Raw genomic sequence first — 60948 nt, forward strand, 5'->3', positions numbered from 1 at the left:
TATAACTGTAAGCACATCTGCTGTAAATCTAGCAAAACGGAAACCATATTGTGTGTCACTAAGAAGGTTATTTTTGCTAAGATGGTTGATTACTTCTGTATTTAACACAGATTCCAGCAACTTACTCATGACGCACAGGAGACTTATTGGCCTGTACTGAGAGGGAGATGAATTCTTAAATACAGGGCATACTGATGAGATTTTCCAGGGTGATGGGAAGCAATTCTCCTTAAGACAACGTTTAAACAGTTTTGTAAGGATGGGTGCTAGTTCTTGTCTTTTGAGTACTATAATTGGAATACCATCAGGGCCGGTTGCTTTACTGGAATCAAGCTTTTTGATTAGCTTAGCAACATCACGTACAGATGTTTGTATATCACATAGCGTGTTTTTTGACAAAGGAGGAAATATTGGAGGTTGGCAGCCTTGGTCGCAAAGGGTAGAATTAGCTGCAAAGTTCTTGGCAAAGAGTTTGGCTTCATCTGATGCTGACGTGATTACCTCAGGTCCATTTATGATAGTTGGGATAGAGCACACGCTTCTGTTTAGGATCCTGTTTGCTATTTGCCAAAACTGGTGGGAATTAAGCCGCTGCTCAGCTACTTTGGATTTAATGGACTGAGCATACAACTCTCTTGCATTCTTTATTACTTTTTTTTAAAGTGGTTGCTGGCAGTCCTGAAAGCGACTTTAGTCTCAGTACATCTATTACGTTGGAAACAATGGAAAAAGTGATTTCTATGCACAATGGCAGCAGCACATTCTGGAGAGAACCACGGCTGGCTGTTAGGTTTTTGCTGGAATTTTTTTGAGGGTATGAAACGGTCTGATACTATAGAGGACACATCCTTTTTAAACATGGAACACAGAGGTAGATCTGATATAAATGTACGGAAGCTATCCCAGTCAGCCATAGAGTATCGATATACTGTATGATGGAGAGGTACATCTGGGGACATTACATTTCATTTTTATCTTAACTGATACAACAGAGTGGTCAGAAGATCCAAGTTGAGACAGAACAGAAACTGAACATAGGTCAGGGCAAGTTGTGAGAAAAAGGTCTAGGAGACTTGCATACTGGCTGTCAGTATCGGGCACACGGGTGGGTTCGTAAACAATCTGAGTGAGGTCATAAGCAATGGAGAAATCATGACAGAACCTCCCCTCATCATCGGTCTTGTTTGAGTGAGTTAATCATTCCACATTGTGAACATTAAAGTCTCCACAGATATGAATATTAGCTGAAGGATAAGCAGATAGGACGTGGTCAATTTTCTCAGATATGCTTTTAAAGATAGTAACTATGCTGTTGTGGGGGCAATAGAGAGCAAATATAAATGCAGTAGTTTGAGCAAGTGCAACCCAGAAGCACATACAGGGTAAGTTAGGATCTTCTCTGGAGATGTCCTTACCACATGGAAAGCCATCTTTTATATAGGCACATATTCCATGGCCATGGCGATCTTGGGGGTCAAATTTGGAAGTTAAATTACAGTATCTTTTAATTACGAACTCATCTCGGGAAATAGTTGTCCAATGCCAGTTTCGATTGCAAAGACTGACTCTCATCCAACACCTACAATGGATGCCTTTAGTAGGTACGGTCTATGTGAACATGGCTAATGGTTGGATTTACAGAAACTGGAAAGAGTAAGGACTGGAGCTGTTGGAACAAAGAGCAGAAGTTGGAGCAGTGGTTGCAGGAATGAGCTGTTGAAAAGAGCTGATTCAGGCACCAGTAGAAGAAGCTGGAAGACTATTCTCACATTCACAGATATTTATGCACTAATTACAATTAGACTAATATTGTTGTTTGCAGGTTTCAATAATATTTGAACATTTCTTTACATGAACTGTGAAGTTACATCGATAGACAAATTGTAAGTTTTGATAATTTTTATCTCTCAAATTGACTTTTGTGTGTGTACATATATATATATATATATATATATATATATATATATATATATATATATATGAACAAATGATTAATAAAACATGTTAAAAGACATCTTGAAAAAGAGTTAAAAACATATTTAATTTTAAAAAAGGAAGCACAAGATAAGTGGATAGTCCTTAATCCGCGGAGTTTCGAAGAAATACTCTCCTTCTCATCAGAGGGCAGGAATTAGCAAAATGCAGGATCGGATTTTGCATATAAAAGTATTTAATGAAACTACAAGTAAGTCAAAGATCTTACTTGGTTAAAAATGGGTGAGGTAAGGGGAACAGGAGGCAAAAGAAAAATGATAAAAAGATTTCACATGAATGGATAGTCCGGTGAAGGGTAAAAATCCAAAAATGGTAAAATCCAAAACGGTCGAATTTAAAATTTCAATCCAATGGGTAAATTCCAAATGATCCAAAATAATCCAAAAGGCAGAGTTCCTTGGAAAAAAGCGCAAATGGAATGAATTCCAAATCATTAAAAGAAAAGCACTGGAGATAAAACTTAAAACACATCTGTCAAGGCTGGATGAATCAAAAAAATTAAGGTTTAAAAAAAAAAAAAAAAAAAAAACGAAAAGTGGTGAAAGTTTAAATTTGAAAAGCAAGGTCAAACTGACCCAGACAAAAAGCGCGAAAGTTAGCGTTAATAATTAGGTCAGCTTAGATATGCACGTGAAAGTTCCAGAATTAAATTAAGAAAACTGATCAGAAGAACAAATAAATGGCCAAGTTTAAGAAATGGGGCGTCTGTTATATATGTATAATATTATATTATTATAAATAATATGTATTTTATATATATATATATATATATATATATATATATATATATATATATATATTCTTCCCTTATTATAGCTACACATTTTTTAAGAACCCTATTTCTGCTACTTTTATTCTTTAAACTTATTTCTTCCTGTATTTTATGTATTTTTTTTTTTACAAGGTGGTCACCACTTATCAAGGCCCAGAAGTCACTCAGGGATAAAGGTTATTGTAAGTATAGTACGTTAGTGTGGATATTTAAAGTGTCTACTTAAGGGGGCGGTTCTTCAAGAATTTGTTTACGTTGGACTTGAAGACATCCAAGTTTTAGTCAGGAGGGAAGCAGGCAGACGGAAAAGAGTTCCACAGGCGTGCAGTTCTAAGAAAGAAGCTTTGTTCATGGAATCTACGTTTTGATTTGGGCATAGATAAAGAGTGGGGAAAGTTTTTGACAATGGATTCAGCTAGACGGGTGTTTTTTTGTAAAAGATTGACGAGCGGGGGGGACCAGAGATTGGAGTTCAGACGAACACCTGCCATGGAAATAACGATAAAACAAAGATAGGCTTGCAAAATGTAATAAACTTTATAATTTTTAAAATCTTTTAACTTGTACTGATCGTGCATTCTATCACACAGTGTCTACCATCTGATTATTCTCATTTTACAGGTGTTTTGAGAACGAGTTCCCTCCTTGTACAAATGTAGATTCATACTCGAAACCAAGGACCTTGGTCTTTTCTTTTACTCTTCTCTTGCGTAACTGTTTTTTTGCAATTAATAAGGCATGAAGGAAGAAGTTATTTGAATTATGCATCAATGAAAATTATTCATCTGAGAAGGATGACATAACACAAGAGTTTTCTTGCTTGGACAAGTCTCGTTTTGATTCAAGTAAATATGCATGATTGCCCTCACATATACAGGGTGGAATGATAAAATTGTCGCCTTAGAAAAGACATGATTCCATTTCTGTTTGATGAAAACCGTTTTTTTTTTTTTGTCGCAGACCATCTACTAGTCGGCTAGTTGTGTACAAATCCAAAGAGCGATAAGAGCCTTCCATCATGTCTGAAAGTGATATAATTTTCAACCGGCAAGATATGCCACTGTACAACTTATGCTCTTTACCGATCCAAGTTATGACAACAGGACCATTGCCAACACCCTCAAAATACAAATCCAGACGGTTCAACGCTTGAAAGCACAGCTCAATGAAGTTTCTGGCCATGGTTATATTATTCGGTGTTGTTTCAAGTGAGGGCCACATCATGCCACCTCACATCTTTGAAGTCAGCTTAAAAGTCAACACCAATAGTCTGGTTCCTTGTGTCTCGATTTTTTGTGGGAACTTTTTGAAGATTTGCAAAACTATACATTTTTGGAAAGGTTATGGTTTAAGGAATCAGAAAATCAATGTTTGTATTTGCCTAGATGTGTATATGGCGGCCATATTGGAATTTACAAAATGGCAGCCGTAAAATGTACATTTTGTAATATCTCGGGCTCTAAATAAGCTGGAACACTGATTTTAACTGCTAAACCTACATTTTCAGTGTCAAGGAAGCCAATGGTGGTAGTTATAAAGCAACAACATTTTTAACATTAACCCTTAGATGCCTCACTGGGTCCAAACTGACCTGGTGTGGTTGTTTTATTGCAATATCTTTGTAATAAAAGATATATATCATTTATAAATTCATATTCCAGCTGTTCCTAAAAAAATCTTGCTTTTACATCATTAATTCAAATTATTAATCTACCGCTGATACTTTAAGAAATTGTAGTTTTTGTATTGCTACCCCAAGCCTCCATACATGGATCCAAAATAACCAAGCTGTGGTTGATATTTATTGCAGAAATTATTACAAAGACACACACATCCCAATTTTAGTAGGACTGAATCAAAAAGTGTACCCTACACTTTGTGTACTGTATACTTGAGAGTAGATCAACATACCAAGTAGTTCCCATTGCAAGAATTTAATTTGCAGTGACATTTCGAGCACATAACATACCCGCATTCAGTGGAAATGATAACTTGGACCACTGGATTCCTTGACACTGAAAATGTAGGTTTATGTTATAATGGAATGACATAGCCCCCCCCCCCTCCGTACAATAATATACAGACAATGTAGATATACTCTTCTGAGAAAGAGAGAGAGAGAGTTCCAAGACACCGAGAGAGACAGACTAGTGCCTTGTATCCCTTGTAAATAAACCTTTGTATTAACCTTAATTGAATTTCCTGTGTTATGATTATCTAAAGAAAGATATATCATTTGGTGACGAAAGATGAGTGTATAATAAAAATTTTCTTTCTAAGAAGAACTCAAAAGAAAAAAAAAAAATGAAACTGAATTCAGGAACGCACATGGTCGAAGGAAAAACAAAACCATTAAATCTGAACGAAAAACGGAAATAAGTTCTAAAAACTTAACTTCTAAAATAATTCAACCAACTGAAAAAGAAAGGTGTCAAAAGAATACAACACAAAAAGACAACACAAAACTAAGACATACAAAAGTAAATAAATGTTGTTTTTTGTTCAAAAGAAAAAAAACGTAATTCAGTCTGTTTAGTTTTATTACTGAAAAAAAGGTAAAGAAAAATATTTGTTCTATTGCTAATCCATTTCAAATTTATTTTCTTTTAATAAAAAAAAATAAATAAGAATAAATAAGACTGCAAAAAAGCAACATGTCCTTATGCTGTGCTGCTCTGTGTTTGTCGGTGATCGGTTCGGTGTCGGTGTTGTATTTTCTCAAAAATGTTTCTAAATTCTTATGAATATGTGCTTTTTAAACAAAGTCATTGAATTTATTTAGCATTTTTTTAAAACAATTTTTGCTGTTGTTGTTTTATTCTGTGCTTAAAAGTTTAATATGGAGCAAATAACTGAACTCACAAAAAAACGATGCAGTTGATCCTGCAAACGCAACAAAATCAAATGGTCTGACTTTTCCAGCATATTTTAGAAGATATGAAAATATATTTTTTAAAGATATCCGTCATGGTCTGGAAAAATTATTCTGCTGTTACAAAAACTTGGTACTCAGGAAAATACCAAGCATAAAAATTTCATTCTCTCAAAGAAACCTGAAGATATTTCTTTTAAAGAAACAATAGATATATTATTGAGAATTTTCGGGGAGTGAAACAAGATGAGGAGGATTTTATTGTTTATGCAGGAAAAGTAAATATCCCATGTGAATTATTCAGGAAAAAAGACCTCAAAGAAGATATGTTTAAATGTTAAATATCTGTTCAGGGTTTAACAGCCGCTAAAGATAAAAAGATTCGTTCAAGGATATTATCAATCATGAATCTAGATACTGAGATAACTTTACAAAAAGTTATGGAAGAGTGTCAAAAGCTGTTGAATTTAAAACAGGACAATACAAGTATTGAAGGAAAAAATATTGCCAAAGTACAAAGGGTTAAACAACGTGTCCACTATAAAAAAAAAAAAAAATACTATAAAACACGCGGAGGAAAAATCACTTCACAAAAGAGTGTTACTTGAAAAATAAAATATGCACTGAGTGCAGACATAAAGGTCAACAAATCGAAGGTATGTAAAAAGGAAAAAGACCGTAAGCCTGAAAGAATAAATATCATCGGATCTAAAAAAAAGAGTCCATGAATTGTAAGAAAAGAAAATATATTGATGTCAAAATTAATGGCTGGAAAGTAAACTGTCCTCTAGATACTGGGAGTGATATATCCCTAACTGATGAAGTAACTTGGAAGAAAATTGGATATCCAAAGTTACAAAATACAGAAAAAATTGCCAGAGGTGTTTCTGGAAATAGACTAAAGTTCAAAGGTGAATTTTATACAAATGTGACACTGAATGAAAATACAGTAAAGACCAAAATTTATGTCATACCAAGAAAAAATTCTAATTTATTTGGTATCGACTTGATGATGCTATTCAATTTATGGGAGAAACCCATAAACTCGTTTTGTAGAAAAGTAAGTGTGGCAGGGATAGAAAATTCCAAACTGCCAGAAAAATTTATTAAGGACTTAAAAAAAGATTTTAAAAATGTATTTTCTGAGGGTTTGGGTTGTTGCACTAGGGTTGAAGTGAAATTTGACCTGAAGCACAAAGCTAAACCGGTGTTCAAACCCAAACGGAAGGTTTCATTCTCTTCACTGGAAACAATAGATGGAGAACTAAAGAGACTCCAAGAAAATGGAGTAATTAAAAAAGTGGATTACTCCAAGTGGGCATCACCCACAGTATATGTAAAAAATAAAAATAAAAAAATCAAGGCACATGCAGATGGTCTGTTCAGATTGATTCCAAGTAAAACAGAATGGCTCGAAGAAACGGTTATAGCAGCACTAAAAGAAGAAAATGAACTAACAGACATACTAATAAATATTGTTAGAGAACTATCTGTAACTCTCGAAGAAATAAAATAAAAAAAGCAGCGAAAATGGACGAATACATTAACAAGATAAAAAACAAGTGTGGCAAAACAAAAAGAAAAAAAAAAGTGTTTCCGTTTTCAATATGTGATGAAAATCTAATGTATGCAGATATAGTGGTAATACTGCAAGTGTTACAAATGAAATTTATGAAAAAAATTTCATGTAGAATCCCCAGTATGAAAGCTCTAATGAGAGGATATACATACTGGCCTAAAATTGACCAGGACATAGAAAAAATGGTAAAACTATGTAAAGGATGCCAACTAGCAGCAAAAGCTCCATCCATAAGGACACAACCTTGGCCTAAAACAGATGTATCCTGGATACGCATCCATATAGATTATGCAGGATCACTGAAAATGTGCATACCTGACAAATTTAATAAGTGTGTGTGTGTGTGTGTGTGTGTGTGTGTGTGTGTGTGTGTGTGTGTTTATGCAGGTTCTTATACTAAAAGCAAATATATTTTTATGCTATTGTACAGATTGAGACAGAAATAAATAAAACATCACAATTAAAAAAAAAAATCATACCTTTGTGAAGTATATTAAATACTATTTACTTTTATTATTTTTTAGTTATTTATTTTTTAAAATTCTTTTTCACCCAAATAAGGCATAATGACACTTGGACGTAAGGGGCTACTGTTTCGGATTGTGTCTAACAGGGGTCTGTGGGGATTAGAGCAGGTTAGTACAGTCAAGTAAGCAGGAAACAGAGGAGGTGGGGATTCCAAAGTCTAAATGTCTTCCCCGCATCTAGGGACCTCAACAATGAAGGTGTAAGAGTTTGTTATTTGTCAGTTTAGTGGGGAGTATGTAGGTTGAGGGAGCAGAAGTACTTTTTTATCAGAGGACATTCTATTAAAGTACTTGTAAAACAGGCACAGGGATGCAACATTCCAGTGATGGAACAGGGGTTGGAGTTTGATGCAGGACATATTAAATTTGAGACTTTCTTTTGAACCTTGTCTAAGAGTGGGACTAGTGGTAGATGCACTAGCCTAAATGTGGCAACAGTACTCCTTGCACAGACGAATTATGGCCTTGTAAAGATATGGGATACTCTCTGGTACTCAGCAAAACATACACGCAATGCTTACCGAACTAATATACACAGTTCATACATGCATTCTCTCACTAATAAAACAGACATGCTTATATACACACACTTCTTCATGCCTACTTCATTTACACACATGTAAACGCATGTGTTGCCTGCCGAAATAAACATGTGTATTCAATTCCTCCTGACAGAAAAATACCTTTCTTTAACCAGAACGTTTTTTGGGCCTTTCGAACTCTCGTTCTTCACGGACTCTTCATCTTTAGTTTTCTTAACAATAAAAATTAAGTATTTCATAAGGTCAGATTTTGTTATTCTTTTCATTCCTATTTCTCTACAAATATTAGCTCTCATCACTTAAGTAATGTAATTTTCAAATCCACTTGAATTACAAGGTATGTGATTTACTTATTGTAAATATACTAAACGTTTTATCACATTAAAAACTGGCAAAGTTATACCTCGTTGACTTAGAATGAGTGTTTTATGCCAAATTGATGGTTGAATATGGCTAATTTTTGCTCATTTTTACATTAAATACTAATCCCTATTAATCCCTAACTGTCCATTTAACAGATACCATAAGACTTAACTCACTGCACCTTATTATAATAAAGGTCCATACCATACAAAATTTCATCCAGATCTGTCTAGTAGTTTCCAAAACAGTGGAATATAAATACTAATCCCTATTAATCCCGAACAAAATTTTAGCCAGATTGGCTCAGTAGTTTCTGAGAAAAATTTGAACGTAAATACTAATCCCTATTAATCTGTATTAATCCCTAACTATAACTTGAATGGATACCATAATACTTAGTTTGCTGCAACTTATCATAACAAAGTTCAATACAGAATTTCAGTCAAATTGGCCCAGTAGTTTCCGAGAATGTAGAGTTGAATGTAATAAGCAAAGAAGAAAGCGTCTACGTGTATATGCATTATGTGACTATACGATATACCTTCAGGTGGGATCTGAGAGAGAGAGAGAGAGAGAGAGAGAGAGAGAGAGATTAAAGATGGTGACCATGGCTTTATAAGGTGTAGTCTCGTGGAATCCAACGAGATCACACTGCCCACTGCATATATATGCAAATGGAATGAAGTCAGTTTTTTTAATAAAATGCCCGTTGGCAGAGGTGAGGGGAAAAACGTGTGCTGGAAGTTGAGAAAGAAAGTTGTGAGTGATGAAGTTGACAATGACGAATTCTAGCTGGAAATTTTGTTTATTTTATTTATTTATTTATTTATTTTTGTTTACCAGCCCATTTAACTGCAGTGGAACACATAGACGGACGGACAGACTAAAGGAAATATAATGTATAAAGTTTTCTTCTTTTATGACCGTGTTTATTTATTTATTTATCTTTTATTAAACACTGAAATGGGGACAGATGTTCTTCTCCAACGTACATGAGATGTTTTATTGTTTCTGGAATAATAAAAATGTCCTCACTGTGTAGTACACACATGACTAATTATTGCACAATTTTGTTGTTGTTGTTGTTGTTGTTGTTTGCTTGTTTGTTAATAGCAAATGTATGTTCAATGACTATAGCAAATTAATAGCTAAGTTATCACTGTTATATAATACTGCTGTACTTAAAAGAATGATAATAACGCTTATGCATAAAAATATAATGATACAAGATGATAATTGTTATAACCGGAAATACAGGGAAATGACTCTAAAAGAGTAGTGTTGTCTCCCTTGAGAGAAAGAATTGATCAAGATAGCAGACACATTATTTACAATATCGTTCTGGTAAAGTTATGATTTTTTTTTCTATTGTTAATAAATACTTTCATGCTCATACAAACGTTCTTGCTAATTATAATAACCAGCAACAAATGGCATCATTCTTATAAATACAAAAGTAAGGAAAATGGAACTTGGTAGCAGATCTCTAGACTACCTTGATTTTCCCACTAGTTTTTACACTGCAAAAACCAGAAAAAGAAATTTGGAATTATGTTGGATTTGATTATACCATGAGAAGATAATTGCAGAAGATAGGAAAGATGAGAGATATGATAATCTATTTATCATGTGCCAGGAAAAAGGATGGAATATGGAATATTATCATTGAACTATGGGAGGATATGTTGAGCAAAAGCTAGTCAGCATACTGTGAGATCGTTTTTATTGTACAAACATAGAAGTAAAACCTTTTTGACAGATATGCAGGAAGCAGTGAGGAAGGTATCATACGAGATCTGGTTAAAGAGAAATTATGAGTGGTGGACAGAAAAGTAGCTTACACCAGTACCAGTATGACCTCCTGTTGAGAGGGCATCTCTTCAGAGATGTAGTAGAAGAGTAGGGGCTGAAACTTTGAAGTAGTTCCTCCTGATTATTGTGGTACTAGATCCAATTGTGGAGCTGTTAGCTGTTGTACACTTTGAACAGTGCGTACAAATTACTCGTCTGTTGTGGCAAGCAAGTGAGGTGAAACAGAGCACAGAAACTGATAGAAGCAGCCTTTATTCAATCTCAATTTGGGCTAGTTTATATAACATTTTTGGACATTTCATCCATGCAGTCAATATGATTATGTACCCTAAAGAACTTGGCTGTCATTTATTTTGTTGTTTATTTAGCAATGCGTGTAACTCGTCTGCAGACAGCTTTTGTAAGTCATCTTAGCAGGTGTCTTTGTGTCAAATTATCTGATATTTTTTTTCCAGACAGTGTCTCACTGTCAATCGGTCAGACTTTGTTTCTTTTGGCCAGGTGTGTATATGTCTGTGTCAACTAGCCCGGGTTTATTTCTTCTAGCTAAATGTTATTTCCGGTACACCCAAACCTAATATTCAATATTACCAGCCTTTCTCCAATCTTGCTTTGTGCCATATTTTTTTATCTTTTTATACAAATAAATATTGTTCCCCATTGTTAACATGAACGTTGTTGAAAAAACATAATTTATTTTGTAATTAACCGAATGCTAAACCTAACCTGCTTAATTACTGTTGAATATGAGGAATAAATACTTGGCAATATTTTACACTCCTTTCATATTTTTGATGTATAGTTATGGATTAATAGGGATTGATGTATATTTATATTTTATAAAATAATCACAAATTTAATCATATTCAAACATCAATTTGACATAAAGCACTCATGTTAACGGTCAACAGCTATAATTTTTGCCCATTTTTAAACAAGCTAAAAACTCTAGCAAGTAAATAATATTCATTTACCTTCCACTGCAGCATAATATGAGGCGAGTTTATGCAGCTCCCTTTAACGGGGGACACTTTAAGCAGATGCAAAATTTGTTGTGATTGGACCTGTAAGTAATTTCTAATTAAGGATAACTCAATGACTGGTGATAATCGATCCAATTGCCAAAGAAGGAGGGGGAGGAGGAGGTTATGTATAGAAAGATTTTCCCCTAGGACCAATCAGAACTGATACTATACTTTCATATTAGCCCAAGTGTCGTAATATCTAAATTTCTTCTCTAAATATATGAAGTCAAGGAACAAACAATGGGATGAGGTGTAACATAGTTACATCAGCATTTGGGGGCATGGTGTGACCGTGATGCCACGGACTCAAATGCATATAGATGGATTAAGGTCAGAAGGAAGGGAGGAGAAAAAGAAAAGAAAAAGAACACATGGGAAGTTATGCTAGGATGGCTCTTTCTTTTACACCTTTAATTGACAGCCAACTGTCTGGTGCTGTGCATTGACAACCAGCTGTGTCTGGTGCTGTGTAATAACAGCCAGCCATGTCTGGTGCTGTGTACTAGTAGCTGACCGACATGGTGGTCAGAAAGAGAGAATATACTGATATTAAATATGTGTCGGCAACTAGCATAGTAAACAAAGAAAATAAATAACATTTTTTTGCACCTGGAAAGTCTGTGTCGGAGTTCTCATTTTCTTTGCAACTCTCTCTACATACAACGTTTGGGTCTGTTAGAGAGAACAACAATATTACAAAGGCACTCAAGTTATAATAAAAGGATCATAAAAAAAACTTGCATTGAATTAAAGAGGTAGAGACTGTGGCAGATGCTATGAGCCTAAATTGAAATCAAGCAATGGAAGTGACCCTAACTTTCCTCATCACTATCATAAAAGGGTCAATATTTACATTGCATGTAGTTTGAAAATAAATGGAATGCCAAAATTATAGGTCACTAGTGAGGATTGAACTCATGACCTAAGAGAAACAGAACTACTGATTATTGCACTGCAATCAGTAACACCACCTTAATAAGAAAATGGTGAATCCACAAATTTTATACATTTGTGACGTGTATAGCAATTCGTTTCTGTTTTCCTGACTCTTACTAGTGTCTAAGAATGTGGGCACAAGATGAAGAAGGCTTGTATGTGATTCATTGAAGATTTCTTTTCACTTTGCCTCCCCCACCCCCACCAAAGTTACATCCGAGGAGGGGGGGGTAAGTATATATCCTGGGAGTCCTGCTTGAAAATTTTGATTTTTGGCTGTTTATTTCCTCGTTTTTAAAAGAGTTTCTAAATTTGCACCAGTTTACTATTTTGATGTAGACTTGTTATTTGGGGGGGGGGGGTTGAAATAATTTTTATTGTTAGAAAAATATTTTGAGTTAATACATTACCACGAAAACTAAAGCAAATCCATATCAAGTGGAAAAAGAGAGTAACAATTAGAGGCATCTGATTTTTAGCATTGCTTAGAAAGAATTAATTGGTTATTCAATCTGCTGACTTGGAAAGGTGAAGAAAGAAACAGAAAGAATGCAAGTCAAAAGAAAACATTCAGTGATTGTGAGCCACATTATTTTTGACAAGTTAACTATTATTTTAATTATTTTAATATTAATCAGTGAAATTGGGCTTTAAAGGTCTCATTGAAGTCAGAGTGTAAGCTGTGTCTGATCTAGTTTCAAGTCATTGTCAGACTATTTGAACATATATATTTCAGGATGGACATCAAGACGTTCGATATTCAGCTAGTTCCAGAATTCAATGACGCCACAACTTATATTTAGATAGAGAATGCAGAGTTAGTTGGTTTGCAAACTCTATACTCTTGACAAAATCGAGCATGTTTTGCAATTACAACTATGAGGTAGTGCTTTTGCCATGTACAGGCAGCTTAGTAAAGAACAAAGGGCAAGCATGAAATAAATTAAATAGCCACATATCATTGCATATGTGATGGATAGGTTGAATGCATTCAATCAATTAGGTACATGGTGTTTTTGCTGGAAGAAATGGTAAACAGATGTTTTGATGAAATGCATCAGTTGGCTTGTTTGGTTGGAGAACTGCTGCTGGATGGATGAATAGCATGTCCACTCCTGTCAAGGTTGCCACAACACATCAAGCAGTTTCTTAGACCCTTGTCCAAGATAGACAGGATGAATAAAATAAAGTTTCTGTCCCAGGCGGGGGTTATCATGATGAATGATGAAGGGTGCCAAGTATCAACTACTGGATCTGCTGGATTTGGGGCACAAAAGTTTTCTTAAAGATAATTTTTCAATTTTTATTTTAGTTTGTTTTTCAATAAAAATAGTAAAAAATAAAAAAAATTAATGCACTTAGTAGAACAAGCTTAGCCAGTTTCAGTAAATATCTCTTATTTTAAACAAATATGGGACCCCAAGGAATTTCGTCAAAAGGCAATGGCTGGGATCATTTGTGGAGGAATTGGTCATGGAAGATGGCTTTGGTGATCATAGTGGCAAAGGTGATTGTGACAGCTTTTGTAGTTTTGACAATCACGGCCATGGTGGCCAAAGTGGCAGATGATGTGGAAAAAAATCTGATTATCGAATCTCATTGACATCAGGATATGTTTATTGTTTGTGGAAAGGTAAAGGCTTTCATACTCAAAAACATGGTTATTGGGAATTCTGTCTATGGAGAGAAGAAAAAGGTTGTTGTTGAAGAAGAAGAAAAATCCAAAATGTGCCTCTACATCCAACCCAAGAGGCGGCCTCAGGGCCAGAAAGTCACAAAGCGCTGGAAAAACTTAAAAGTCCAGATGTCATCCATGAGCTACAGGAAGCAATCAAAGACAAGCTATCTGTCCCCCTCACCATCTCGGACACTATCGAAGATCAGTGGGCACACCTCAGAGACTCCACCTACTCCATCGCTCTCGAAATCATTGGACCCAAGCAAAAGAAGCACCAGGACTGGTTTGATGAAAATGACTCTGAGATTCAGCCCCTCCTGGAGGAGAAACGCCAACTTCTCCGTGCACATCAGAGTGACCCCAAGTGTTTTGCAAAGAAAGCTGCCTTCATCAACATCCGCAGCAAGGTGCAGGCCAGACTCCGCTCCATGCAGGATGCCTGGCTCAGCGCCAAAGCAGATGAGATCCAGGAGCATGCCAATAGCCAGGATATGAGGAAGTTTTACGATGCGCTGAGGGCTGTCTACGGTCCCCAGTCCTCTAGCTCCTCCCCCCTGCTTAGCTCCGATGGAACAACTGTCTTGAATGACAAAAAGCAAATCCTTGATAGATGGGCGGAGCACTTTAACAGTGTGCTAAACCGACCATCTTCCATCAACGATGAAGCCATCGATCGACTACGCCAGGAGCCTATCAACGAGGAGCTCGACATCCCACCCTCGTCAGAGGAAGTAAGCAAAGCCATCAAGCAACTTTCCTCTGGGAAGGCCCCCGGCCCCGACTCAATTCCAGCAGAAGTATATAAAGCTGGTGGACCTACACTGCTTTTAAGACTAACAGAACTCTTCCAATCCATGTGGGAGAGTGAAGAATTACCGCAAGATTTTCGTGATGCTACTATCGTTCACATTTACAAACGCAAGGGAAATCGTCAGTCATGTGACAACCACCGCGGGATATCCCTTCTTTCCATCGCCGGGAAAATCCTGGCCCGCGTCCTTCTCAACCGCCTGCTGGTGCACCTTGAAGATGGTCTTCTTCCCGAGAGCCAGTGTGGCTTTCGAGCGGGCCGCGCGACGACTGATATGATCTTTGCTGCACGCCAACTGCAGGAGAAGTGTGTTGAGCAGCACCGGGGCCTCTTCACCACGTTCGTCGACCTGACCAAGGCCTTCGACACTGTTTGCCGAAATGGCCTCTGGCGGATCATGAAAAAATTTGGTTGTCCAGACAGGTTCATCGCCATTGTCAGGCAGTTCCATGAGGGCATGACCGCTCGTGTCCTGGATGACGGCGACCCCTCAGAACCCTTCCCTGTGACCAACGGGGTCAAGCAGGGCTGTGTCTTAGCCCCGACGCTCTTCAGCATGGTTTTCTCTGCCATGCTCCAGGACGCTTTCAAAGACAGTCACTCTGGCATTGTCATCAAGTACAGATGTGACGGGAAATTGTTTAACATCAGGCGAATGCAGGCAGTCACGAAAGTGAGGGAAACCATCATCAGAGACCTTCTCTTTGCCGATGACTGTGCCCTTAATGCCCCAAATGAGATAGAGATGCAACATCAAATGGACGGATTTTCCACCAGTTGTGACAACTTTGGTCTCACCATCAGTACAAAGAAGACAGAAGTTATGTACCAACCCGCCCCAGGAGATGCATACCATGAACCCGGCATCACTGTCAAAGGACAGAAGATCCATGCTGTGGAGCAATTCACCTACCTTGGCAGCACCCTCTCCCGCACCGCCAACATTGACATTGAGGTTAACCATAGGATCTCCACAGCGAGCAGTGCATTTGGAAGACTTAGAGACAATGTGTGGAAGAGGAGAGGCATTACACTAGCAACCAAACTGAAAGTATACCGAGCGGTCGTCCTGACAACCTTACTCTACGCCTGCGAAACTTGGACGCCATATAAAAGACATGAAAAACAGTTGAATGGCTTCCACCTCAGATGCCTCCGTAATCTTCTCAACATCCGCTGGCAAGACAGAATTCCTGACACAGAAGTCTTGAAGCGCGCGGGGCTCCATACCATCACCACCATAATCCGCAAAACCCAGCTCCGGTGGGCAGGCCATGTCTATTGCATGCACGACAGCCGAATCCCCAAACAACTTTTCTATGGGGAACTCAGCCAGGGAAAGCGGAATGCAGGGGGCCAAAAGAAACGATATAAAAACTGTCTGAGAACGTCCCTAAAAGACTTTGACATCAGCCCCCAGTCTTGGGAGAGTCGCGCTGCTAAACGTTCGGCCTGGCGTTGCGTCATCAGCCTAGGAGCCGACAGGGCAGAGAATCAACGCATGACACACGACCAGCAGAAGCGCAAGAGGAGGAAGGAGAGAGCTGCCTGTTCACAGCCTGCCGATACCGCCTTCACGTGTCCAGAGTGTGGAAGAGTCTGCCGAGCACGGATTGGCCTCATCAGCCATCTCAGGACCCACAAACCCCTGACGCCGAATTGATTGATACCTTGGTCATCGTCGATTCCGACGGACGAGCAAGAATAGAATATGAAGCTTGGAAGTAAAGTCTTGGTGTACGTCAGTGCTGCTTCTGGAATGACACTTGTAAAAGCTGGAAGTGAGGTGTTAAGATCTATTTCTATATTTTTATTAGTATGCAATGAAAACTGTCATACGAAAGAAAAAATACAAAACTTTTTTTATAACAACAACAAAAGAGTTTATTCAATTACCTACACCGTTTGGTATAGATGGAAGAAAGGAAAGATAGAAAGTTTTGGGAGCTGTCAAAGATCTGTCAGCAGTTATCTTCAGGTGAAGATAGTCGATACCTAAGCAGCTAGTAAACAAGGACAAAAGAGAGAGAAAGGATGTCTTTCTTTGTTGCTTTCAGGGTTCTCTCTGCTGATCAGCTCTTATTCCCAAATAGACTGAAGTAGTTCTTCAAGGGACAGATGAAATCAATGCATCATGCAAGCTGATTGGTCAGCGTGTGATCAAATCACCTAGCAGAGACATTTCTCTACAAGAGAAAATAAGTCTTTATTTTTTACTATTATACAATAAGTCACATATTGAATCTCAGTGGATCAGAAGCTTTGGTCTACATGATAGAATTCTCCCATTGGAGTGGTCAAGATCTCTTGAAACGGACCACTGAGTGAACCAACACTGTACCAATCATAGAAGATGTTGGACATTCTCTTAAGTACTAATGCTTGTAAGAATGCTAAACACTATTTTTACTGACATGGTTCAGCCAAACCAAGGTTGTAATTGTTGCTCTGAATGCATAGATGCATAATGAAAAGGTTGAGAAATAGTGCAATTCCCTTCCTACTGGCTGCTTCCCTAACTGTACTGATACACAGAAGTTTAAATGTAACATAAACCAACATCTTGTTCATTTTGCTTAAGCATGGTCCGAAATAGTAGCCCCTTATGTCCAAGTGGCGATATGCCTTATTTGGGGTGAACGTGAGTAAAAAAAAAAAAAAAGGTGTCATACTGTGCTTTGCATTTCCTTCTGTTTAACTGTTTTCCAATGCAGTAAAGTTAAACATGAGATAAGTTTATAGTGAGGAATCAAGCTCTTCCAAAATAGGAGGCAGTCTGGATAGGTGCACAATGTGCTGTATAAACCAGTCTCCCTACCTAAAGGCCCTGTCGGTGGGGCATTAGAATATGCCGACTGCCCACCCCCCTGCAGAGGCCCCAGCTTGTGGGCTTTGGGGAGTGTGGAGCCACCCTTTAATTACCATTGCTCCCAGGTCCACTCTGACCCGGAGTGGTAGTACCTGTTAGGGTCTTAATTATGGGTTAAATAGAAACCGACGTGAAAACAATAAATATATTCTTTTAAAAAAATTTTTCTTCAAAATCTTTGGATTTGGCATTAAATAACCCAAAAAGGGTTGATATGCCGTAAAACAAAAACAACCAACCAACCAACCAACCCTACCTAAAGGAGGAGGTAAGTTCTGTGAGTATAACTTCCTTGGACCTATCATGCTGACTCTGTTTATGATTCGGCACTCTTAACAAAATCGGATGTTTGATCCTTCTACATCTTCTACAGTTTCTTTTCTTTTTTTTTTCCCCCCGCATGAATATTGTCACTTGAGATGCTCAATCAAAGCTCTGTATCAGCAGCAGCTGGAAAAATACTAAAAAAAGGGCACATTTTTTCACTCCAGCACACAAACAAAACTCGCCCTTGGTGTTACTATTAGGTAACCTAACAACGACCTTTTCTTCTCAAATCCTTGCTGGACAAAATGGCATATTCACTACTACAACAACAGTCAGCAGCTACAGCTTTGCCTCCTCTTTCTACAACAAGTCAACAATGACTGCCATCATAATCAGTATCATCACAATTGCAGAAGCTCGTTTCTAATCAACAGACTAATCGTAAGGGTAGCTGGTTGATTAACTGGCCAGCTGGCTAACCATCATCAACTTCAACATCGACATCTACTGCTTGTTCTGCAACTAGACCAGGTTCTCCAACAACTATGTCCAAAGCAACAAGCTCTCAGCGAAAAGACCAAGAGATTACTTCAGCCAGGATAACCATCAGTCATCCTACGGTAACGCTCCAACACCTTTCCTGTGGACTCACTGAACAAAGAAATCTTTTTAAATAGTCACATATTTATTAATTTGAAATAAATGTCAACTTTGTATTTTGCGGCGCATATGAGTTTGTTTTTTCTTCTTTATCATTGCCCTATTTTAGTGTGTGTCCCCGTTTTTTAATTGCAACACACGCAAAAGAACCTCATTTGGCCTCGACATAAGGCTGATATCTCCACCCACTCACTCCCGTACCAAGTACGTACTTGTGCACTGCCAGTACTCTTAGTAAATGGCGCTTTTATTATAGAGGTTATTTTTTTTATGTAACACCGGGCACCGAATAAATATAAACTGTGTTTATATATTTCCTTGCTTACGATTTTTTTCAGGTTACGTAAATCTCTGGTTTAATTCTTATGAACGAATTTATGTAATTATCTTTTTTTTTTGTCCCCCCCCTCCTGTCTTTAAAGATGTTCATCGTATTTGCGTCATTCTTTTGATAATTTAAGCCATATTGTATGACTGAAGACATTTTGGCACTCATGCATGCATTTATTGATCCGTGTTGAAATAATAACGTTATTATTTAAAAGGCCATTCTTAACATGGGGAGGGGAAGGTGTTTTGTACCTATTCTGTACTTTAACCTTACAACTGAATAAAAAACATATAAAACTTTAATTAAACTTGGAAATACGATTAAAAAAAAAAAAAATAGCGCGGATCAGTAAGTGCATTAGCACCGACATTTTATATTTCATATTTTATTAATCTTGATTATGATTCTTTAAGAAAGGGGTTTGTATTACTGTACACATAGATTCGAAAAAGTTGTCAAAAAACAAATATATAACAAATAAATGTTATCAAAGGCAAGATAAGTTACTTTTCTACCAAACTGGATATATTTTTCGTGTTTTTATTCAATGTAACATGTTTATTCAGCTCGAAAAACAGTGTTTACCGATGTATTGGAAAATTCAAGATGGCGCCTCACTCCCTCTTTAACACGGTAAGTTTGGGAAAAGGTATTTTAAATAAAAAATTAGAAAAAATACTATTAAAAACCCGCCGAATATATGTCAAGCTATGTCATGGTAACATATATTGAGCGAGTTGTTAACAGTATTTTATTCAGTTTTTTATTTATAACACCTTTTCCCAAACTTACCGTGTTAAAAAGGGAGTCAGACGCCATCTTGAATTTTCGAATACATCGGTAAACACTGTATGGTTTTCGAGCTGAATAAACATGTTACATTGAATAAAAACACGAAAAATATATCCAGTTTGGTAGAAAAGTAACTTATCTTGCCTTTGATAACATTTATTGGTTATATATTTGTTTTTTGACAACTTTTTCGAATCTATGTGTACAGTAAACCCCTTTAAAAGAAAGGAATCACACAATCGATTATTTGATTCGTCATGTAATCAAAGCGCATTGTCTATAAGTAACGGTAATTTTCTAATATAATTTGTTTAGAATGAAATGGGTTTCGACACCGTCCCCAAACACCTCATCTTTTGAAACTTAGAACCGTGTTTTTGTAAAAAAAAAAAAATCAAAGTGCTTCTACAGAATTTGAACTGAACCAAATCTCCTTTTACCAAACTGAACCTAAAGCTTAGGCTAGAGAAAATTAGTTCACGGTTCATTTAGAATTTTAAAATTAGAAACGGTTCATTTACGAACCGTGCTAGTTTTAGATCGGATTTTCAGTACTTGTTTAGTTTAATCAAGACATTAAAATATAAAAATATTGAAAAAAAAAAAAAAATTGTACGTACTAGCTATAGAATAAACTTTTCATTAAAAAATCACTTAATTTGATGAAGTATTTTTTTTTTTTTTTTAACAGAGTAAAAATCACATGTTAATGAGATCGATCATGTCGCGTTCACCTTGCGTACGAGGAAGGGAGCGCCAGGGGAGATAATTCCAATCACCGCTTAAAGTTTGTCAAAATTTAACGAGATTATTTTGAAACATGGGCAGAAAAAATACCTAAATCAATATTTTAGTTTTTTTTTCACTTATTTTACAGAATTTCTCTGTTCTCTTTTAATCCCTTTTTACTTTTGTTCTTTGTTAATCTTTTTTTTTTTTTCGTTTAAAGACACCCTCTCCTCGTCCGCGAAATAGGCAAGATAGACGCGACGTGATCAATTAGCAGTATCAGAATTTTTTGTGAAAATAGCGAATAATTCCACCCCATCTTTCCAAGCTTATAACTCCTCGAAAAATGCAATTCAAGCCCTAATTTTTTTTTTCAATTAAAGGAGCAAGGACCAAGATTTCATTAAAAAAAAAAAAAAAAAAAAAAAAAAACGTGTTTTTTTTTTAAAAAGGTTTTAAACTTCGGACTTTACAGGTAAAATTCGACGAGAACACGATGTCCGTTTTTTTTTAAATTTGAATATATTATGTATTAACCTTTTCTCTTCAATTTGTGAGTAAATAATTATGTACTTATCCGAGTCGAAATTAATTATTTTTAGACATTTACAAAATTGGAGGCGTGAATTATTCGACCCCCTGTCTTTCCAAGCTTATAACTCCTCGAAAAATGTAATTCAAGCCCTAATTTTTTTTTCAATTAAAGGAGCAAGGACCAAGGTTCCATTAAAAAAAAAAAAAAGAAAAAAGAAAAAACAAATAACGTGGTTTAAAAAAAGGTTTTAAACTTCAAACTTTACAGGTAAAATTCTACAAGAACACGATGTCCGTTTTTTTTAAAATTTGAATATATTATGTATTGACCTTTTCTCTTCAATTTGTGAGTAAATAATTATGTACTTATCCGAGACGAAATTAAGTATTTTCTTTGTAATAGACACTGGGGGGGGGGGGGGAACCGTGAATAAAAAAAAAAAAACGTTTGTCTAAAATATTATATTCGGTTTATTGGAAAGAACATAAAATTTCACATTGACCCTGAAAATATCGTAAAAATAGAATCAATAGAAAAATTTTGATAGATTTTTAAAATTTTAAAATTTAAAAATATTGAGTTTAAAAATTTAAAAATATTGAGTTCGGAAAATTCATTACTGTTTAAAAAAAAAAAAAAAAATATTTTTATTACTTTTAAAACAACTGTAATAGTTTATTTTGGAAGTATAATCCATAAAGAAAATAAATAACCCACTTTTAACAGAGAAATTACGAGATTTTTATATTGTATTCGCAGTTTCGTGTTAGGGGTGTCAAAAATTCCTACAAAAATTCTGATACTGCTAGTGATCAATCTCATTAAAATTTGATTTTTCTCTGACCCCCCCCCCCAAAAAAAAAAACACTGGATCAAATTAAGTGATATTTTTTGTGTGAAAACTTTATTCTATAACGCGTATGTACAATATAACTGTTTTTCAATATTTACATTTTTGTTTAATTCTTGATTAAACTAAACAAGTAAATGCACTCAATGTATTTGTTCCAACTCATGTTCTCCATGAATGTTAAACCGAGGAGTTTGAACAAAACACTTTCAGGTAATGTATGATTATCCATGACTAATAGTGGTTGAGAAGGTTTCTCATAGTTATTAAAGGAAAGGGCTTAGTCTTGGCAGCACTGAATGTGACCATCCATTTTTGTCCCAATTCCACCACTGACTAGAGGTCTTCCTTTAGGGTTTCCACTATTGCCTTGGATACATTCATTCATTTTCCTCTCGTGTCTGTTATAGAGTGTGGTGTTATCTGCAAATATACCCATCTCAGATACAATTTTATCAGGAATATCATTTATGAATATCAGGAATAATATAGGTCCAAGGATCGAACTCTGAGGTACACCCACATTTATTCTGACCATTGAGGACAATATGGATTCTTCTCTTACTTAAAAAGGATTTAATTATGTTAAGTGATACCATAGGATCTGATTTTTGGGGCCAGATAGAAGTTTAGCAGCTGTGAGGTAGTGGACTAGAGCTTGATTAATTATGAACTCAAATATTTTCGCAAAAAAAAAAGGGAGGAGGCTAATGGGGCAATAATTTAATGGGTCAGTTCTTTCACCAGAATTCTTGTAAATTGATACCACAGAAGCAGTTTTCCAGCAGTCAGGAAAGCAAGATTCATTAAGGCATTTGTTGAAAAGTTTGGAGAGAACTGGAGCAACCTCAGAGGAGCATTTTTTTAATAGTACAACCGGGATAAGATCAGGTCCACATGCCTTTGAGGTGTCTAGGTTTTTTATTATATCATATACTTGAGAAGGGTGATTTTCAGATCATCTAGTGTGGTTTCTGTCTGCAGAGGAAAATCTGGGAGGGAGTTGTTTGCTCATCCAAAATAAAGTTGCAGGCAAACCGACAGGCAAGCAGATTAGCTTTCTTGATTGTCAGACAAACAACTTTAAGATTGTTGGATAGTGGGGGAATTGTTGATTGCCCATTAGTTACTACTCTGTTATAGATTTTCCAGAAGTCACGAGTTCCTAATTTCTGTGCTTCAATATGTTTTCTGGTGGTTTTGATATATTCTTTCTTGGCTGTGGCTATTTCTTTCTTACAATTACTTCTAGCTTCTATAAACTTTTGTCTATTTGTACTGGATTTATGTCGGATAAATCTATGGTATGCATGAGCAATGACAGCTGTGCAAGTAGAAGTAAATCATTGGGGAGAGTGGGGTTTGCTATAGAACTCCTGTGTGGGAACATGTGCTTCAATTGTTGCTTTAAACCATTCAGTGGTCTCATTTGCGTACTGTTCAGCATGAAGAGAAAAGATATTTCCCCATGGAGCATCTCTAATGTGATTACTGATCTCATCTAATGTGATTACTGATGGCATCCCAGTCAGCTTTATTGCAGTACCTTGTCGTTTTGAGCAGTGGCTCTTCAACTTCGGGTTGAGAGTTTTGAGTGATATCTATCATTATCACAGCATGATCAGCATTTAACAAAAGCAACATAAAACTATTTTTTTTATATACCAAAATTTTCTCGCATTCTGTTCTAACTGCGACTTTTAACATTTACCAAATCTGCAAAATTGCAGGATTTTATTTCAGACCTTAGTAACGAGGTCAGCTGTTGCATACAAAGTCAGAGAAGGTTTGTTCAGAACACAGAAACAATGTTGCTATCCTCACTGTTGATGTGTGGTTCTGCACTTGACATATCTTTGCTTGCCAAATACTGAACCAGAGATGATCAGAAGATATCGGATCCTGATGTTGACTCTATTTGGATTTTCACCTGGCACTATCATGTTGTCTCTGCCCCTACCACACTGGGGGAAGGGTTGTACTTTATGAAGAATCAGTTGGCTTATACTTAATTTTCTAGTCTTCAGTAATTTTCACCATTCTGTCATGCTTAAGTGTGAAATAGTATTTTTATCAGTCTGTCACACTTAAAATGGAAATGGCATTTTCAATGCGATTAATAAAACACCCTAATAATTTATATTCTTTCTCTTCCTCTCCTGAACCATATCCCAATCTAATAATATTGTAATATTACAACTTTTTAAAGGTCTTTCTTTTTAGTGTGTGCATTTGTGCTCACTTGTCTTTTACACATTGTTTGTGCATGCATTCATTTGTTCCTTAGTTCTCTGCTTCTTTTTCTTTCATTTTAAAACGACATTACAACCAAATGTCCCTTTTTTCTAACTGCCTTTCTTCTTCATTGCTGCACCATCTCTTTTTCATTGCCACCGTCACAGTTTTGTCTAGTGTTTCAGCAGCTGTATAACTCTTGCTTCCCTTATTTTGTCCTTTAGTCCTCACATTCCATGAGCAATGTTTCTGGAAAAGGGAAAAGAATTGCTGTTTTCTAGGCCAACATCTGTTGCATTCAACACTTATCTTTAGCAAGTTTTGGACCCTGCAGTAGTATATTTTAGCTCCTTACATCAATTGGCTTTATGCTTTGTATGGAGCGATTTCCATAAAATATTCCTTCATCCTTATCTGGGTAGCTATGCTTTGTCATCAGTGGATCTAGCTAAATACAATTTTTTATCATCTACATAAAAAGAGACTAAGACATTCAGTTGTGAGTTTAGTATTAAGTTGACTCTGGTGAGAAATAGTTCACACAAGAAAGAAGTATCTTATTAAGGATAAATGGGTGAACACAGCAAATCAAAATCTTAAGAAACATTTCACTCTTGGCAATTATTAAAGTTTTCTTTTCTGTTATTAAAGCATTATAAGCGATGTGTCTTGCATGATTCACACTGACTGAAACCTTATTTACTTTATTAATCTCAATATCTGTGATATCATGCACCGTCTTGCTGATGTCTCTTTGTTTTACTCTACTTTTGAACTATTTGACCTTACATAACCAACATATTTTCCTGTCTCTTTCACAGAAATTTGTTTATTTCTGAAAACTTCATGCCACTTCAATCTGCACTTAGTTCGTCCCTTGTCAAGGTTAACGTTAGTTGATGTACTCACTATCTGACATAAGGTGAACCATTATGTAACACTACTAAATCAGCAGTGACAATATCCTTTCAACGTCTTATCCTTGTTTTGTTTCTTTTCACACTGTTATTCTCTGTGTTCCTTCTTTACTCATTCACTTCGGAAATATTTCTTCCACTTTATGTCTCCCTCATTAGAGTATGATGTCCAGATCTCTGCTCCATATCTAATACGTGATATCCATGTGGCGAGAGTTCAAATGCTAGCTATTCGAATGGTGTAGGGTCTTTACAATCTACCCTATAAAAGCTAAGAAGAGAAGCTTAGTTCTTTCTCCCTTGACCGCTGACAATTACACAGTGATCTCATTTTGATCTACAATCTCCTCAATGCTCTTTACAATATAACTCACAGCCTATTATTTACTCTTGTGCTAGAAAGAGGTCTACGCAGTCACTACAAGAAACTATTTCACCACCAATTTCAATTGAACCAGAGTAGGGCTACTTTCTCAATCAGGATCCCTAAACCCTGGAATAGAGTTCCAAAAGAGATAATAAATGTACCAATAACACAGTAATTCAAAATTCTTGTCAAACTCAAAAAAATCTTTCTGTTGAACTAAGGAATCTGCACAGGATTTCAAACAGAATCCTTTTATTTAATTCATGGGGGTAGCAAACTCTCATTCCATCAGCCTCATTGCTATTTTCATGGCAAGTGCTTATCTGAGCTCCAATCTATGGTCCCCTCTTGACACATTTTCACCAGAAACACTCATCTAGCTGAAAACACTATCAATAATTTCCCCCACTCTTTATTTCTGCCTAAACCTAAACGTAGATTCCATGAACAAAGCTTCTTTTTTATAACTGCACGCCTGTGGAACTATCTTCTGTTTGCCTGCTTTCCAGCTGACTACAAAATGGTTGTCTTCAAGTCCAATGTAAACAAGTTCTTGATGAACCGTTCCCCTTAAGTAATCCAATTTACTAAATTTACACTACTAGTGGTTACTATGATATTGTCCCATTGACTACTGTTCACTCTTTAATCCTTGTCCTCGAATGGCCTCTGGGCCTTGATAAGAGGTGACTTCTATGTAAAAGAAAAAATTATATATAAATCATACCAATATATTTTTATAATTTCAATTAATAAATTAATAACCAAACATTGCTGTACTAATTAAATTTAACTTTAAAAATTATATATAAAAATAAACCAAATCTTAATATTTTAGGGAAAAATGGCTTACTTTTAATTAAAAAAAGGATACTACCATGTAATGTCGAGGAGGGGGGGTGCAGCTTGATTTGTTATAATCTAGAACATTCTAACTTTCAAAATCAAAAGGTTTGGTTTCATTTACTCTTGATTTTTTTTCAGATTGGAGAATGGCGTGTGAGGTGGATCTGGAAGAATTTCGTTCAAAATGGAAGAAAGAACTTCGTCAACATGAATCATCTTCCATCAAAAATGGTGTCTCCTCTCTGAAAGAAGATAATGTTCCTTCTAAGGATGATGCTTATTCGGGACTCTCTCATGGTTAGTAGCTTTTAATAAAAGATAGCAAAGCCATCCAGCATTGAGAGAGGGACATAGATAAAAAAAAAAAAAAAAACAGTTTATAAAAATGAATGCAACATCTTTTTTATAAAAGCCCTCTCTCTCTCCTTCTTTCTTCCTCTCTCTCTCTCTCTGTTTTGTACCTAGTTCAGTATAAATACAAAGAAAGAAAAAACTAAAAATAAAAGATAGGTGTTTGACCTAGTTTCAGTGTTGTTTTTGAATGAAAGACATTTATGTTTTTCATTTCTCCACTTGTGCTAATTTGGTCCTGGTGACCCCAAGGTAATGAATATTACAATGCTTTTTCCTAACCATAACCAGATCACCCTGAATCCAATAATATGTAAAATTTGTAAGTGTATCTTGTGTAGTTTTTGACTTTTAACTAGATACACACAGAAACAAACGTAATTATGACTCTCCTTTATAAGATAGATTAGCATGGCTAACTTGCTATTGCCCAGGGAAGGGGAGGGGATTGACTACAAAAGAATAAAAAAGTATTTAACATTTTTTTGTAAAATTTCTCTACCTCTCCATCTCTATCCTTCTCTCCCCTTCCTATCAAGAAGGATTTCCCCTCCTCTGACTGAAGGCAGAATAAATACTACACTTTGAATTATTTACTTACAAAAAATATTTAAAACTTACATTTTAAATCTTTTAGACGAATTAAGGACAAAGCCATTTGAAAGTGTGGGAAACTAGGCACCGTTGGTCATTCTTTGTCACCATAAAAAAATGTCTATCCTATTCTTAAATAGAATCATCAATCACTATAATACCACATTTACTCCAAGGGCCATCCTACTTAAGATTTACCAAATGATTAAAATAAATTTTAGATGTGTACATATACAATAATTTCAGTGGAAAGTGCAGTGAGAACAATGAAAGAAAATATTGATTAGTAAGACACTTCCAACCCTTTCTAAATAATAAACCGCTGTTTTCCGGTTTGTTTGGAACCAAAAACAAGTAGGTCAATTTTTAAGTGGTAGTGTGATCTAAATGAGACGAAAAAATGAGGTGGGCAGTTTGAAGAGTAAGTGATGTTCTTCCAAGATGAATGCAATTTAGGAAAGGTCAGGGGTGAAAAGAAAAATGATTTTAAATGGAGAGTGGGCATTATGGAGCTTTCTATTGTCTGTGTGTGTGTGTGTGTGGGGGGGGGGTTCACACAACTAGTTATGAGGCAAAACTTGCCCGAATGGGCTGGAGCCCAATAGGACCATAGCACCAGGAACTGTATGTGTCATGCTCAGGCAGGGAACACGTACTCATACTTGACTCATCTTCATACACATAAGCTCGTTATTTGTATCCACTTTTTTTTCAATAATCGCAGAATGTAATCTCTTTTTTTTAACATCTGATCTTGACCTTCAATTGGTGTTTGAAGAATGTGATAAGATCCTGATTAGTAAAAGATTCAACTCCTTTGGTTATCTCTCAGACACAATGTCCACATCACCATTCACACTACAACCAGGATTGCAAGAAACACCATTCATCTCTCCCTGTCCTACAATGTCCTGCCATTGTCAATTATTTAGGATGTGTTTAATGAGTGAGGATACCCCTGGTATTACCAGAGTTCGCTACATTCTAAGAAAGTGTGTTTACAATATTTTTTTGCTGCTGGAATATCTGGACAAATCCACTATTCCGAGACTCTGTCGCATGGCATTGAGGCACAACACATTCCAAGTCAATCACCAGGTCAGTGAGAACTCAGTTTTGAGATAACGTGAGCCTGACACCTAACTTTACTCGGAGCGGATCCTCCTTTCTGACCAATCCAACCACCTGACAAGTGGGTTATTAGCAGTCCCCCTTTCTAACTCCTTATAGAGTTCCTTTCTAGAAGTCAGAGAAAGATCATTAACGTTGAAAGCTTTTTGAGCACAGCTTGGCACTCTCTGAGGATTATGATGACTCTCTACCAAATGATCAAGAAAGAGGTTGAGAAAAAGCACCATTGACTGCAGGGTTCTACACAGATTCCTCTGTCAATGTTCGACTCATGAAGGCCAATCTCTCAGCATCTTGATGACACATCAAGTTGGACATTCTCAAGCCTCCCTCACTTTGAATATAAACCTGTCTGCAAACTTTATGTCTATTCCTGTCACAAAGAAATGAAAACAGGAGACGCTGGAGAGTCTCCAGAGAAAGTATGGCCAATCAGTATAGGATGAAATGAAAGATGTAATGTTTCTAAGAAATACGATAACAAATACGTTATTTTCTCTGTCATTTCGTTTCAGATGTTTCTTCCAATTTAGCTGATGAGCAGAAGCAAAAGAATTTTTTGTCACAATTGAAAGAGGAAACAAATTCATCTGTGCTTTATGAACCTTTCGTAATTGTTGGTCAGTTGTTGGAAGAAGGTCGGCACTCTTATTCGACACAACAAAAATTATCTCCTACCTCTTGTGTTAAAATGCGGAAAAGGTCATATTTTCAAGCAGAGAAGGACAAGACGTTATGCAATGAAGACACAAAGAAATCTAAAAATGATGTCATATTAAAAAACAGCCTGGTTGATTGTCTGGTTGCAGACTTGGTAAGTATCCTTATTCTGATAATTGCTGACATCTTAAAGTCGAAACATGTATAAAAGATAGATAAAATGTATAAAAGATAAATAAAACATATATAAAGCATACAGAGTGGAACGATGAAATTGTCACCCTAGAAAAGACGGCATGATTTTGTTTGATGAAAACTGGTTTTCTTTTTTTTTTGCTACTAGTTTGCCAGTTGTGTATAAATCCTGAGAGTGATAGAAGTCTTCTATCATGTCTAAAAGTTCAACGAGCGAAATCTACTGGTCCAAGTTATAACAACAGGACCATTGCCAGCACCTTCAAAATGCAAATCCATACAGTTCAACACTTGAGGGCATAGCTCAACAAAGTTTCCGGCCACAGTTATGGTCTTTGGTGTGGTTTCAAGTGAGGGTCACATCATGCCACCTTATATCTTCGAAGTAGACTTGAAAGTCAACACCAACGTGTACCTGGATGTGCTGAAGAGTGTGGTGCCCCCTGATGCAATCAGGTAGCTGCTGATGGATCCTGGGTGTGGCAGCAGGACTCGGCGCCGGCCCACAAGTCCAAAGAGATCCAGGCTTTATTTCAGAAGGAGTGCTACGACTTTGTACCCTTCTCTCACTGGCTCCCCCCCTCCTCTGCCAACCTGAATCTGCTGGACTACTTTATTTGGTCATACATCAAGAACATCACCAACATAACCTCCCACAACACCAAAGCCAGCCTGATCGCTGCCATCCACTAAAGTGCCACTGGTGCTTGTGGAAAAGGCATGCCCCAAGTTCTGGATTCATATCAAGCTGGTGATTGAGGCTGAAGACGTCTACATTGAATAGATGTCAGCTCTACTACATAATCAAGTTACCTGAATTGATTTTTTCAATAAAAGTTTTAAAATAAAGCTGTAGTGATGTTTTCTTTAGAGCGACAACTTTATCGTTCCACCCTGTATAAAAATCTATAAAAGATATATAAAACATAGGCACTTATGAAGAATGCAGACACATTATATCCTGGGCAGGTTACATAAACTGGCAGAAGCTGATGAACGAAAACTATGAGTTTTTTTTTTCACAAAAACACTGGCCAATAATTAAGGTACTGAACAAAAACTTTGTTTTTTTTACCGAAAATGATGGCCAATGTTTACAACACTAACAAACAGTTAAAGATTAAAGAAAATACATAATTATAATCGAAAATAGTCATCAATGAAAAAAAGTACATATGCAGTTTATGGATTGTGCTGAAATAAAATTATTATTTAGAAAATCATTCTTAACATGAGGAGGGGAAGGGCTTTTAAACTATTCTCTACTTTCACCTAACAATTTAATAAAAGATACCATGATAATTGAATTTAACTTGCAAATTCTATCTAAAAAATAACATGGTCCATAAAATTCACCAACACCCCCCAAAATATTTGTTGTTAAGAAGAAAATACAATAAAAAACCATTTCATTACCTTTGGTTGGTTTATGTAACCCATCTAGAATATGCCATGGTTTGTATTCTGCATAAGTACCAAAGGGTATAATGCAATTATTTATCACACTTATGTATTGATTCTCTTTGTTGACTGCCAGATAGATGTAACATCATACCATTATAATGATATAAATTTTTGTTTGTCCGTTGTGATTGACCAGTAAAAAATTGAGAGAGGTACAAATAGAAAATAAGACACAATCAATACTAATATAAATTAAAACTATTTATTTAAATTTTATTAATAAAAAAATTTAATTTTTCAATATTCATTGTCAGTTCACAGAGTAAATAAAATATGTTTTACTTAAAGTAGATTAAGATTAGATTAAGTTACTATAAAATGGAAAGGGAACAAAACAAACAAAAAAATCTGGCAGTATCAAACCGTCCTCTTGTCGATACAATGCACAAAAGTTTGTTATTTTTCCTCAACTTGCAATAAATCTTTGTGTATTCGATATTATCTTCCACCGTACGTTCTCATACTAAGTTATCCAACAAAAAAACTCAACTCAACTGCTTTAGAATTCATCCCATTAAACAGTTACTAATTGTGTACATATGCAAATTAATGGTATATGTTCACCAATGAGCGACCTACAAAATTATGCTTGTTTTTTCTTTTCTACATTTTCTGCTGACATTTTACAAGCTAAGCAAACACAAGGTCATTTGCGAGCGTGATGATTTCTATTACAGTTACAAATAAAACTTTGTGGAGTTTAAAAAATAAAATTAAAAAAACAACAAATTTTGGTTATTTAAAAAAAATGGATGAATTGGTTTGTTTAGAAACAGTAATCTGCTGGTCTCACTGATTGCTTTAATAAAATAATTTTGATGTCAAATGCATAAGATTTTCAAAGAACACTGCAAAGTTTAATATAAGTAACACTATGCAGTTTCATATTAATAGACTTTTTTTAATGTGTGTGCTTGCATGAAATATTCTCAAAGGATTTTATGTAGATATAAAACGTTAAAATCTTTATAACTTTTTTACTAATCTTGATTTAGTAATTTTTCTTTATGACATGAAAGTAATTTATTTGAATTTTACTTTTTTTGCTTTTTTTGCTTAGGATGAAATAAATGAAATCCCTTTTTTTGAGATTGATCTTGCAAGAGAATTGGCTCTGAAGATTTTCAGGTTTCTTGATTACAAAGATTTATGCCGATCTGCTCAGGTCAGTTTTCAGTTTTTTTTTATGGTGCGTTATCATGGTTACACGCATATTGAATATGAATGTCAAAAATAAATAAATAAATAAATAGCAAAAACTCTTTATGATGTACTTACTTGTAAAGGAAAATAAAATTCTGTTCATCAAAACTCATGAAAATTCATCCAGTAGTTTTGTTTTTATAAAATAAATTTAAATTTTAGCCATATGCTGAATATTATTGACTTTATCATGATAGTCAAGGGAGATAATTCCTTTTTTTGCAATTATACGAAAAGGTTGGTTTCTCTCTCAAAAGTTTGAATTATTTCCTTTGACTTTTATTATGATGCCGATAATTGTAGCATCTTTTTTTACTAATAAGTCACCATTCAAGGATAAAGATTAATTAGATAAATTAGCAGCTGACTGACGAAGAATATTATAAGAGGAATTTATTCTCTCAACTTTCAAGATTCTTTGCAGTCATGAAGTCTGTTATCTTATTTTTTTCCAATGAACACAAACCATAAATGAGTGCAACTTGTATGACTCTCAATAGCAGATATATAATAAACTAGCAGGACCTGTGTCCCGGCGTTCCCCGGTGGAAGTATGCCTCCCACCCCACCTGAAAAAAAAATTAAGTACTGTTGTTAATTGGATCCACTGCCCGTCCATTATAATGGCAGGAACACTTTGGTAGTTTGTGCATTAATTTTAGTATGTATTTTAGTTCAGGTATGTCGTTATCCGAAAAGATGTCCCTGTTATTATTTTAGTAAGAACGAAAAATAACAGGGAAATTCCTCTTTTCTGGTAAATGCATAAGTGGAATAAAAAAATAAAAAAATAAGTACAGCACCCTCCATCCTACATATAAAAATCTCACATCCATTTAAATGTAAAGTGTTGTCTTATTAGTTAATGTTTATTATATTGTTTAATATTCAGTGAATTTTATACAATTACGCTGTGAAAAAAATGCAGGAATTAACAATTGTATGTTATTTTAGCAAGAAAGATAATGGAATGTTAACTTGGTTCTTAATGAAATAATAACATGGTAAAATATGTACACCAAGATAAATGAGAGAATTGGCAGATACGCATGGACAGAATAAAAGAATTAAAGAATTAACAATGTTAGTTTGATAAGAAAGATAACAAAATAATAATACGTTATAATCTGGTAAATGCGTACCTTTAATAATACTATAAAAAATAAGTGCAGCAAGAAAGGAAAAAGAAAGTAATAAAATATATATGTGAGTTAAATGCTTTGTTTGGTTAGCGTTTTCTTGTTGACATTTATTTAAAAGTAATGTAATCTAATAAATATGTGACCTAATGAGTATTATTTGAGAAGAGTGTTCCTGTTGGTAAATTTGTTTTAAGTAATTTAATCTATGCAAATATGTCCCAATACATTATCTTCACTGCTTGTTGCCTTCCTAACAGAATAAATCACAAATGCGCATGTAAATGTTGTCGTAAACAAGTACTAATTCTAAGAACCAAAGTTTGTTTATGTGTAATAAGGAGAAAGCGTAGTCATCATCATCAGCGTCCAAGTAAAAGCAGCAACAGTGTTAGTTTATTAATGCAGATAATGAAATGGTAAATAGTTCTTATCATGTACATGTGTACCCGAATAAGAAAAAGAAAAAGTTGCCGTAAAAAAGTACTAATTCTGAGTACTCGAACTAAGAAAAAAAAAAAAGAACAGAAGAAAAAGAAGAAAAAATAAATATGTGACGTAATGGTTGTGTTGGATAAGTGTGTTCTTGGTGTCATTTTTTTTATTAATTTAATCTATGCCAATCTGTACGAATAATTTTAGTTTGCTGCTTTATGCACTCCTTAAAGAATGAATCTGAAATGCGCATGTTGTAAGTTGTACTAATCCTGAGAAGTGAAGTTTATGTGTAGTAGGGCGGACGTGTTATCGGTGTCATCATCGTCATTGTCTCTGCGTACGAAATAAGAAAAGTTCCAATGTTAGTTCAGTAAGAACAGTAATAAATTTGTAAATATGTGCACCATAACTATAATGAATATTATAAAGTAAGCACGGATAAAAGTAAATTAATTAATGAATAAATAAAATATATGACCTAATAGCTTAGAAGCCCTTTTTTGTTTGTATTGTATGCATTTACTGGGCAAGTGTCTTAAGGAAATCCCAATAAGCTAAGTTTGTTTATGTATTTGACAAACTGTTCCTCGCAGTCATAGTGGTGGTCAAATGTGTAAGCAAACCTACATAAAGTAAGGCAATGAACCCCAAGCAAGTGTCCGCAACTAGATACTATACCGTAATTGAAATTGTGTTTGGCAATTTATATGTGAGACTGACATCATTTAACATTTATACAGAACATTCAGGGGGAGAATTGTTAATCCGGAATATTGAATAGTAAGAGTTCAGCTTATTGAAGTAAGTGGAATTATGCTGAGGAGAATTCATTAAATAGGTAGTGTGTATAAAGGAAAGACTATGTTATGTATATGTATGTAAGAACCAATTAATAGCAGTCCAAGTTCAGCAGGGTAAGAAAATGTATAATTGGCCCTGGTGTCAACTGGTAGCAATGAGAGCAGTAAATAATGAGAGAGAAAAATAGGAACTTCTTCTGCTGTAGATGTGGCGATTGATTCTCAGCGGATATAATGTAACATTTTATTAGTATGGCTGAATGTGGCAGAAATGGTGGTCATAAGCTACTTAAGATAATAGCTATCAGGGTAGATATATTGAATTTGTATGTGACATGTGTTGTTGAAAGCCTACATTACTTTGGTCCAGAGGGGGATTTCTGCAATCAAAATATTATATAGTCGAAGAACTATATTTACTTTGAACTTTTTTACAATAGAAATGAGATATGTCCATAAAGAAATGAGACTAGTTATATAAACTTTACTTTTCTCTATGAAACTATAAACTGTTGGGACCTGTAGAAATTCTATAGTGCTATCTACATCAATCTGTATAATTTACTGTTAATATCTATATTTCCTGTCTGTCAGGGTTAATGACTTTTTTCTTCCATGAAAATAATTATAGTTGTCAGCTAAATATTTTTTTTAGATAAATATGTTTCTTATTTATTTAAAAGAAATATTTTCTGTTTTCTTAGCATAAAATAATTGTCAGCTAAAAAATTTTCAAATCCATAGAATGGATGTCACTTTCTGAAATGTATTGTTTTAAAACTGTACTATTTTAATCACTTTGATTACATAATTTGATTTTGGAACAAGCTATTTTAAAATGGGTCAAGTCACAATTTCTTTTTGACCTTAGAAATATCAGATTTATTATCAATCACAGTTTTTCATACAGTTTTCAAACAAAGGTCCAACTGACCTTTACATGATAGCTTCTTTTGTTTTGTTTTGTATAGGGGTGATGCATCCCCATTTGTGAGTGTGTCAAATTAACAGTTGACCTTATTTTAACACGTGCATACTTGGAATAGTTTGATTTGTATTTTTTGTTGTTCTTTGCTATTTTATATGTATGCACCCACACAGTTCTACTATGTAACTAACCTGATATTTTATGTTTAGATGCTGTAAAGTTCTTTGGAATTCTGATCTAATCTTGTGAATAATCATGAAGAATTTGTGTTTCTTTTTGACAAAATCCAAATAACCATTTATTCAAACGCTTCTAAATGTACCGTTCTTTTTTTTTTTTCTTTTCATTTAGGTCAGTAAATCTTGGAAAAATCTTGCTGAAGACAACTGGCTTTGGTACCAAATCTACAAACGCTTTTCCCATAAAATATGTTTAGCATCAATGCCCGAACACACAAATTGGAAAGAATTTATGAAGGAGGAATTTGTCAAACGAAATGTACTTCTTACAAACTGGAAGGTGAGATTCAAATTAATTCAACATCATTTAATTATACATGATGAGGAATTAAGGTTGACAACATTTTGAATGGCTGCAAAAATAAGGAACACAAAATCTAGAAAAAAAAGTGATTATATTTTTAAAAGTAGATAAAAAATAATTTTGATTTTATTATCATATTCGATTGAACATCTGTTGACATTTAGGGCAGATGAAATCTCATGAGAAACACCATGACCGGAATCAAAGAGATAATGGTCAGCCCTTTTTCCAGCAACAAACGTCTGAAGCTAATGGTTTTTAAGGCTCAAGTTGATCTTCTATTACCTGTTTTAAATGCGGCCATGTATTAGACAGCTTTTAGAAATTGACTTTGAAACCAACTTATCTCTGGCCAGGTCTTTATTTATACCTCTTTCTTTTAAGTCACTTCCTTCTATGTCTTACTTGGCCTTCCACGGCCAGATGAGACTGATATCTCAACTGTAACTGAAGCATACTCGTTTTAATTTGAAAATATGTTAAAAAAAACAGATAACAAAATGCAAATTTTTATTCAAATAAATGAAACATTATTTTCATCCAAATTTTAAGCTCCATGAGCCACACTCAGGGTAATACCGTCAATTTTTTTTTCATTGTCGAGATCTTCTTCCAATCTTGTATAAGAAATTTCTCATTCTACCGATGCTTCCACTGTAGTAAAATTGATCTCAATATTTGTACACACATGCTCACGCATCTCACTACAACTATCAGTCATAAAAAAACTGTTTTTTTTTTTTTCAATAAGATGGAAAGAAATCAGCTATCTTTGGCTCTGCTTTAAGATATTAACAATGAAAAAAAATTTGTCTGTATCACTCTGAGGAAGGCTCATGGAGTAAAAAAAATTGGATAAAAAAAAAAAAAATTTTTTTTTTTATTTATTTGAAAAAAAAAATCCTGCATTGTATTATCTGTAATGGACTTTCAAATTTATCATTATATCAATGCTTCTACTGCTTACTTGTTCATATACCTACCTGATCTCTGTATACTTGTTTTATTTTTTCCAAATAAATTGAAGTGAATTATTGGAACAAACTATAACCACAGCTGCAAAATACATATAAAATATTTTTAGTGTTTAGATAAAGTTGCAGTATTTACATGCTTAATCTGCACATGTTCTGATATGTACTCAAAGGAAATCATCTTTTGTTTAAGGGTCGTCTTGCTCAATTGCGTTCTCTTCAGTATTTAAGTGGTGGAGTGTTATGTGCTGCTGACTGCCAACATTCAACTGTTGTGGCTGGGTAAGTGTTCAAAGTCATCTCTTTTATTCTATAAAGCAAAGTTGTCTTTTCTATCCATGCATATGTGTTCAATTAAAAATCTAAAATCACACAAGATACACTCACAAAACTTACATCTTTGGATTAAGTGTGATCCCGACCTGGAATTCTATGTTATTCTGGTTATAGTAAAAATAATACTGTAATATTCATTCTCTTGGGAGTTACCAGGGACCACATTAGTGCATGTTAACCCATGGTAAAAATTACTTGTAAGAACAAAACGTGAAGGAGTTGTTTTAAAAATAACACTGAAACTATCAGCTTTTATTTTCTTTCTTGCATTGTTTCTTTCTATTATGTTGAATCAGTTGACAGAGAGAAAAAGGAGGGAGGGAAAGGTAGATAGATAGAGAGAGAGGGGGGGGTAAAGATGTTCATAACATTTTTTAGATGAAGATTGATAATTTGGACTACTGTCCTCATCTTGAGTGTCATTCTTACAATGTTTTGGATGACCTCCGACCTTCTTAAGATGTATCCTGTTGAACTCTGGAATCTTTAGTTCAAACTCGGGCATAGATATGAAATTTTGAACTGAACTTTTTATTTAATCCATAGGAGCATATTTTTCTCATTCCATCAGCCATGACTGAGTAGATGTTGTAATTCTTGATTATATTTTTAGCATTGCCCACACTGAGGTTCAACCTTCGACTCCCAGGAGATTGTCACTTAGAGCTGATTATTACTTAGCATTTTATCCGTTGTGTAATGGATCCATGTGGTTCATATTTTAAAATTACTTAAGACTTCTACCTAGTTATGGCTGATGGAACAAGAATAACCTATCCCTTAAGTAGCGGTAGCTCTAGATATATCTAAGGCTTTTGACAGGGTATGGCATGAGGGTCTCCTCAGGAAGATTAGATCATACGGTATCACTGGTAGAATACTTAACATAATTAAATCCTTCTTAGATAAGAGAAAAATCCAGGTTGTCCTCGACGGTCGTACATCTAAACAATATGATATAAATGCAGGAGTGCCCCAGGGATCTATCCTTGGAACTCTGCTGTTCCTGATATTCATAAATGACCTCCCGACAAAATTGCCTCTGAGATGGGTATATATGCTGATGACACCACACTCTATAGCAGGCACGACAGGAAAACAAATGAACATATATCTAAAGTAATGGCAGAAACACTAGTGTAGTAGTGGAATGGGGACAAAAATGTAGACAGTAGTGGAATGGGGACAAAAATGGATGGTCACTTTCAATGCCGCCAAGACTAAACTGGTTTCATTCAATAATTACAAGAAACCTTCTCTACCACCTATAGCAATGGCCAACGACTCTTTATCTGAGAGTACGTCTTTCAAGCTCCTTGGCTTAACGTTCACAGGAAATATGAGTTGGAACAATTACATCGAGGGCATTGCCAGGGCCGCTGCGAGGAAGGTGGGCTCTCTCTACCGTGCTAGAAAACTTCTAACACCCGAAAGTATCCTGTACCTCTATAAGGCTACCATTCGCCCATGTATGGAGTATTGCTGTCATATTTGGGCTGGTGCATCGGCTACTAGTCTCTCGCTCCTTGACAGGGTTCAAAAGAGAGTCGCAAATCTGATAGGCCCTAAACTGGCATCTAAGCTTCAGCCTCTGTCCCATCGTCGAAACGTTGCATCCCTCTGCCTGTTCTACAAGTATTTTAATGGTGAATGCTCTGATGAACTGCATGCACTTGTGCCCCCACGACGTGAACACCCTCGACAGACCCGACAAGCTGCAAAATCCCACCCCCACACTGTAGAGATCCCTAGATGTAAAAGATCTTTCTACTCCAGTAGTTTCTTCCCCAGAACTGCTAGACTTTGGAATTCCATTCCAGGTCACTGCTTCCCCAACTGTACTGACATGCATAAGTTCAAGTGCAACGTGAACCAACATCTTGCTGCCCAAATCCCTACATAGTACCCCAGTAGATGTTTCCCCTGATAGTAGCCCCCTACACCAAAGTGGCAATGTGCCTTGTTTGGGGTGAAAATGTAATAAAAAAAAAAAAAAAAAAAAAGGGTTCAGTTTGAGATGTTGTACAGATTCCTGAGTTCAACAAGATACTATTTTTTTTTTATATTTTTTAAATTAAATCATGGTTTATATAAAGAAATAAGGGTTCTCATTTAGAATTACACTTAATTAAAAAAACAAAAATACAGAAAAAATCTTTATGATGTACAGAACATAGATGTCATATTCCCAAAATTACGTAAATTGATCAAGTATTTTTTATTTTTTTGTTTTTTAACTAAGAAAATAAAATTTTAAGAGGAAGCAAGACAGAGCTAGGAACTACCATGTTGTATAGAATTTCAGGGGTAACAACTCAATCCGACTACTGAGATTTTGTTTTTATTCAAAATAATTACAAAATTATTAATGGCTAAAAATCGTAAATTTTGATTTTTCTTTATTAAAAAATAAAACTTCTTGGATAATTTATGTGATTTTTGGAATATGTTATTTTGCATTTTGTAATGAGTATGTACATTATAAAATTTTTCTGTATTTCTGGTTCTTTAATTAAGTGTAATTATAAATAAGCAACGAAGCAAGTTATTTGGGAGGCTGAGAGCTACTTTGTTGTAAATAATAAGCAACCCTAGATTAGCACGTCACCAAACAAACAACTCTTTCTTTTTCTTGCAACAAAAATATCAGACCTTGATAGCACGAATGTCATAGTCTCATTCTCTATGTACAAATATAAGTTCACATATTATTGTTTCTGAAAACAATGTCAACTTCACGGTGGCAGTATTTCATAACATGTCGACATTACTCGGTAAATAAACTTATGAAACAAATTTTGTGTTTCAGTTATTCACTTATCTATAAAAGGTCAGCAGGTGATAGGGCAGGGAGAGGGGGGGGGTCGAGTCATCAGGAATGTCAAATTTAAGTTCACTTTGCACTACCTACTACACCTGTACTCTCTCAACATAAATACCTCTGACCAACTCGACTAGTACCAAAATCCCACCCCTTCACTGTAGAGGTCCCTAAAAGATGCTGGAAAATTTTCTGACTTAATAGCTTCTTTCCTTGGACCACTTGACTTTGTAATTCCCTCACTGCTCTCCATTTCCCTCACCCCCGAGTGTACCGATATGCAGAAATTTAAATGTAATGTGAACAGATATCTTGCTGTACAACTCCCCATTTAGGATACCTCCCTATAAATCTGGCTCCTGATCTTAGTTTTTTTTTTTTAAATAGAAATTGCTCCAGACAAGGCATCAAACTACTTGATGTAAGGAGCTAGCAAAAACAAAAAATGATTATCACAAAGGAAAATGTGCATTGGCCTTAGTCTTGAAAAAAAAAAACAAGGTTATATGTAGGAGGAAAACAGTCAGCAGGAACAGAGTTCCACAAGCCTGCGATTATTAGTAAGGAAGCTAATAGAAGAGAAGGCTGTATTACAACAAGGTATCAAAACAGCAATTTGAAGGAGAATTGTGTTAATTTTCTATCGTTCTCTTTAGCTCCATATATCAAGTGGCTTCATACCTCGTCTGGAGTGACTTCTATAAAAAAAAATTAAAAGATAACACAATGTCATCCTTAGTAAAACTTTGTTATATCATATATTTTTTTTTTGTTGTTTTATTTTTTGTAAATAAAAATATATATCTACATGTCTCCATATCTATTTAGAATGCTATATTAATTAACATTTAAAACAGCTTTAAATCTACATAGCTGTCTACATAGGGCAAGTATTTGAGAGTATACATTATTTTTTACTATAATAGGAAAATTATTTGACTTTATTTTTTTTATATTTCAGTCCCTGTAATTACACAAGAAAAGAATAGGCACACAGTCATTATGACTATAAAAGCTGAATACAGCAATTTAGAAATGTAACCATTATTAAAGCTTGTTTGATCTTTTGTTTACAAAGTTTTTACAAAGTTAAAAAGCGTAAGACAGAAAGGTATCACCATTATCAAAATGTAAGCAGCATACTGATAGCATTAAAACACATGAATTTATTTGGCAAACACAACACACCATTAATGGTAATCCTAGAGGATTCATGAGGTTGATTGCAAAACAATACTGAGTGTCAGAAGGAACAATCTGAGATGTTATTAACAAACATAACAGCAGACTAGCAGAGAGACCTGACTTTGCCTGGGATTCAATGATGATCAACAAATGTTTCACTCTCATATTTTTATTGTGATTGAAATCGGTGAAATTGCCTACTTTTCAATCAAATTGATTGATTGCCTGCTCTAGTTGGGGACCCATCATGGTGCACCAGGACGAAGCTTTACATGCCCCTCACAGTGACTTAGTCCACAATACATTATAGTCTACATTGCACTGTAGAGAACCTATTGTTGATTTTATAAAATTAGTTTTACATATAATGGTTTAAATTAAAGTTTAAAATGCAAAAGTATAACGCTTCAATTGTGCTCAAAGACATTCACTTCGAATGTGCCCCTGTCATATCAAAGAATCTACTGTTGATTTTTATATGCTTGGCCTTAGTGCGGTTATAATGATTTGAATTTAAGTTTAAAATTTAAAAGTCAAGTATCATGCTTCAATTGTGCTCTAAACAAAAATATTCATTTCGAACACATCCCTGTTATATCAAAGAAGCTACTATTGATTTTATATGTTGGGCCTTTTCAGCTTATGCAGTAATGAAACTTCTCAAATGCACTTGTGATGTTAGGTTGTGTAAGGTGTTAACTTTAGTTGAAATCACTTGTTGCTTCTTTCATTGGATTATTTTGATTATCGATACTTATCAAAGACATTCTGATGTAAAATCTATCTAAGAACACTGCCAGGCACATAAAGTACCTTTGTGTGAAATTTTATAAAACCTAGCCGAGCCGTTTTTGAGTCCATAAGGAACAAACTTACACACACACACACACACACACACACACATACAAGGTTCCTTTTATATAATAGTAGAGATAAAAGTATTATGTGATAGGTAAAAGTTATTTTTGTCAGAAAAAGTAAAGGAAAATTGGTTCATGGAACACAGGAATGGATGGAAGAACATTCTCATGATCATATAATCTCTAATATTTGGCATCGTAGCTCCCTGGATTTTAATCATTTGAACTTCTATGTATGGAGTGTAAAAAGGTCCATGAAAATGTTTATAACACTAAATAATCCATGAAAGTCTCTATAGTTAGAGTAATGTTCAATATTACATGGTCTTCTTTAAGTCCAATGTAAACACGTTTTTGTTGTGCCATCCTCTTAAATAATCAAATTCTTCCAAATTGAATACATTGATCAGGTACATTCTTATAATACATATTCCTGTTCTAGTAACTTCTTTCCAAGAACTGCAGGCTTGTGAAACTTTTTGTCTTCCTTCTACCTAAAGCCTTGGTCTTTTCAATGTAGAAATCAATAGGCATGTTCTTTTTAACTCTTTACATTAAGTAACTTCATGCTTAGTTGGGAGTGACTTACACCAAAAATTAAGATTCGGAAACGCAAAAAAAGAATAAATAGATAAACTTGTTACCCTTGTGTGTTTTCTTTAAAATAAGACTCTTTGATTTCTTTCTAGTTTTTCAAGTGGTCAAGTGAAATTATGGAATCTGGAAAATGAAGATGAATGCATATTTAAACCTTCGGACATGTCATTGGTCCTAGACGAATCAGCGGAGGAAGGAACCATAGCCAATGTTATTACAGGTTTATGCACTAGCAGTCACATGACCATGGCTGCATTTAGACAAGGTAAATACAGTATTTATGTTATTAAAAGTGTTCTCCTTTTTTTAAGGTTTATGATTGATTTGATAAATTAATCAATTATGACTTCTAACGAGTATGCTTTGTCGGACAAAAGAACAAAAAACTTTCTTTTCACCATTGATCAGTAAGAGTCGTTGTCAAGATACACCTGAAGAAAGTTCGAGATTACATTGCCTGAAACATTGTAAGAATATCACTCAAGATAAGAACAGTAGTTTGAAGAATCATCAGAAGTTAAAAAATTTAAACTTAAACAGTCATGTTTCTTGAATTGTATCTGTGTAAAGTTCTACTTTACTGTTTCAAATTTTGTAACTTTTCAAAAAATTTGTATTATTTCACTTCTTCAGACGACTGTTCTCATCTTGAATGTTATTTTCACAATGTTTCGGTTGATTTAACCTCTGACTTTCTTCAAGTGTATCTTGTCGAATTTGAGAATCTTTCTATCAAACTTAGGAATCTGTACAGAATTTCAAATGGAACCCTTTCTTTTATCCATGGAGATAACATATGCTCGTTCTGTCAGCCATGGCTAAGTAAAAGTCCTACATAATTAATTCGCAATCGCATTTTTGTCACCCAACTTCAACTCCCAGAAAAGTGTAACATTGCAACTGAATTTTACCAAATACTTTATCCAATGTGTCCCAAGTCTTGGTGAACAATTCTAGTATGAATTTTAGGAGACTTAAATCTATTTTGTTTTCTAGATGTTGACTGAAATGTGAAAAAAAAACACTGACATCAAGATGAGAGCAGTAATTTAAAGATTTCAAATAATATGAAAAATCCTTGTCTCAAAACTTAAGAAACAGTTTTTAAAATATATAATGCCCAAATCTTCTTGTTCAAAATTCCAAGATTTTATACATTTCAGTAATCTTGGATCTCGTCTTCCCCAAGTGGAGATTGCACTTCTCTACTTTATCTTTTTTTATAAAGTGAGCCTCTAGAACTCAAGGATAAAAGTTAATAAAATAGATAGTATATGCTTATATATTTCTATACAGAAGATTCATTCTTAAACTAATTCATTGATCATTATGAAGTTTGGAAAACAGCTGTGAGGCATAAAGGTAAGTAAAATGGCCTGTATTTAGTTTCATTTAGTTTTATGCAAAGTGGGCAAAAAGGTGGAAGTCCTTTGTAAAAATTTAGATAACTCTGAATTTTGTGAAATTTTAACAATAGGTAGTAGACATCAATTAATAAATATTCCTCAAATTTCAGTTTCTTTAGAATATTTTAAAGGGCTTTTAGTGAGCATACTATGAGCACAACTTATTTGATCATTTAAATATTTCAGATTAGCATTAAATTTAATCCATAATCATTAAACACCAACTAAAAAAGATTTCCTGAATTTTAATTTTTTGTTAAGATTTTTTAAGCCTTGAATTTTATACATCTTTTTAGAATGAAAATCATCAAATGAATTTTGTTCAGAATTGGAAGAAGGATTCTAGCCATATTCATGTTATTAACTCATTATCTTGGTAATGAGACATAAAAATGGTGCAAACCTATTCAGTTTGAGGAATTAATTTTATCCTTCCTGGAATGGGTATTCTTTTAGTTTATTATATAACAGTGATCTTTTTTTTTTCCAGGCTTTGTAGATGTTTGGCTGCATGAGGGAGACCTTTCCCCTGTTCACACTTTTCATTGTGGCAAGGAAATCAAATGTATGCTATTAAAAGAATTGAGTCAAGAATATCTGCTGGTTCTAAGTTATGGACCTTTTGTTCAATTAGAAGCAATCGACAATCTCTTTGAGGAAGATGGCCCATGCTTCAAGTCTCTCCACAAAATAGACATCAATAATAAAGTAAGTTGATCTTATTTCTTAATCTTTTTAAAAAAACAAACATTAACCTGTCCCCATGAATAATCTAATTCTACCCAATTTCTACCACTAATGATTACTACACTACCACCTTATATTCATTAACCCTTATCCTCAAGTGGCCTTTGTGCCTTGATAAGTGGTGACTCCCAAGTAAGAAAAAAAAAGCAATCAAAGGAAATGCAATGAATCTTTTCCTAAGATTTATGTGATAAGAAAATATTCAAAATTTATAATTCTATTGATTTAAATACAATCCATCATCGTGATACTCAGACTTGTCGATCAGACTTGTTCAATTTGAAATTTTAAATAATTTTATAAATAAATTTACTGGTTTGTATTATTTGGATTGTTTGGACTACTGTCCTCATCTTGAGTGGTATTTTCACAACGTTTTGGCCAATGTAATCTTCACTCTTCTTTAAGTGTATTTTGCCAAACTGATAAAATGCACAAAATTTTTATGTCAAACTTTGGAATCTTTATGTCAAACTTTGGAATCTTTATGTTAAACTTTGGAATCTATATGTCAAATTTTGGAATCTTTATGTCAAACTTTGGAATCTTTATGTCAAACTTTGGAATCTTTATGTTAAACTTTGGAATCTTTATGTCAAATTTTGGAATCTTTATGTCAAATTTTGGAATCTTTATGTTAAACTTTGGAATCTTTATGTCAAACTTTGGAATCTTTATGTCAAACTTTGGAATCTTTATGTTAAACTTTGGAATCTTTATGTCAAACTTTGGAATCTTTATGTCAAATTTTGGAATCTTTATGTTAAACTTTGGAATCTTTATGTCAAATTTTGGAATCTTTATGTCAAACTTTGGAATCTTTATGTTAAACTCTGGAATCTGCAAGGAATTTCTGCAAGGTTCCAAGGCGTAACAAATAAAGTACTTAGAGAAATTAAATTTTAACTAATACTCTTCTGGATGTTGAAGGTTCAATCATCAGTGTGGGCAATACTCAGAATACAATTGTGAATTACTTAAGTTATGGCTGACGGAACAAGAGCATGCTACCTTCGTGGATTAAACAAAGGGTTCTATCTGAAATTCCATGCTGATTTCTGAAAGATTCCTGAATTTGATCCGAAAGATTGTGAAAATAACACTCAAGATGAGAACAATAGTCTGAATAATTCAAATAATACGAATTATTAATCCTCATCTAAAATTTCAGAAATGTAAACTTGCTGACTTTGCCGGCTTGCTACTGATCTCCAAAATTTTAAAATTTTGGAGATCAGTCATCTGTGCTTCCCAGTACAGACCAATCAGTTAAATATGGGAGTTTAAATTTGGTGACTTTACTCGAAACTTCAAGGATGGCATTGTTACAGGGAAAGGCTGTCCCCTTTCCATGTAAATAAGAAAGAGTATTAGATAGGTGAAAATGAGATTAGGATAAGCCGAGACTCGAACCTTTTAAGCAAGGTTAAGAATTTGAATGTTAGAATTTAGTCTATTGTTAAATTCTGTTAGAATAGTTAGATATTGTTTATATCGTAGAAAGAATTGATTGTTCATTCTTTTAGAAAACTGAATATTAAAAATGTCAGCTAAAGAATGAACAATACAAATTAAAAATATATTGTTAAAAAAATAGGTTAGAATTATATGTTGAGAATTCTTTTGTTGTTAAAAGTGTGTTTGGAAAAACATGCATAGCCACGTGAATTGGTCACGTTTGGGAAACACACTTCTGACGTCATAGATGAAGGGGGATTCTCAATATAGGAGCTAGAGTTAGTTAGTCTGGGAGTCAGCAGAAGAGTAGAGTCGAGAGCAGTTGAGTTAGGTTGAGTTGGAGTCAGTCCTTTGAAAGCGAAAGGAAGAACATTAAACTATGTAGATCCCAAATTTGAATTCCTGACGTTATCAGCATTCGATCGGTCCAATGAATAAAGAATAATCAATTGTGTTTTTGTAACTGTTGTCAAGTGTCATCTTTCAACATTCAAAAGGTAATGTGTTAAACATCTTGTAATGAACATTGTGTAACCCTTACAAGATTATGTATCTCCCCTCCTCTGTGTTCAGAACTTGTATACATCTCCAGCCAGTATATATATGAAGTCCCAAGCATCCCAGAACTGTATAAATGTCTCTTTCCTTGTCATCACTGTTGTTATATCTGTTATATGTATTGTCCCAATATGAATTCCCCGTCATATCTCTTTAATATGAAACCTTACTATACAACAGCATAATAAAATAAAAACTTATCTCCCAATTTTTGGATTTTGTAATCATGCCCATATGCCTTTGTTTTCTTCTAAAATTGCTAAATGCTTTTTCTTCTGATGATTTAAGGGCAAAATAAATTCAATAATTAAATGAATGATTTTATGCTATGAAACAGGTGCCATCAAGAATTGCGCATGTCAACTTACTTGAAGGAATAAACAGTAAGATGGTCAGCATCTTGAAATATGGAATATAGACTTTTGTCATTTATTTTGTTATGCTCTGTAGTTATGTCAAACATTAAAGGATTGGTATAAAAGGTGAAATATAATTGAATAAAATATATTACCTCATAAATATATATATATATACGTTTTATTTTTATTACCGTTTTTTTTTTTCTGTTCAGTTACATTTTTGTTTCAGCTACACGACCGTTTTTTGGCCATTATGTAGCCTTCTCAGACTTTACAGAAAAGTTTGTTTATGGTGATCCACCATAAACGAACGTTATGTAAAGTCTGAGGAGACTACATAATGGCCAAAAAACGGTCGTGTAGCTGAAATAAAAATGTAACTGAACAGAAAAAAAAAACGGTAATAAAAAAATAAAACGCATATTTGCTCTACAACAGTATTGAGACCTTTCTTCAGGTTTTTATTAATTACCATTTCTACTATATATATATATATATATATATATATAAACATTTTGTTTCTGCTTTGAAATGAGATACTTCATTGAAATAAGAGATACCTAACAAAACAGATAAATCAAATGAATATTCCTAATATCTTTCTCTTGTCAACAGATTTCTTCAGTGAAAGTTATTCCAGATTCTTCCGTTCACCAAATCTTGGATTGCCAACTAGTTATTGCCACAAACTACACAGTTTCGGTACACCACGTGAATAAAGAGGGTGCTCCTCCTAGTCACTTATCGGAAATTCACAACATGTATGGTTCCCCTGTTACCTGCGTAGAGATTTCATCTGACAAACAAATGGCTGTTGGACTCAGCAGTTACACAGGATTATTTGAGGTAGGTTTCTCAATTTAGGGATACTTCTCTCTGAGAGGGGAATTTTAGGATTTCAAAAAAAGTATTGATGTTATATCAACCCTGGGGTGGATTGTGTGTGTCGGGTGAGGTGGGGTGGGGGGAGATAGTTATACAATTCTTTTCTTTTGATGCAAAAGGACAATTGATATATTTCCACTTATTGATAGGTATATAAATCCTAAATTTCATTCTTTTTTATGCTACATAATTAACCAGCAATTTATTTCCCAAGTTGACTTCAATCATACTTAATAAGTTATTGCACCTGGCAAATCATATTTGCACTTAACTTCAAAAGTTTATTATTGCTAAGTAAGTAATGTTTATTCGATTTTTAAACAAAAAAAATACTTCATATTGACAAGTGGAGTACTCTTTAATCTTGCTAGGTAATCACTTACAGATGATGTCTCAATAGAAGTACTAGTCCCCATCACTCCACTGGGTTGGCATCAGCAAGAGCAGCTGGCTTATAAAACATCTTGCCTGACCTAAGGAAATGACTTCCAAAGAAAATCGGTCATATTTCAAGAAAGACCTGGTCAGAGATAGATTAGTTTGAAAGTCAATTTCTAATAACCACCATAGAGGATTATTATTATTATTCATTCATTCATTAAAAGTTCTCACACAGGCCATAACCAGCAGTCACTCACTGACAATAACCTGTGGTGTTTCCTGGAGTCTGAGTGACAACAAGTCTCCCCAGATTTTCAGTGCTCTCCACCTCTCTCAATAACCAGTACAGATGACTTCGCATTATCACAACAGCCACTTACCTTTGATTTCTTAGTGGCTTTTGGGTGACAAAAAGCCTCCCCAAAGCCCCCAGTGCTCTCCATACTTGCCTAGTGGAGGTTTGCTTAGTTCTCTCTCTCTCTCTCTCTCTTCTTGCTCCTCCCAAACCCTTCACAACTTTTTGGTCAGACACCATCCAATGTAGATGCCACCAATTTTTAGGAGGCGGGGGTATAGTTAACTTTATTTTTGGTTTTCGTGGTTCCCTGTATTATTATTATTATTAGTAGTAGTATTAGTAGTAGTAGTATTATTATTATTAGTATTATTATTATTATTATTATTATTAGTAGTAGTAGTAGTAGTATTAGTAGTATAGATTTAAATCGAAGAATATAGACAGTTTTCCATGTGAAATTGTTTATATAATACAGTATTGATGAAGATGATCTTAGAGGCAGCTAGAACACCCTATGAAAAGTAGACAGTTAGTTGATTATTATGATATTTGAGGATATTCGAAGAGAAAGTTAGATTCAATTGCAACTAAAAATTTACCTAAGTAAATTCTTGAGGAATAGTGATGCTATGACACCAAATTCCCTTCATGAAGATAAGTCCAGAAGCAACTCATAGTTAATTAATTGGATTCGCATTTAGTTCAATGAGTAAAATAACATTAAAATCGTTATTGTCTTCTTGTTTAAAAATGTGCTACAAAAGTATCACGAGAACTGTATCAAATTTTTTATACTAAATTTCTTTCAATAAAAATTAATGAAGTTAAATGCATCCAAATGTATGTATGTATTGAGACATTATATATATATATATATATATATATATATATATATGCATTATATGATATCTATACATTATTTAGTTTTATTCTCATTTGGCATAATCGTTAGAGTGTTTGCTAATGGGTCAGGAGAACAGTGTTCAATTCTCAGTCGAGTAATACCAAAGAGTCAAAAAATTGTACTGGATGCTATTTTGCTAAACGCTCAAGATGAGAATTAAGTGTAATCCTGGTAAAGTGTAATCCTGGTACAGTATTGGCACCTTACCCTATATCTTGGTATAGTAGCTAATGAAAAGAGAGCTTTCGACTCAACCACTTTACATATTTTTTTTTTAGATATTCCTATTTACCATTAAATCTCAGAGAATTAAAATTCAGACAGAAACAATGGGATGACCTATTAAATGGCATCAAACTATTGAATGTCAAAAATTAAAAAATAAATATTCCCGTCAATCAGAATCAATAAAGTCTGAATATAAAAAAACTATACTCGTTCAGAATTAAAAAAATACAAAAATAAAAAAAATCTGTACCTGTGACAGAAAAAAAAAATTATATTCCAAGAAATTCTCCTAAATTGATCAAGTAGTTTTATTTTTAAATAAGAAAATTAAATTTCATGACTAACTGAAGAGTAACTGTCTCACAATGCCAATGGAGATAATTCTAAATAATTCAAACTGGCAAGATTTTAGAAAGCTATTCTTAACATGGGATTGGAAAAACTTAAATTTGATTAAAAATGATTTTCTTTGTAAAAATAAAACTACCTGATCAATTTATGCAATTTTTTTCCATCACGTGTACATACATCCTGCAGATTTTCTTTATTTTTACTTTTTATGTCAGGGGAATTCTGGACAAGCACCATAAAATTATTTTCATTCATTCCTTTGAAAATATCCGGAAAGAAATGTTCAATCTTTTTCAAAAATAAAGAAATACGTCTCTGCAAGGGGTATAATTGTACTTAAGATTTTAAGGGAATTACCTCCCCTGTGGAACTCTTGCTGTTTCTCCAAAACGCAGCTACAGCACATCAAATTTAAAAAAAATAAAAGTACTGACAGAAATCCACTGAATAAATTACATATTTATTGGGTGGATTTCTTTCATTACTTTTATATTTTCAAAGTTTTGACCAATTCTCGGGACTCCAAGGGAAAGAAAGCTTCATGGTGCTATCTTTGTTTTCATTTTAACTTAAGTGCTCAACATTACTTGCATTTCAAACTTAAAATACACTTTAAAATTAGTTAAAACACCAAAAATCTATCTAAGCAGGTAGAAAAGTAACTTACCTTGCGTTTGGTAACATTTATCTGTTATATATTTATTTCTTTATCACTTTTTCGTACCTCTCTCTATTGTATGTAAAGCAAACCCCACAATTTATATTAAATGTCAGTATGGTTCTTGGCAATACCCAATGATGCTATCATCGTTCAAATTTAGAGACTATGCCACATATTAAATTTAGATACTTGATCAGTTACTCTGTATTTGTGTTTGTTTAATCTAAGAAACAAAAAGAAGCATTTTAATATTTCATTTTATGAATATTTTCTTTTTTTTCCAGTTAAAACTATATGACCTTTTTACTGGTAAACTGGTGAACACCCTTGACGGCCATACCTGGTACATCACTTGCATCGATCAAGGGGGGGTCACTACACCATTTACAATTGCCACGGGTTGCGCTGATCGTAAAGTGCGCCTATATGATTCCCGGCATCCCCAACCAGCAGCCACATTCGCCGGCCACAACCAAAAGATCTCAGCTTTACAGATGGATGAATGGAAAATCGTTTCCGGATGTGAAGATGGAATCGTCAACGTCTGGGATCAACGCATGGTTTCCAGACTCTGGGAAGTCCGCAGCCGGCACCCAGTCCGACTATGCTCTTACAATGAGCGACGGTTGATCATTGGCAATATTCCCGAGAACAAATTTGCTCAACTCGATGAATTTGATTCATTTGCTCACCGCAATGACCGAGGTACATTGCAAGTGTATGACTTCTTGTGTGACAATAGTCGACGAGATAATTTACTGGACATTTGCCAATCTCAATATAATCATCCGCACGGTTACGATTATAATATAAAACTCACAATGCCGTATGATCTGATACAGTGATCAGCGCAATCACAGATTTGTATGAATCTCCTTGTTTTGTAATCAGACATTTGTTCCAACTCCATCATGCTAGACGGTGAAGTATCTGTCAACCTTTGGGTGAAGTACCTGTCAACCTTTGGGTGAAACTTCTCATGCGCCTCTCTGTGTACATATCTTTTTAACATTTAGATGAAACTTTTTATGTCTGACAGAAACTGAGTCATTTCGGTGGCCTTTTAGTTGTTGGACTGATGCAAATGTTCTTGATAGCCTTAGGCGGTCCATCCTCCCAGGCATTACCTCCCGACTTTTGAGGGGAGCAAGTTTATTGCTTGTTATCTAAGGCACCCCCACTAAGGAATGCTAACTGGGCTACTCAAACTTATTTTTACAGGGCCAGATTGTTCCTCCTCCTGGAGTGCTGCCACATTTTCTCACCTTCCAACTTTGTGTAACGTCCCCATGTGGTTGGAGAGAGATAAATACCATGTGTTTATCATCTCTGCATTGTTGGATATTTGGGCCATGTGTGCCAAGAAATAATTTTGTACAAAAGCACTTGTATTATCAAATGTTGAATCAGTTGAATTAAAAATTACGAACCTGACATCTTGTTAATACCTAGGCTGTGTGTACCAAGAGATCGCTTTGACAAAACCTTGCATCTGTAAGAACAATAATAACTATCAAATATACCAAAAGGTCATTTGAAAAAAAAATTATAAACCTACGTGAAGAAGTAACTAATTTGATCAATTGTCAAAAAAAATGATGTTTGAAAGGTCATTGTCGGCAAAAGGTTACACGGGTGTAATCAAATTCACGTTGATCCAGTGAAACGACAAGCCAAATAAAATACCCTTGGAGTGTGATTACAGTGACAACACCATTCCAATGGGGGTATTTTAGGCGGCCACAGATACTTATAACAACCAAAATGTATATCGCTGTTGGTTGACGATTTTGGCCGAGAAGTATCAACCCATTGAATTCCCATGTGTACATCTCTCTCCTAACAACCCACTATCCATAATCGTCACTGATAATAAAGATATAGTGTTATATTTTTATATATCAGTGTTGTCGTTTTTTTTAAAAAAAGCAGAAATACAACAAAATAACTTATACAATATTTTTTATTTACTATTAATTGAATATTTATTGAAATCCACAAAATGCAATAGTGTTAAGTATTAAAACGAATTTTTTAAAAATTCTATTTAAAAAAAATTATTTAATTATGCAATTGAATCCACCAGAATGCATTTTGGTTTAGTCATAAACAAGTCAGCCATCAGGGATTCTATGAACCATTAAAAGAAATGAGCACAGGCAATCAGGAGTCAGGGCAGCAATATCAAGCAATCAATGCACAATGGAGAAAAGGAACAAAAACTACTATCAACTTACATACGATGCCAGATGCATACAAACATACTGGCAAAATGAATGCAGGCAAGTGTACACATCTTGTATATTGACATATTTCTTTTTTGCATCCACAAACAAAGGAAATCGACACAACTTTCTAAACTTACAAATGAACAATTAACACAGAAGCTGTAAAACTATTTCCACTGTTTTAAATTTGAAAAAATTTATAATGGTTCAGAAACCAGTCAAAATGTTTTTTTTTAAAATAAGCATATTTATTTATTTCAATTTTCGATCCATATAAGAGTATTTATCAGGAAAATACAATTTTTAAAATATTCTTTTCTTTCAGCATATTGTAGCTAAGCTGTACATAGTCTTCTGTTCTTATTGAAGATCAAAATTTTTTTTTATGCCTGAGTTAAAACAACTTAAATGAAAGATTAGAAGTAATCATAAATTGTTATTTTGTACATATGTGAATACGATGTTTCATTAACTCTGTTTTCATTCTTGCATTCTATACATGAATGAATACTAGTATATACATATATTTCATACATTGACTCATTTCTCACGAAGGAAAGAATTTAACTTTCTCAACTTATGTACACAAAAACACGAGTAAATAATCAATGAATATAAACGACTTTTATTCTTTCTAATTTTGTAAATATGTTGTGTTTCATTCACTGTTTTCACATGTTTTTTGTTCTATACAGAGTTTATTTGTTGCTTTCTTTATCTTTCATAAAACAAAAACATGCACTATGTGTATTCTTTAGCCGTGATCATCCCATTCATTGTGCCAGGTCAAGGTCGTCCATCAATCTATCCAGTCAGCATTGCAATGAAGAATTTGCATTCCAAACAAAACACCACAAATTCCAAGTTATAAACAATAATAAATGTTTATTATTTTAGATAAATGACACTCACTTCACCATGGTCAAATGGCAGACTTGCAGATCTTTGTTTGATACACATAAGACCCATTATAGAGTCCTCTAGCCAAGGGTCCAATCTAACCAGAGAGACTCTGTGACCAAACTCTTATAACTCTTCAAAAATTAATTAGCTGCTTCAAACGTTCAATTCCAACTTCTGGAAAGGGGGAAGGGGGCTGGCTGTTACTGCCTCTCCTTTTATTCTACTGAGATTTCTTCGCCCTTGACTCGTTCTGGCCCTTTGTTGGTGATCACTGTTCATTTTCCCCGAAGTTAACTACAGAACATTCACTAACGATAAGGTCTAAGACTGTTTCCATTCCTGGAGCTTATTTTCATATAACCCTGGGCATTGTTTTTATCACAAAACTGATCCCAGCTAATTGAGGGTCTTATTTTCTTCAAATAAAGAGAATATCTCTTGGGTGGTCTGACTTTGGCCAGAGATATTTTCAGTTCTCTGTGTCCCCCCCCCCCATCTTTCTTGACCAAGCATCGAACAACTGCACCTTCTGCCATTCACATGCGCCATGAAAACATGCTGCACAGGTTTACAATGGGAGCCCATTGCTCAGAATTAACTCATCAGTCTCAAACATGTGTGATGGTGTAACACAGAGCGGACATTATATAGATAGAGAATTGCATCAGCAGTGAGATATCTACTGGTTCGAGAGAAAGATACCACCATTTTTCCAGCGGCCTTGGCAACAGATTTGATGTACGTGTTCCATTTAAGATCAGGAATAACGGTCAAGCCCAGAAGCTTGTCAAAACTTGAGGCCTCCTGAAGACGAGCCATTCATTTCAATTGATGCCAGATGTGGATCAGAGTGTTGATGATGTAAAGAGAGAAGCTTGGTTTTAGATGCATTAAAAGTAACCAACCACTCCTTTCCCCATTGTACCACGTGCTCAAGATCAGAGGAGAGAGAATCAGAGAGAACTTGGTCGTTTACTGTCTTAGATGTGCTACCATAAATGGTAGTGTCATCAGCATAAATGTCTATAAATGATGTAAGGATGTGATTTGGAAGATCATTAATGTAGATCAGGAATAGATGGGCCCAGGATGAACCCCTGAGGGACTCCAGCATTAATACTGTGAGCTTCTGATTTTTGCCCCTCAACTAATACTCTTATGAACCTATCAGAAAGAAATGATTTAATAATTGAGAAGATATTTCCAGCTATACCATAGCTGGAGATCTTGTGAAGTAAACCTTTATGCCATCCCCTATCAAAGGCCTTTGATATGTTAAGAGCAATTGCCCTAGAAAGGTTGCCTCCGTCGAGAGATTTGCTAATCCTATGAGATATAACTGTAAGCACATCTGCTGTAGATCTAGCAGAACGGAAACAATATTGAGTGTCACTAAGAAGGTTATTTTTGTTTAGATGGTTGATTACTTCTGTATTTAACACAGATTCCAGCAACTTACTCATGACGCACAGGAGATTATTGGCCTGTACTGAGAGGGGGATGAGCGATCACCTGAATTCTTAAATACAGGAATACTGATGAGATTTTCCAGGGTGATGGGAAGCTATTCTCCTTAAGACAATGTTTAAACAGTTTTGTAAGTATGGGCGCTAGTTCTGGTTGAAGTTTTTTGAGTACTATAATTGGAATACCGTCAGGGCCTGTTGCTTTACTGGAATAAAGGTTTTTGATTAGCTTGGCAACATCACATATAGATATATGTATATCACATAGCGTGTTTTCTGATACAGGAGGAACTATAGGGGGCTGGCGGCTTTGGTCGCAAAGGGTAGAATTAGCTGCAAAGTTCTTGGCAAAGAGTTTGGCTTTGTCTGATGCTGACGAGATTACCTCAGGTCCATTGATGATAGTTGGGATAGAGCACACGCTTCTGTTCAGGATTCTGTTTGCTATTTACGAAAACTGGTGGGAACCAAGCTGCTGCTCAGCTACTTTGGACTTGATGGACTGAGCATACAACTCTCTTGCATTCTTTATTACTTTTTTACAATGGTTGCTGGCAGTCGTGAAAGCAGCTTCAGTTTCCATACATCTATTACGTTGGAAGCAGTGGAAAAAGTGATTTCTGTGTGCAATGGCAGCAGCGCATTCTGGAGAGAACCATGGCTGGCTGTTAGGTTTTTGCTGGAACTTTTTTGAGGGTATGAAACGGTCTATACCTACGATTAACCATTCCGTCAGGTCTGATACTATAGAGGACTCATCCTTTTTAAACATGGAACGCAGAGGTAGATCCGATATAAATGTACGGAAACTATTCCAGTCAGCCTTAGTGTATCGATATACTGTATGATGGAGAGGTACGTCTGGGGACTTATTACATTTCATTGTTATCTTAATTGATACAACAGAGTGGTCGGAAGATCCAAAAGGAGACAGAACAGAAACTGAACATAGTTCAGGGCAAGTTGTGAGAAAAAGGTCTAGTAGACTCGCATACTGGCCGCCATTGTCGGGCACATGAGTGGGTTCGTGAACAATCTGAGTGAGGTCATAAGCAATGGAGAAATCATGACAGAACCTCCCCCTCATCATCGGTCTTGTTTGAGTGGGTCAACCATTCCACGTTGTGAACATTGAAGTCTCCACATACGTGAATGTTAGCTGAAGGATAAGCAGATAGGACTTGGTCAATTTTCTCAGATATGCTTTTAAAGATAGTAACTCCGCTGTTCCCGACACATTCTCATTTTGTAATTCCCAAATGATGATACTAACTCATTCTCTTGACATGCAAATGCAGTTCCAATATTCTCATTGCAAATGACCAAATAAATATTATTGTAGTCAACACTCGTCTAACTACAACCATTGCCAACAGTTTTCCTTACTCTATCTGTGCTTAAAACTAACCGAAAATTCCATGAGGAAAGCTTCTTTCCTAGAGCTTCCTTTCTGTGGAACAGTACCACAGCTGCTTCCTAGCAGATTATAATATGGTCACTTCCAAGTCCAATCTTTGGCAACTTTGTGTCGGTATCTTCCTGCAGATTATGTAAACAACAAGGGAACGCAGTCTTCACTACAGCATCTTTTAGCCGTTTTCATAACCTGCTAAAACTGTCAAACAATTAATTCCAAACACTGTGTTCCCCACTTCTCTATGTTAAGAATGGCTTTCTAATTAGAAAACCATTCTTAACATAGGGAAAGAGAGGGGGGGGATTTCATGTTGACATAGCATATTGAAAGCCATATTCGGTTTTAAAAAGTTTTTTATTTATTTAATGAATTTTACATTCAGACTACTGTTCTTCATTGTAAGTGTTTTTCACACAATGTAATCTCCGACCTTCAGGTGTGTCTTGTTGAACTCTGGGAATCTGCGTGGAATTTTTAATGGAATCCTTGCAGAAAAGAGCCCGTAGCATAGCAGAAAAAGTACTAAGTAAAATTCAGATGTTACTTATATTCGTCTGAAGGTTATAAATTCAATCCTCAGGTGTGGGCGACACTCAAAAATACAATTGCAGATTACTCAGGACTTCTACCCAACCATGCGTGACGGAACAAAACTTGTTACTTTCATTCCGTTACAGATTCATGAGTTCAACAGCAACATTCCCAAGTTTAACAAGATGCATCTGAAGAAGGTCAGAGGTCATATAATCTGAAACATTACATGTATAACACTCAAGATGAGAACAGTAGTTTGAATGATATGAATAAGACTTATTAGATTCTGCTGTTATAATTTTTTTCGTTGGACTAAAAAACTTAGCAATGTCCAAAATTTGTTCCTGCAATATTTTTTATTATTTTTAGCGATTCTATATTTTGAACTTTAAAGGCTTTTTAAGTTATATTACTTTTCTTTTTCAAATGTAGAAAATATATTTATAATTTACGTGGTTGAAAGACGTATGTAAGTAATTAATTCCTATTTCAGTCATGCAAATTATTTAGGGTTATGAAAGAACACACACTAGCTTTTCAAAAGTGATAAACATGTTTACCTTTCACATAAGTTTAATGTCATAACAATTAAGACAATTAGTCTCTCTCTTCATAAGCTTAATGTTAAGACAGCTTGCTGCTCAACTCCCTACATAGTGTCACTGTAGATTTGGTCTCAAATAGTAGCCCTTTACATCAAAGTGGTAGTGTGGCTTGTTTAGTGTAAAAAAAAAAAAAAAATGAAGCAGTAACAGTTCTTTTTTTCATTAACAAAACGCATGGTGTCTAAAACAAAACTCTCAAGCAAAATGTCTCTTTATTCAGCCATTTTGAACTTCCAACAGTGCCTAAATTTGCATAATCACCCTTGCCTTGCACTCAAATGGTTCTACGTTTACGGGTTACTGTTTCCTCACAGCGGGCACATGCTAACCATGGCTGCTTTATTTCACCATCTCTCCATACCGTTACCACAATATAAAATAAGAAAAATGTCCCCGTGCACAGTCGTTTATTATTTATTGTTTTTTTTTTCATGTTTAATCTTATTTTTTTTTTTTCTTTTTACAATCAAATATGTGGTTTTAAGTGAAAATAAGTTGTTTGAAAGCAATGCCGAAACTACTGAAACGCATTTCTCTCTAAATGATAAGCAATCATGCATTAAGAAATTATGGCAAAGTATTAGGTTTACTTCACGGAGGAAAAAAAAAAAAGAAGAATCATGCGAATATTGAAGATAATTTTTATTCACATCCTCATGAGGCAGATTTGAGACTGTCATTTACAGTAGGGTGCCTGTGGGCCCATTCCCACCTGACACTCTTCAATTAAAATGGTTCCACAGGCTTCTAATCCCTACCCTCACCCATGGTACTGCTTTGAAGGACCAGCAGTAGCAGCAGTCTCCTGGGTGGTGAGTCTGATTTTAATTACCATGAAATCTTCAGCACAAACGAGAAGATCGTTCTTATTTTTTTGAAGAGGGAGGGGGAGATGCTGGCCATTTTTTTTTTTTTTTTTAAATTAGTCTCTTGCGAAATTCATTTTTTATTTAAAAAAAAAAATAAAATCACAATAAATCAAATTTTTTAGTGGTACAAACTTAAAATTGTCATAATATGTAAAAATCATCATACGATTTAAAATATATATACATACATACATACATACATACATAAATATTTTCATTTCTCAAAGGAAATAAGCCATTTAGCCTGATGATTTCCTTTGAGAATAAAACAAACTTTTGTGTGTAACTAGCCATATGAATATTTTTATAACACTGCTAAGCTCTTCTCATGCATTAAGCACCATTGAAAAAATATATATACATAATATATTTTATAAGTAAACTAGCAGGCCACCCAGCATTGCCCGGTTGTAAAACACGCATAAATATTATATTTGTATTAATGCAGACTTCTTATTTATTAAAAACAGAAATACCGTAGGTATTAAACATAATGCTAAATTCCTTTAAAAAAAAAAAATGAATAAATAAAAAAGAAAAGAAACTGAGACGTGCATGCGAGTATTGTTTTTTCTAAACAGTTTACTTCTTGTAGATAAAAAACAAAAATACTCAAGCTGAGATTGAAACCAAAGCCTAAAGACAGTGAGTCAAGTACGATAACCGTTAGACTAGCTTGACACGTCCTATAAACAGTGTTTTCTAAACCGACATATTCTTAACATAAAGAAGCCATCATGTTTTGTGGCCGCACATGCGCATCCGTGAAACAGTTGACAAATAGACAAAAATCTGACGACCCTACATACCAATTTTTCAATTTTGACCCCTTAGCATCCCTTCTTTCAGGATGAAAATAGATTAAAACGTTTTCCACATGTCTGAATACCGTATATACCAAAGTTAAAGTCTGTAGATCAAAAATTTGTTGAGTATATAGGTTGAGAAATGTCCTTACACACATTCTCAGAGATATATAGATATATATGAAACAGTAACTCTCTCTGATTTAAATTTAAATTCCCTTTTTTCCTATGTTGATTGGTTACTTTGCTATTTTTGAATCTTTTGATTGGATGTAATTATCATTTTCTATTCTGAAGATTTTGTCAGCATGAAACACCAGTGTCTATACATAAAAATAAATATTAAAATATATATATAATTTCCATAACTATCATCATAAATCAGTTATCAGTGATAACTCCTGAGATGGGGAGGGGCTTAGCCAAAGTGTGTCTATATATCTATTTCAAATGACAAAAGCTTTTGTATTGTTTTTTATCTTTGACTTAATTTATTTTAAAACTTTGTGCTATTCAGCAAAATATATTTTATTTATCTTGTTCACTACTGAACCTGTGCCTGGGGAAAGTAGAGTAATTCAGGAAACTTATTTGCTGCTTATGGGTGTCTGGCACAAAACAAACCTCATGATATTCATATAAAACAGAAACCAGAAATTTTAAATAAAAAGACAAAATTTTAAAAAGCAAATAACCTTATATTGTGTAATTCAACATTATCAGCCATTTATGACAGTTCCTTAGCCATGCCGAATCCCTAACAATATTTCGGGGAGCAACTACAGCTGTGGATCAGATGGTTAGAAAATGGCCCCTCTCCTAGATATGGTAACTTCTCCTTCTGAGCTCCTTCTTCCCAGTTCAGAAGCAGCCTGACTCTAGTAGAAAACAATCTGAAAATGGGAATAGGACAATAAAAGTTTTTAGGACTAGATGAGGTTATAAAACTGAATCATCTGCGAATGTGGAGAAAAAGAACATACAATACAACACTGCCTTGTCTGCTTGCTACTGCCCAACCGATTCAGATTAAAAGATCTTGTAGACTACCGCTATAACCCAAAGATCTGAGTAAAAAAAAAATAAAGTGGGGAAATTGTTTTACAACTATATGCTTCAAAGAAAAAAGTAAGTATTCAAATATTTCAGATTTGCATTAAATTTAATCCATAGTCATCAGATACCAACTAAGTGGGAGTCCCTGAATTTCAATTTCTTCTTAAGACTTTTTAAGCTTAAGCCTTAAATTTTAGACATTTTTTCAGAATCCAAATCATCTAATAAATTTGGATAAAAATTGGGAGAAAGATTCTAGCTATAAAGGTTTGGTAGAGTTATATTTTTATTTTAATCTT

General features: G+C 34.7%; 1 protein-coding gene across 2 annotated transcripts; it reads left to right on the plus strand.

The window, feature by feature from the left end:
* The first annotated feature begins 18988 nt into the window (after nucleotides 1–18988).
* LOC145292603 (F-box/WD repeat-containing protein 8-like) lies at nucleotides 18989–52361 on the plus strand. Of its 2 annotated transcripts, none has more exons than XM_080138740.1 (10): nucleotides 18989–19087; nucleotides 26449–26607; nucleotides 28902–29200; nucleotides 31766–31870; nucleotides 35565–35732; nucleotides 36924–37012; nucleotides 42622–42794; nucleotides 44426–44643; nucleotides 47673–47903; nucleotides 51050–52361. In XM_080138740.1, exons 2-10 carry the CDS (start codon nucleotides 26457–26459, stop codon nucleotides 51608–51610), a joined length of 1995 nt encoding a protein of 664 aa, XP_079994866.1. In that variant the 5' UTR covers nucleotides 18989–19087; nucleotides 26449–26456; the 3' UTR covers nucleotides 51611–52361. The 2 variants fall into 2 exon arrangements, with proteins under 2 accessions (XP_079994866.1, XP_079994867.1); XM_080138741.1 differs by having other exon boundaries at nucleotides 19009–19046.
* Nucleotides 52362–60948: the final 8587 nt, after the last annotated feature.

Source organism: Euprymna scolopes, chromosome 2 (assembly GCF_053919585.1).
Source record: "Euprymna scolopes isolate OS-2025 chromosome 2, ASM5391958v1, whole genome shotgun sequence".
Taxonomy (NCBI): Eukaryota; Metazoa; Mollusca; class Cephalopoda; order Sepiida; family Sepiolidae; genus Euprymna; species Euprymna scolopes.

Excerpts from the sequence above, each read along its gene's own strand:
- LOC145292603 (XM_080138740.1), top strand. The coding sequence starts at position 26,457 with ATGGCGTGTGAGGTGGATCTGGAAGAATTTCGTTCAAAATGGAAGAAA. Across the intron at positions 35,733-36,923 it reads TACTTCTTACAAACTGGAAG|GGTCGTCTTGCTCAATTGCG; the intron begins GTGAGATTCAAA and ends CTTTTGTTTAAG. Across the intron at positions 47,904-51,049 it reads GTTACACAGGATTATTTGAG|TTAAAACTATATGACCTTTT; the intron begins GTAGGTTTCTCA and ends TTTTTTTTCCAG.